This window comes from Euprymna scolopes, chromosome 4, assembly GCF_053919585.1.
Source record: "Euprymna scolopes isolate OS-2025 chromosome 4, ASM5391958v1, whole genome shotgun sequence".
NCBI classification, from domain to species: Eukaryota; Metazoa; Mollusca; class Cephalopoda; order Sepiida; family Sepiolidae; genus Euprymna; species Euprymna scolopes.
The window spans coordinates 175,108,978-175,181,066 of NC_136485.1; positions in this window are offsets into that span (position 1 = coordinate 175,108,978).

Genomic DNA, 72,089 nt, shown 5'->3' on the forward strand with positions numbered 1-72,089 from the left:
CCATGAGCATGTTTCGGTCTGCCAGTTACTAGAAATCTCTTCACGCGATTTTGTTTATACGTAAAGCATACATAAGAAACATCGCCTAAAGGGGTATGTAGTTACTAGTAACTAGTTGGCTGCGACATGCTCATGAATGTGTAGCGACATATTGCTTATGTAAAAACAAATAAAAAGTATATCTTCCCATACTTCGGTATTAAACACTCTTGTATTAACCTTGTTAAAACCTCATTAGTTATTTTACCTCTGAAACATATTAACTTGGAATTATATATATATATATATATATATATATATATATGTGTGTGTGTGTGTGTGTGTGTGTGTGTGTGTGTGTGTGTGTGTGTGTGTGTGTGTGTGTGTGTGTGTGTGTGTGTGTGTGTGTTCTATTTTCTTATTAAAAGAGTTTCTTAGAGTCTTATTAGAGTGAGTCTTATTACAAGTGATGTTGTTGAAAGAGATGTGTTGTAAAGAGAGATTGTTCGTTTTATGAAGTTTTTCATATATATAAAATGTTTATACTTAGATGTGTAATAGAAGCTCTTTGAGTGTTGAGACAGTCTTAGTGTTCATATTGTGTATGTAAGATGTGTATGTAAAGACATTTTAAACCACATGATATACAAGACATATAATAACAATTTTCACTTTACCTTTTTGGTAGAATTACAACACAAAGACGACGTTTATAAAAACACATGATGGGTTTATTTCTTCTCCAGACCGGTCGTGGTTTTCATCATCAAGAATTCAAAGCTTCACATATTAAGTTTCAAAAGTGACTGTCTCGCTTCTAGACGTTCGAATCCCAACTGCAGACTATCGTCTGTCGTCCTCAAATCCCCTCTCTGTTTCTCTCTCAGTTTCTCCTTCCGTTTCTCCTTAGCTTCTAACTATATCGAGAACTTCCCATTTTCCATGACGTCATACACATGTTAAAACATGTGTCTTCTTTCACGTGTTCTGGACATGCGTGTCCAAAACTTTTTCCTTTGTTTACAAAAGGAATTTTAACCTATATTCCCAGTAACCTATATTTCCAATATGTTAAATACATGTTTATTAAATTATCTTGTAGTTGCATTTCTCAATTGAATTTTTCATAACAGAATTGACAATGCACATTCTTTTCTTAAAACTATTTTATCTCTAAGCTTAACAATGGTTTGTTTTACATTCCATTTTCTAATTCTCTCTCGTAATCTATTTCTAAACCTAATTTACGAGGTTCGAATTTCGTCTATTCTATTTCATTTTCATTTTAACTAAATCTCTCTATTTTTATACTCACATGAAAAGGGGACATCCCTTATCATGTAACATATATATATATATATATATATATATATATATATATATATATATATATATATATATATATATATATATATATATTTGCCGTCACTAGTTTTCTATGCTTACAGATTCGTCAGTGTAAGAAGTGATAATTACTGCGAGTCGGGATATTCGGACTCCGTTCCAAATTCAAACTTGACTCGGTAGGCTAGCTTTCTCCCTCAAGGCTAGAATGATTAACACCAGAACTAAGGGAAATTAAGTATGTATAAATGCCATGTCAGCAGTTGTAAATAATGGACAGTCAGACAGTATCCAACAACAGAAAGTCGAAATATTGCATTTTGCGCGTAGGTTGACCGCTTTTTCTTAATTCCCTAAAGAGAGTTCAACTTTAATTTCTCTAAAGACGCTTATAACGAATATATTTTTTAATAAATAAATATTTGTATTCATTTTTTATTCTGACAGAAACTACTGTTTCATGATTACACAATCATCGGTGTAGGAAGTGACAATTACTGTCAGCTAAGAGATTCGAACCGAATTACAAAGTCTACTTTAACTCCGTATGTTAGTAATCTACCTCTAGGCTACATGCTATTAACTATATTTACAAAAATAAGTAAACTATGGAAAAGTGTGAATAAGGTTCTAATTAGTAAAAAATTTCAACTTTAGCTCAAATACAGCATTCCGACTTCCGGTCGTCAAATACTTTCTGATTATTTACTATACCTCCAAAAAAATAACACGTGTAAACCTAGAACCCCATCCTCCAACGTAGACCCCTACTACCATGTCTCCTTCTGCAACATCAGGGATCTACGTTCCAACCTTCCAGAGGTTGAACCCCAATTACAGGAGAGGAAACCAGACATATTCTTCCTAAGTGAAACTGGCATTAGGCGGACCGCTTCCCTTGACGAATTCATAATTAAAGGATACTCTAACTTAACATCTAAATCTGACCCCCCAATATCGCCATAGACATGGAATATGTGCTTAAATTAACGATGGCTTTCCGTGTGGTAGGGATATCTCCAGAGAAGACCCTAATTTACCTTATATGTGCTTCCGGGTTGCACTTGCTTCCACCACTCCATTTATATTCGCTCTCTATCGCACCCAAAACAGCGGAGTTACTATCCTTAAGAGCATATCTGAAAAAATTGATCACATCTTGTCTGCTCACCCTTTAGCTAACATCCACATTTGTGGTGACTTCAACGTCCACAAGGCGGAATGGCTGACCCACTCTAACAAGACAGATGATTAGGGGAGGTTCTGTCATGATTTTGCCATTGCCTATGACCTCACTCAGATTGTCCACGAACCCATCCGAGTGCCCGATACTTCCGGTCAGTATGCTAGCCTTCTAGACCTTTTTCTCACAATTTCCCCTGAGCTATGTTCAAGTTCCGTTCTGTCTCCTCTGGGATCTTTCGACCACGCGGTTGTATCCGTAAAGATAAAAACGAAATGCAATAAGTCTGGAAATGTAGCTCTCCACCGTACTGTATATTGATATTCTACCGCTGACAGGGATAGCTTCCGTACACTTATATTCGATCTACCAAAAAACGATATGTAATAAGGCCCCAGACGTACCCCTCCACCGTACTGTATACCGATACTCCATGGCTGCCTGGGATAGCTTCCGTACATTCATATCTGATCTACCTCTGCATTCCATGTTTAAAAAAGATGTGTCCTCCATAGTATCAGACCTGACCGAATGGCTAATTGTAGGCATAGACAGATTCATACCATCCAAAAAATCCCAACAAAAACCATCGTTCTCCCCAGAATGTGCTGCTGCTATCGCGCACAAAAATCACTTTTTCCATAGCTACCAACGTAATAGATGCACTGAGACTAAAGCTGCTTTCAAGACTGCCAGCAACCACTGCAAAAGAGTAATAAAAAATGCAAGAGAGCTATATGCCCAGTCTGTTAAATCCAAAGTAGCTGAGCAGCGGCTTGGTTCCCACCAGTTTTAGCAAATAGCAAACAGGATCCTGAACAGAAGCGTGCGTTCTATTCCAACCATCATCAATGGACCTGAGGTCATCTCGTCAGCATCAGACAAGGCCAAACTATTTGCCAAGAACTTTGCAGCTAATTCTACCTTATACGACGAAGGCCATTAACTCCCCGTATTTCCTCCTATAACGGACTACACGCTCTGCAATATACAAATATATGTGCGTGATGTCGCCAAGCTAATCAAGAACCTTGAAGCAACTGGCCCTGACGGCATCCCAATCATTGTGCTGAAAAAGCTTCAACCAGAACTTGCCCACAACTTACAAAACTCTTTAAGCGTTGTCTTAAAGAGACGTGCTTCCTAACCCCCTGGAAAACCTCATCATTATGCCCTGCTTTTAAAAATTCAGGTGATAAGTCGTCTCCCTCTCAGTACAGACCAATAAGTCTACTGTGTGTCATAAGTAAGCTGCTGGAATCCATATTAAATAGAGAAGTAGTCAACCACCTCAGCAGAAATAACCTTCTTAGTGACATGCAATATGGTTTCCGTTCTGCCAGATCTACAGCAGATGTGCTAACTGTAATATCTCATAGGATCAACGAATCTCTTGACAAAGGCTTCCTCTCTAGGGCAATTGCTCTTGACATATCAAAGGCCTTCGATAAGGTATGGCACAAGGGCCTACTTCCCAAGATTTCCAGCCACGGTATAACTGGAAATGTTTTCTCGGTCATAAAATCATTTCTCTCCAATAGGCTCATAAGAGTAACAGCTGATGGACAAAAATCAGAGGCCCACAGTATTAATGCTGGTGTCCCTCAGGGGACCATCCTAGGCCCAACTCTCTTCCTGATATACATCAATGATCTCCCAAAACACATACTTAAATCATTCGTTGACATCTATGCTGATGACACGACCATCTGTGGCAACACATCAAAGGCCGTAAATGACAAAGTGGTGGCTGGTTACTTTTAATGCATCTAAAACCAAGCTCCTATCTTTACATCATCAACGCTATGATCCCCATCTGGCATCAATTGATCTGGGTGGCTTTCGTCTAGGGGAAGCTCCATGTTTTGATAAGCTTCTGGGCTTGACCTTTACCCCTGACCTGAAATGGAATACGTACATCAAGTCAGTCGCCAAGATCGCTGGAAAAATAGTAGGATCCTTCTACCGCTCCAAAAGATATCTCACTACTGATGCAATTCTCTATCTATATAAAAGCCAAGTACGTCCAAGGATGGAGTACTGCTGCCACATCTGAGCAGGAGCTGCTAAAAACAGCATTGACAGAGTACAAAATAGGCTTCGTGGCCTAGTGGGTGATGCCCTTTTCTCTTCCTTGCAACCTCTCTCCCACAGGAGAGACGTTGCGAGCCTGTCTTTGTTTTATCGTTACTACCATGGCAGGTGCTCGTCTGAACTCCAATCTCATGTCCCCCCTCGCCAATCTTTCACGATAAACACCCGCCTAACTGAAATTACTGTCAAAAATATTCCCCAATCCTTATGTGTGCCAAAATCAAAACGTAGATTCCATGAACAAAGCTTCTTTCTTAGAACTGCACGCCTGTAGAACTCTGTTCAGGTTACCTGTTTCCCACCTGACTACAACCTGGATGTCTTCAAGTCCAATGTGAACAAATTCCTGATGAACCGCCTCCTTAAGAAAGACACTTTATCAGATCTCCAAAACTAACGTACTGTACACACAATAACGCTTATCCCCGAGTGGCTTCCGGGCCTTGACAAGTGGTGACTACCTTGTAAAAAAAAATGTATCCCCGCCGATTTAGCATTTTATAGGTATTTACTTTTTGTTCAGTTCATCTGTTAATTGCCGGTGGCTTGCAAGTATGATTCTAGTTAAGGTGACTCTATGACTGGATTTGAATTTCTCAACCAGCCGTAATCAGCATTTTTTACACTGATGATTGCGTAAAAATGAAATACTAGTGGCTGAAGTTACAAAAATGATTAATATTTAATTTAGATATACTATAGTAATAAATCCCCTTTTCGAAAACTATGTTCAGCATCATTTAAAAAGTTTTAAAAATGGTGGTTAATTTTGGCGCAAATTCAACATTCCTACTTCCGGTACTTGAATACTGTAAGACTGTATACCAGCCAATTTGGCATTTATAGGCACTTAATTTCCTTCCATTCTTGTGGAATTGTCGGTGGTCCCGTAGTAAGATGCTTGCTTATGAAGTCATACGTAACTTTGTGACTGGGTTTAAATATCCCAATTAGCAATAATTAGCACTTCTTACACGATTAAATGTATGAATCACTAATCTCTGCAAGTATAAAAATAATTGTGAACATTTATTTATATAAAAACATCATACATATATTTAAATTTTAAAAAATGCACTTATTTTATGTTTTAACCCGTTAAGTTTTAAAATTTAAAAAAAAGGACTTATCTTTTTCTTTTTTAAGTTTTAAATTTTTAAAAGTGCATTTACTTTGGTCTTTTAAACGGTTAAGTTTTAAATTTTTAAAAGTGCACTTATTTTGGTCTTTTAAACTGTTAAGTTTTAACATTTAAATATGTACTCATTTTGGTCTTTTAAACTGTTAAGTTTAAAATTTTTAAAGTGCACTTATTTTGATTTTTAAACTGTTAAGTTTTAAATTTTAAAAATGTACTTATTGTGGACTTTTTAAACTGTTAAGTTTTAAATTTAAAAAAATACATTTATTTTTGTCTTTTTAAACCGTTAAGTTTTAAAAATTTTAAAATGCACTTGTTTCGGTCTTTTGAACCGTTCAGTTTTAAATTTGTATTACCACTTACACGTAAAAATATATCGATTACCCTGATGAAGGTTCTTTTACGAATCGAAAATTGGGGTCCTAATACATAAATGTAATTATTCATTAAAAAAGGGAAATAACTGCGCTTGTCTTTTAAACTGTTAAATTTTTAAGTTGTATATACAAATATGTGTGCGCGTGTGTGTATGCGCGCGTGCTTGCGTGCGTGCGTGCGTGCGTGCGTGCGTGCGTGCGTGTGTGTGTGTGTGTGTGTGTGTGTGTGTGTGTGTGTGTGTGTGTGTGTGTGTGTGTGTGTGTGTGTGTGTGTGCAACTGGATTTATCAAAAATAAATAAAATATTTAAAGGTTAAAAGTAAGGTTGTCATTAATCAAAAAAAAAAGAAATAAATAATCCTCGCCTGAAATGTGATGATACTGAAGCGTGAAATGCGATGAGACAAATAAAAATGGCGGCGACAAGATTAAATAATCACCTACAAACCTGTCATCAGTTTTTGGTGGGTGACGCCCAAGAATTAAGTGCATTCTTAGTGCGTCAGTCGTCACGTTTATCAAGTGCTTCGTGGAAATTCTCAATATCAATCAATCGATTTCTTGTTAAATTAAGCTTGATTATTTTTTATTGCAAATGATTGGCATTTACTTTCTACGGGAGATGAACACGAAATAACTATGAATTATCTCCTCTGTGTACGCTAGGGACTGCCAAAAATCACCACAGAATTACCCCACCCCACCCCTGTATGTAACACGATGTAACTTTATTATAAATTAATATTATCACTATAAGTTTTGTACCATTTAAAAGAAGGGCAAAATAAACCAGTAATAATTTTTTTAAAACTTTTTCATCGAACGAAAATAATGAAATTGCGAGACGAAAATCGTGTTTACATAATTGGCGCTTTAAAATAACGTTCCCATGCAGTAGATATTCCGAAGTGAAAACATACCCGTATTTAATAAATCTAGCAAAACTCAACTAATGGTCAGATTTTTGTGGAATTTTCGATACTTATCCATTTTAGAATGAAATTACATATAAAATGCAGTTTTCGTAAAATATACGAGGGTAAATATTTTTTAGTGCGTGTTCCTCCCCCATATTTATTTTTTCGAAATTTGAACAAAATATATTTAAAGCTATCGACATTTCTATTTATTATGAAACATAAGAGTTCAAATAAGTAAAAAATATTTTTTTTAAATTTAAATACATATACTGAACAAAAATTTACCTTGAATTTGCAATTAAAAAATTGATATACACTTAATATTATTATGGGTTTTTTTAAATAGCGCTTTTTCGAATTAATATATACTATAATCAGTTGAATTGTCCCCCCCCCCAAAAAAAGAAACTTCGTAAACATTAATTAATTTTTAAAAGATTAAAACGATTAAAACTCCATTATTTCAAAATCTTCCGTTACAACATAGATTTTTAATTAATTGTGTTTAATTTTTTTTTAAATATTAAGTTTTAATATAAACATGACTCTTGTCAGCTATTTTATCGCCAGATTAAAACCAATTTGAAAATATTATTGCACAAATATCAGCATTTTGTAGATCCTCCCCCTCTCATATTTTGTTGTCTCTTTTTACCGAACAAAATATGGAACCTCGTAGGTAACCAAATGAACATTCAGTAAAACCATATTTCATATTTAATATACAAATGTTTATAATATTATTAATCATTAAACTGTGTAAATCTTAAAACTTAACAAAATTATAACAAAGATTAATTATTAATTGCAATTTGAAGAAGATAAACAAAGGTTTTAAAAAATCATTAAGTTGCTTCTGCTTTTCTATAGTTCGTATAGTTAACACAAAGCTGATGTCACGGAAACATGCGGTCCAATCTTCACAATCGTTTGGCAGTCCCTAGTGTACAAATATCGTTTTTTATCATTAGACATTTTGCGAAGTCATTCCAATTCATAAATTCGAATGTTTCACCTTGTAAATTATTGCTCATCTATTCCTTCTCGATATTTTGAAATAAACATTGTTTTAATTCCGAACTGATAATCTTCTGGAGGTTGTGGTTCAATCCTCAGGGCAAGCGTACTAATAATACATTAAAAATTACTTCAGAGTTCTAACATGACGTTGAGACAAGAACATGAAAAATAAAGACAGTATTTTAGACAATTTTGCTCATCCTAAAGACATATATCTGAACGTCTTTGTGCGTCTGGTCACGAATAGGCTCCTATATAGTCGACCATTATAGAAAACTGATCACATATAACGATAGAAGATGTATTGAGACACAGGAATTGGTATGTTTGATCTGGCATAATGATGATTCATTAAAATTGTGGGGTCTGCGTACGCGCCTAGTCCACAAACTATGGAAATAAAAAATTTAAAAATTTAAAAAAAAAACGTTTACAAGTGTTATTGATATAGATGTACATAATAATACTTTGATAAGTATGTTTTAACTTAAATAGGGATGTTATAATAAAATTGTGGGGTCTTTGTTCGCGCCTGGCCTCCATAGAATGCAAATAAGCACAAACTTTAATAAAGACTTTTCGTATCTATTTGCGTAAGTATACATTGATAATTATGTTTCAGCTTGAAGAAATATGGTATAATAAAATTATGGGATGTTCGTTCGCGCCTGACCTCCATAGAATGGAAATATGTCACAATGTTTAACAAGGTTTTTTAATATAGATCCACAGAATATTGTGATGAGTGTCTCAGTGTGAACAGGTATGGTATAATAAATTATGGGGTTTATCTATTGTATTTTTACTTTCATCATATTTTGCTTTGGTTTTGATACCCCCAAATTCGAACCTATTTCTTTACAACCCTTCCTATCATACTTTCATAAATCAGAGTCCATTTTCTGTAGGCTGTTTTTGAACCCAGTCAACGACAGGTACTTTTGCTAGTACATATATATATACACTACAATACGAAACACCAATCGTTTTAGCTTTATTTCCAAATACTTTTTAGGAACATATATTTGTTCCTGCGGAGTAGTTTAGTGGTTTTTCGCTATTCAACGAAACAGATGTGAGACGTATTTTTAAAATAAACAAATAAATTTTTAAAATTAAAAAATAAAAAGCCTATGAGTATGAATTACCTACATTTTCTGAGGTTGTAAATTTTATTGTTTAAATGTTATTTTGTTTGGATTTTATTGCGTCTGGCGTATTAACTTTTCCGTTTATGGACGAAGACAGAAGAAAGCAAATTTCAGATTTTAAAAGACAAGTAAATTTTTATTTTTCACATGCGAAAATCGGAATTGAGAAATGAAAAAGTCTGAATATGTTTTATTGTATTTTTTTTTTTATTGATTATAAAACATCAGAAAAATGATGATCTTGGGGCAGCTGCTACTCGCCAAAAATGAATTTCTCGCCTTTATAAAATTAAATTATTGGTTGAAAATTTTCACGTTTTTCTAGCGACTACCTTACACGCACACACACACACGCTATATATATATATATATATATATATATATATATATATATATATATATATATATATATATATATATATATATATATATATATATATATAGCGGTCAAGACAAAACTTAAAAAAAAACATAAGATATAAATACGAAAAACAGTTCATGTGGACAGTTCATTCAGGGTTCAATGTTACAAAAAAATAATGACTAACAGTATTAAAAGAAATCCGATATATATATATATATATATATATATATATATATATATATATATATATATATATATATATAGAGAGAGAGAGAGAGAGAGAGAGAGAGAGAGAGAAACTCCCGTCGATTTCGATGCATGAGCTTCCGCCACAGCAACTAAGTTGTTCGGAAATTAACAGATGATTGATTATAGTGGTGAAGACTTTGTGTAGAACCAACCACTCTTTATGCTATTACTGCTAATCCTTGTCAGTTCAAATGACTGCCACAAGACAAAGCACACAGTACAACGCAGGTTTTTACATCAGAGTTACCTTCTCCTAGATGCATGTCTTAACTAAGAATGATCCTCCAGATATCAACCTGGTAATTTCTACGGCGGTGCAGTACATACAGCGCCTAGCCTTCCCAAATTGTCACCCACAACGTTGCTTAACTTCGGTGATCTGGCGAGACCCGGTGTGTCAACGTGGTCATGCCGTACATATATATATATATATATATATATATATATATATATATAGAGAGAGAGAGAGAGAGAGAGAGAGAGAGAGAGAGAGAGAGATAGTAGGCACCGCCAAAAATGGCCGAAAAATCAAGTTGTTGTTTTCTAAAACGAAATTACACTAATTAAAATCCATTATTTCTGAGTAACTTTTTTTTTTCAGAAAGATAAAACCCTGAATTTTATCATATCGAAAGCAGAATAATGTAAAACTTTTTCTACTATTTTTAATTAGATTTGAAATGTTAAATTTTCCACAAAAGTTAACAATTGGCGTTTTTTGTTTTACACAAAAAACGTATATGAATAGTTAAAAAAAAAAAAAAAAAAAAAAAGGTTTTTGAAAGAATTAATTTATTTCTTGTCTAACTAAGATTTAGGGTTATTTTCTATGAGAATATGCAAAAATATTATAATATATGTACCTGGATTTCAAATAATTCCACTTATTCATAAAAGCAACCAGTTACTTCGAGTCGATTTGATTACTCTGTTTACATTTGTTCTTGATAAAAAGCAAACTACGGAAGACCAAAAAGACAAAAAAAAACTTATTTTTCAGTGACGAAAATTTCAATGTATTATTAACGCTGAGGCTGGCCAGTACCAGATGGGTGACCATTTGTATGAGTTTGGTTTTTAATGTGTATGTGTGTGGGGACCAGGCTCTCCAAAATGGAGAGGGGAGCAATTTAAAGCAGAATAAAAAAATTTCAGCGTGTTTGGTCCACCGTAGTCGAAAGGCGGCAAATGTTTCCAAACTGGATCGAAAAAATGATATTTTTAACACAAAGGGCACAATATTTATCGAATTTTTTTTTTATCGATTCTTCAAAGCATGCCCTGTTTAATAATGGCCATGCATTATTCGGCTCGCTAAAAGGAAATTGTTAATTTATTTATCAAAGATTTTAAAATGGCTTTTTTCGTATAAATATTTAAAAAAAATTTTTTTTTTTTTGCTTAACTGAAATTAATTATTTTACTTAAGATATTCACCGAATTTCACACTTCAAAACTCAAAAGCAGGATAATTAAACACGATAGAAGTTCTGATATTCAGACATCAAAATAAGGTATGCAAACAATTTTTTTTAATCTATAATCCTGTCTCTTACAACAACAAAATATGTTTTGTTCAGTTTCAGATGATTATTTTAAGCATATTTGGAACCCCCTCAAAACAAGGGGGGTTTTGTAAGCAAAAAAAAAATATATATATATATAAATATTGTTTATGAAAAATAAGTACACTGTTATAAAGTTCATTCTTCTCTTAATAAAAGATTTCGTATTGATTGGATAATTACCTGATTTTTAGTAGATTTTTAAAAAGACGGTCCGTCAAAAAGTACTTACCCCCCCCCCCAGTTTTGGCGGTGCCTAATAGATAGATAGATAGATAGATAGATAGATAGATAGATAGATAGATAGATAGATCGATAGATAGATAGATAGATAGATAGATAGATAGATAGATAGATATCCATTAAATGTTTAAATTAATGACTATAGTTCCACGCGAAAAATCAAGTTTACATTATTAATACAGAGAAGACAACCGACAACACAAAGGAGCATTTGAGTAAGGTTCAAGTGTAGCCATTGAATCCCAGTTATTCGAATGAACGATAAAAAGCAAAGTGGCTCTAATTGCTACACTCTTTCTTTTTCCGTTTTGTTTGGATTCGCATTCCTCTTCACTCCCAACAACAAGTAAGTTTTAACAGAAACGTTTAAATATCTCCGATTTTTATGAAATTTTTACAATGGCTATTACACAATTAATGAATATTCCTTAAATCTTAATTTCTTTGAATTATTTTAAAGGATTTTAGAGAACATAATATTAGTACGCCCTCTATTTAAAAATGTAAATATTTCAGATTTGCATTAAATTTGGTTCATACACACGTAGACGACAATTAAGATTTCTGGAATATTAATTTCTTTGTCAGACCTTTTAAGTTTAAGCTGCTTTAGTGGCAATAGCTAAGCACTGCAACCGAACGCTAAAATGAAATAGCTCTAATTGCTACTCTCTTTCTTTTCACCCTCTTCGTTTGGATACACTCCCCTCTTCACAAGTAAATTTTCACAGACACATGTTAACTCAAAGTATTCACAACCAATAAAAATCATTTTACACCTCCAAAGTAGCAAGTATATGTCAAATTAATAAGCCGGCGCGAATTTTGAAACTCCTATAAAGCGAGGAAGTAAACGACCAAGAGAGAGAGAGAGGGGGAGTGAGAGAGAGATAGATAGAGAGAGAGAGAGAGAGAAATCTCAAGCCGGCCGAACCTTGAATAAGATCCAAAAATGCTAACATCGTCTAAACTGGCCCTACCAAGGCCAGGGACCACGTCATACAAGAAACTTGCTCAATATCGTTTTGCATTTCCATCAAACCTGAAATGTGTAAATTATGTCTTATTAAAGCTAGTTTCGTTTTCCGGTTTGTCTCCTTTGTATTTACTGTTGTTATGATTGTGACATTTTACTATTTGTGTTTTTCATTTTGTTTATCGCAAATGAAAATGATACTTCACTTTAGGTGCAACTGATAATTTTTCTTATTGATATTTTTTAACAAAATATGAAACCATTAAAAAACAAATCCAAAATTTGTTCATTTGCAGCTGAAGCCGTATCTCATTGAACACAATTTTAAAAGGCGCAAATGCAAAAATACAAAAATACAAAAATATCAAAAATACAAAAATACAAAAATATCAAAAATACAAAAATACAAAAATACAAAAATATCAAAAATACAAAAATACAAAAATATCAAAAATATCAAAAATACAAAAATACAAAAATATCAAAAATACAAAAATACAAAAATACAAAAATATCAAAAATACAAAAATACAAAAATACAAAAATATCAAAAATACAAAAATACAAAAATATCAAAAATACAAAAATACAAAAATACAAAAATATCAAAATCATGAAATGAAAACGGAAAGTGGTAAATAAAAGGACAAATTTGAAAAAACAGAAATTCTTTTTTTTTTTTTAGATTCGTTGAAAAGTGAAATAAAACCTAACTCGGATTTTTTTATTCTTTGTTTATTCTCTTAATTTTTCGTGTGTAACTATAGTCCTTATAGGAAAATCATCGAGCACTTCCTGTGATAAAAATAATCACCTCATCATGTTTTTCGGGGGGTTATTTTTTGTCTGTTTTTTTTTAGTTTGTTTGTTTTTTAAAATAATTTGAAACAATGAGTTTCGTTCTTGCTACTTTGCTGATTTTCATTGGTTTTAAATACTTTGAACTAACACATTCCTGTGAAACTTTATTTACTTTTGAGAGTTAAGAGGAAGGCGTATCCAAAATGGAGCAAAGAACAAAAGAGAATAGCAATTAGAGCTATTGCACTATTATTCGGTTAAATTTCTTCGCGATTGCCGCTAAAGCTTAAACTTAAAGTGTCTGACAAAGATATTGAAATTCAAGAAATCTTAATTGTTGTCTATGTGTGAATAGACCAAATTTAATGCAAATCTGAAATATTTGCAATTTTTATATGTTAGTTGTACCCATGTTTTTTTCCTTTAAAATAATTCAAAGAAATTAAGATTTAGTGAATATTTATTAATTGTGTAAATGAGAAGCCTGTCCACATAAAAACAACAAAACAAATCAGTAAGAGTGCTTCTATTTCTCACCTCGATTGAAGTTGGGTAATAAGTCAACTTGATTTTTCGCGTGTACATATAATCATTATAAGATAATTCAATGGAACGTAAACAAACATCTTGTTAATTTTTCCTTGGCATGGCCCCAAATACTAGCCTCTTACGTCCATGTGGTGATATGCCTTGTTAGGGTTGAACATGAGTAAAAAAAATATATCGACCACTTCCAATGATAAAAAATTCACTTAATCACGTTTTGTTTGTTATGTTTTTTATAATTTGAAATAATGAGTTTCGTTCTTGTGTGTGCAGACATACATATATATATGGGGGGGGTATGTGGGTGTGTGTTGTATATGAGCACACCCAGGGTATCGCCGAATTAGGACAAATATGGTTAAATGACATTTTAGAAGCTCGAAGATTCAAACCCGATAGATAAAGCAAAAAATTAAAAAAATAAAAGTAGAGAAAGAAATAAAAAATAAATAAAAGCATTACCCGTCCTTCCCCAACATATACACACAACGCCCACCATATCTTTATGTTCCTAGAATTAAAGTCTGTAAGCTTTCCATTTCCGATGTGACCTGAAGAAGAATAGGTCGCGTTTTCCAGACTCTTAAGCTAAGGTTAAAAAATGTTTCTATCTAACTTTTTGAAATCTATTTTGTGCTAATTACCGCTAACTGTTTTCTTATTGCAGCTTTGACATAAACCCCGTAACTTAATTTTACCTATCTTGTCTTGCTTTTTTTTCTTTTTTGTTCTGAAATCTTTTTTGTCAAGTATGCTATTTACCAAAATTGTCTTGTTATATGTAAAACCAAAAGAAAAAAAAGTCACCCATGAAAACGAGAACCTTCTAAATTAAAACCTTCAACTATTATCTAAACTCAAATGTAAATTAATACAAAATTATGCCGACTTCACAAATTGATAAAAGTTCATTATTGGATTTTAATTATAAGGTGAAGCTCGAAGATTCAAACTCGATAGATAAAGCAAAAAATAAAAAATAAATAAAAATAGACAAAGAAATTAAAAAATAATAAATAATTAAATACAAGCATTACCCCCCCTCCCCAAGATACACGTACAGTGTCCACGATATCTTTATGTACCTAGAATTAAAGTCTGCTAGCTTCCCATTTTCGATATGACCTGAAGAAGGATAGGTCGCATTTTCCAGACTCTTAAACTAAGGTTAAACAATGTTTCTGTCTAACTTTTTGAAATCTATTTTGTGCTAATTACCGCTAACTGTTTTGACTTAAAAACGCGTAACTAAATTTTACCTACCTTGTCTTGCTTTTTTTCTTCTTTTTTGTTCTGAAATCTGTTTTGTCAAATATGCTATTAACCAACATTGTCTTGTTACATGTAAAATGAAAAGAAAAAAAAGTCACCAATGAAAACGAGAACCTTCCAAATTAAAACATTGAACTATTATCTAAACTCAAATGTAAATTAATACAAAATTAAGACGACTTCACAAATTGATAAAAGTTATAAAATTAAAAATATTGGATTTTAATTATAAGGTGAAGCTCAAATGATTCAAACTCGAGATAGATTACGCCAAAAACATCCCCACATTAATATGAGAGAGGAGAGTTTCTTCAAACAGCGTCCTGAATTAATAATTGAGCTCCGGACTAAGTAGATATAAATAAGTCCCTCGTACCTATTCCCTTTTTATTTATTTTTTTTTATGGAGAGTAGATAATGCAGTGGATGTGTTATCGGCAGCTCCAGTAACTTTTTCTTCTCCTTTCTGGTCTCTCAGTCCTCATTAAAATGAGTGATTTTTCTGACAAAGGATGAAGAAAAAGCTGCTTTCCAGGTCGGTAGTACTTGGTGAACAGTAGTCTGAGATGTCGGAAATTTTGTCTGTCTCTATGTCTATCCTTGTGGTCATGTCACTAGTAAGGGTGCTGGAGGTAAACGTTTCGTCAGGGCTGACGTTATCCGCCTGATAGTCAGGGACCCGAACCTCGGATTAACCACTAAGGAGGCTGTTCTATCAGAAGGTGCAAACTACTGGGGCTGCTGTATTGCCATTTGGTAAATGGATTCTGGACCTTGCAGTAGTCTCTGGTGGGGCCTCTCGATGCCATACTAGTGGGCAATTGTTACGGCTTTACCTTATCATGTGCTACATAAAAAAAATTAAATAAAAAATAAATTTCCTGTTCTTTTCTCTCTTACTTTCCCTCTCTATCCTGCTCTAACCAAGTATGCCGACCTGTTCCACAAATCCCAAAACCTCAACATGAAATATCTTAAGAAAACACTCGAATAAACCTAGAACCCCATCTTCCAACCTAGGCCCCTACTACCATGTCTCCTTCTCCAACATCAGGGGTCTACGTTCCAAACTTCCAGAGGTTGAAACCCAATTACAGGAGAGGAAACCGGACATATTCTTTCTAAGCGAAACTGGAATAGGGCCGACCACTTCCCTAGATGAGTTCATAATTAACGGATACTCTAAGATAACATCTAAATCTGACCTCCAAGATCGCCATGAGCATGGAATATGTGGCTACATTAAAGATGGCTTCCTGTGTGGCAGGGATATCTCTAGAGAAGATCCTAATTTACCTTATATGTGCTTCCGGGTTGCACTTGCTTACACCACTGCATTTATATTTGCCCTCTATCAGTCCAATAACAGCGGAGTTACTATCTTTAAGAGTATATCTGAGAAAATAGACCACATCCTATCTGCACATCCCTCGGCTAACATTCACATATGTGGTGACTTCAACGTCCATAACGTGGAATGGCTGACCAACTCAAATAAGACAGACGATGGGGGAGGTTCTGTGATGATTTTGCCATTGCTTATGACCTCACTCAGATTGTTCGCGAGCCCACGCGTATGCCCCATACTACAGGTCAGTATGCAAGCCTTCTAGACCTTTTTCTCTCAGCTTCCCCTGAGCTATGTTTATGTTCCGTTATTTCTCATCTAGGATCCTCCGACCACTCCGTCGTAGTTAAGATAAAAACGATATGTAATAAGGCCCCAGACGTACCCCTCCACCGTACTGTATACCGATACTCCATGGCTGCCTGGGATAGCTTCCGTACATTCATATCTGATCTACCTCTGCATTCCATGTTTAAAAAAGATGTGTCCTCTATAGTATCAGACCTGACCGAATGGTTAATTTTAGACATAGACCGATTCATACCATCCAAAAAATTCCAACAAAAACCTAACAGACAGTCATGGTTCTTCTCTGAATGTGCTGCTGCCATCGCGCACAGAAATCACTTTTTCCATAGCTACAAACGTAATAGATGTACTGAGACTAAAGCTGCTTTCAGGATCGCCAGTAACCACTGTAAAAGAGTAATAAAAATTGCAACAGAGCTATATGCTCAGTCCGTTAAATCCAGAGTAGCTGAGCAGCGGCTTGGTTCCCACCAGTTTTAGCAAATAACAAATAGGATCCTGAACAGAAGTATGCGTTCTATCCCAACCATTATCAATGGACCAGAGGTCATCTCGTCAGCATCAGACAAGGCCAAACTATTTGCCAAGAACTTTGCAGCTAATTCTACCCTATGCGACGAAGGCTATCAACTCCCCATATTTCCTCCTATAACACAGAACACGCTAGGTAACATACAAATATATGTGCGTGAGGTCGCCAAGCTAATCAAGAACCTTGATTCCAGTAAAGCAACTAGCCCTGACGGCATCCCAATTATAGTGTTAAAAAAGATTCAAACAGAACTTGCTCCCATACTTACGAAACTGTTTAAACGTTGCCTTAAGGAGAAGTGCTTTCCAATACCCTGGAAAACCTCATCAGTATGCCTTGTATTTAAGAATTCAGGTGATGTCATTTCGCTCTCAGTACAGACAAATAAGTCTCCTTTGTGTCATGAGTAAGTTGCTGGAATCCATATTAAATAGAGAAATAGTCAACCACCTCAGCAGAAATAACCTTCTTAGTGACATGCAATATGGTTTCCGTTCTGCAAGATTCCAGCAGATGTGCTAACGGTTATATTTCATAGGATTAGTGAATCTCTTGACAAAGGCTTTTTTTCTAGGGTAATTGCTCTTGACATATCAAAGGCCTTCGACATGGTATGGCATAAAGGCCTACTTCACAAGATGTCCAGCTACGATATAACTGGAAATGTTTTCTCTATCATTAACTCATTTCTCTCTGATAGGCTCATAAGAGTAGTGGTCGATGGACAAAATCAGAGGCCTGCAGTATTAATGCTGGCGTCCCTCGGGGGTCCATCCTGGGCCCAACTATCTTCCTGATCTACATCAACGATCTCCCTAAACACATACTTAAATCATTCGTTGACATCTATGCTGATGACACGACCATCTACGGCAACACATCAAAGGCTGTAAATGACAAAGTTCTCTCTGATTCTCTCTCCTCTGATCTCGATCGCGTGGTGCAGTTGGGGGGGCGTGGCTGGTTACCTTTAATGCATCTAAAACCAAACTCCTATCCTTACATCATCAACGCTCTAATCCCCATCTGGCATCAATTGAAATGGATGGCTCTCGTCTTGGAGAAGTCCCATGTTTTGATAAGCTTCTGTGTTTGACCTTTACTCCTGATCTGAAATGGAACACGTACATCAAATCTGTTGCCAAGGTTGCTGGAAATATGGTGGGATCCTTCTACAGCTCCAGAAGATATCTCACTACTGATGCAATTCTCTATCTATATAAAAGCCAAGTACGTCCAAGGATTGAATACTGCTGCCATATCTGGGCAGGAGCTGCTAAAAACAGCCTATCCTGCCTCGACAGAGTACAAAATAGACTTCGTCGCTTAGTGGGGGATGCCTTTTTCTCTTCCCTGCAATCTCTCTCCCACAGAAGAGACGTTGTGAGCCTGTCTTTGTTTTATCATTATTTCCATGGCAGGTGCTTGTCTGAGATCGAATCTCTGGTCCCCCCTCGCCAATCTTTTACGAAAAACACCCGTCTAGCTGAAACTACTGTCAAAAAATTTTCCCCACTCTTTATCTGTGCCTAAATCAAAACGTAGATTCCATGAACAAAGCTTCTTTCTTAGAACTGCACGCCTGTGGAACTCTGTTCCGTCTGCCTGCTTCCCACCTGACTACAACCTGGATATCTTCAAGTCCAACGTAAACAAATTCCTGATGAAACGCCCCCTTACGTAGACACTTTATTAAATCTCCACACTAACGTAATGTACATGCAATAGCCCTTACCCCTGAGTGGCTTCCGGGCCTTGATAAGTGGTGACCACCTTGTAAAAAAAAACTTGACTAGTTTCTATAAAAAATAACAAGGAGGAATTTTAGATAAATAAAGACAAATATGTATTCAGAAAAAGGAATGTGCGTAACAATAATAATTCCTAAGTACGCGATACAGATGTCAGCTGATAGAATTCTTTGTGGATGTGCAAATGACGTAATCACAAAGAAATAATTTTTAATGTATACACGGACGTTAGTTAGAAGATTCAAAAGTAGTCGAAAGAGTAAATCAAAGAAGCCAAGGAGAAGACACCGTGGAAGCCGGTGAAGTCAAGATCCAAAATGTGAAGTCAAACCGTTGTAATCACCGAAATGTTGACACGGTGTGTGAATAAATGTTATCTGAAATATAAATTTGTGTGGTGTCATCTTTCGAAGAAACAAGTATGTGAATTCGTCCCGGTTATATAAAATGTTTATCGAAGTCTTTAATTTTTTTTTTTTACACAGACATCACCACATTATCAAGGCCAAGAGGCCACTCGAGTATAAGTGTTAAAGAGTGTACAGTAGAAATTGGACAATATAGTAATCATTAGTAATGAAAATTCAGTAAATTTGTTAACTTATATGGAACGGCTCATCAAGAACTTATTTACGTTAGACTTGAAAACCATATTGTAGTCAGTCGGAAAGCAGGAAAGCGGAAGACAGTTCCACAGGCGTGCAATCTAAGAAAGAAGCTTTGTTCATGGAATCTACGTTTAGGTTTAGGCACAGATAAAGAGTGGGGGGGATTATTGCTAGTGTTTGCAGCTAGATGAGTGTTTCTTGCGAAAGTTTGGCGAGGGGGAACCATAGACTGAAGCTCAGTCGAACACTTTCCATGAAAATAACGATACATCAGAGACAAACTCGCAACATCTCTTCTGTGAGATAGAGGTTGCAAGGAAGAAAAAAGGACATCTCCTACGAGGCTACAAAGTCTATTTTGAATTCTATCAAGGCAGGACAAGTCCCTTCTAGCAGCTCTTGCCCAGATGTGGCAACAGTATTCCATCATTGGACGTACCTGGCTCTTATATAGATAGAGAATTGCATCAGCAGTGAGATATCTACTGGATCGACAGAAAGATCTCACCATTTTTCCAGCGGCCTTGGCAACAGATTTGATGCTTGGAAGAAAAGGTTTACGTGAAATAGTACTTTTAAACGAAAGTAAAAAGTAATTCTAAGTGCTTAGTGTATTGCCTATATAAAAATGTAGATGGCAATGTTCTCAACTCGCCTTACAGATCGTGAACACCAACAGGTTTCACTTCTAGACCTATTCCTTGTCACAGTACCCGAGGATTGTGTGCCCACAGTCCACTTGAAAACGCAGACCACCTAGTGATATCAGTTGACAGCACACTTAAATCCCAGCCCCAAGATCATGTTTTCTTCCTAATAACATGTATCAACGTTAAATAAAATAAAATGTCTATTCAGAATTAATTGATTTTGAAAATTCGATTTATCTGATTTATACATCTATTATAATAAAGGTGTATTCCTGTTTGTTTGTTTGTTTGTTTGTTTGTTCAGAAATTCATTCGCATATGACATAGTAGATGATGTAATATAAGATGACGCCATATGTTTATATTGCTTGTTCACAAAAATGTCGTCATATAGGACATCAAAGCAGATGCCGTCATATATGATGACGTCATCATATATGACGTCGTATATTACTTCAGCGCAGATTTTATAAATGATTTACATTGTTTCGACCTGGCAACACCGGGTATGTACAGCTAGTATATATATATATATATATATATATATATATATGACAAAACAGTTACATTCTAAATTTCAAGAGTTTATTCATCTTACTATTTATTTATTTCCAAATGTTTTACAGCACTTGCTTCGTAACGCAGAAACAATCGTTTATTATTATTTCAATACTGAATTGCTCCGCATTGACTCATCTGCAAAACATTATTTTTTTACTTTCAAAATAAAAAAAAACAAGAACCGGACATGATCACATAAAGCCGAAAAATGTTGAAGATTAGTTGCAACGCGTGGTATGTTATCGATGCTATATTTTATTAAATGAAAGAGCTAATCAGGCCTTTTGTAAATAAATAAATATGAATACCTTAAATTCGATTTAAAAACAAGGAGTAAGCTTCATATGAATACACCCATTTAATCGTAGTTAACATAATTTAGATAATATATAAAGTTAATTTGAAAAAAAAAGTCAATCAAGTAATTGGTAATAATTTTTTAGCGTTGATTAAAGCAGAATAGAAACGTTATATTAATACATAAAATTAAGCTTTAATATCTCTTTTATTTAATCTAATATGACTTCAATAGTATACCATGGCTATGGCGATGATAATGAAATGACGTTTGATTAAAAATTAGACTGCGAGTTTTAGTTGAAGTCAAGGATGAGTTTTGTCTTGACAAGTTGTTATTTATGAATATCAATATGTAATAGTTGTAAAAATAAACATTTTTTTATATTTCAAAAGGGATGTGTAAATGAAAACAAATTTGGATCTAAACTGTGATTGGAAAACGGAGGGATAATAAGTAGTAAAAATGTCTTTCTCTTTGATTCCTTAGTGAGACTCCACCAGAGACACACTGTCTGAAATGAGTGTGATAGTAAAATAATGTATGCGTATATCAACAATTAAATTTAATTACATAAAATCCTTTTTTGTTTTCGAGTCTTCATTGTATAAAAAAATACGTTATATTCTATAAAAGATCCGTTAAGCAACCAAGATGGCAATTCAAACTGCAATGTGATAGATCAGCTGAACAATAGACAGACAAAGCCTCTAATTGGAACAAAAAAAACATTTTGGTTGAACGAAAATACAAACAAGGTTGTTGATTAGAAAATATTTTAGAATGAATTAAACCTAAATTTATTTTATGTTTTTTACAAAGAAATATTGGGGGGGGGGCGAATTTAACTTTAATTAACACTCTTTTGTCTTTGTGATTTTGTGTTCTGGTCTTGTTAGTTTTCCATCCCTAGTAATTTGATAATTACCTTCCATGAAACGATCGAGAATTTTTTGTCTTCTTGGGAAATTTTCAGGAAATTATCTTGCCCGGAACGGTTAGGGAAGAACACGGGCGGAATACAAATTAATGACTCGACTAATTTGTTTATTTAATAGTCAAATCCCAAAACCATGATACAAATAAATCTACATTGTTTTATCATTTAAACCACTCCCCCATTATTTTTCTCCTATCTTGTAAAGGTACAGCACTCTAAAATTACTATCAATAAATTCCCCCACTCTCTAGCGGTGCTTAAACCTAAACATGGATTCCATGAACAAAGCTTCTTTCCGAGAACTGCTCGTCTATGAAACTCTGTTTTACTGGTCTGCTTTCCAGCTGATTGCAATATCATTATCTTCAAATCCAACGTAAAGAAGTTCTTATCTAACCGTCTCTGGATAAGGATAAAATTATTGAGGAAAATAGATAATCCTACTAGTTGACTTAGCTGCCAACAGATGGCGCTTTTTTTTTAAATCTTATTAAGCCGAAATAAAACGTATTACCACTTGGAATATAGGGAGCTAATATTTAGGATCGTGTCTAGCGAGGAACTATGGGGAGTTGATGAGCAAGATGTCTGTTCACATTACATTTAAACTTCAACAGTGAAGTGTGGTTCTGCTGCTTGTCAGGTTAGTCTAGGTATGTATGTCGAGGGGGGCACAAGTGCACAAGTGCTATAAGTTCATCCGAGCACATTCCATAAATTTATAAAACAGGTAGAGATGCGACATTACGGTGATGGGTTATTTGGCCGATCGTGTGAGAATCTTTTAGATTTGAAACTCTTTTTGGGACCCTGTCTAAGGGATAGAGATTAGTGGTAAATGAATCAACCCAGATGTGACAACAGTACTCTATGCATGGGCGAATTTTGGCTTCGTAAAGGTATAGGTTTGTGTGACATACAACAGATTTGAAGCAAAAGATCAGTTGCTGGAGATAATCTTGTAAAGATGCACATGTTAGGATTATGTTCAGATGAATGTGTCAATGTGGGAACCAATTAGCTATAAGCAAACCATAGCTGTAACAAGATTGTTCATGCACTGTTGAAGAAGGTGGCGGAATACTATTATAATAATAATGATAATTCGCAATTTCTCTTATAGTGACGAGGACTGGAGTCGTAAGATTTGGCAATATAATGTAGGTTAGAATTAGAACGTGGTTGGAAATGCGCTTTTTGAATTATTTGGTGTTATTTTGACAGATCGTGAGAGAGTTGAATTAAAAAGAAATAAACATTTGTTAGAAGGATGCTGTAGTTTGCTTGAAGCATTATGCGTAGTGTGAAAAGAGTTGTGTTTGAAGGTTACTGCAATGCGGTTTGTAGATGAACACGACTCAAACAAATTTGAAGAATAAACAGACCGACAGACAGTGACACTTACAACTATGCATGGACGCATTTAGACAAAGGGAAGCCGATATTGAATTTGGAGGTCAATCAATATCTATCCAATAACAAAAACAGATCCCTGGATTTTTTAATTTCGTGATCGTCCTCAGTTATACAAAGAAAAGAAACCTCGATAATATATATCGATCTTTTCCAGCAATGCGTTCATCATTAATGAATCTTTATCCAAAGACGAATATTTTTTCTTATGCGAAAATGGATCATTTTTGTGTGTAATTAGAGAATTCTATATGGACATCAGAACAAACAATAATTGAGCGAAAATATAGACCAAGGGATTGAGATGAGTTTAAGAAATTAGAAAAAAAATAATGTTTTTTTTTTTTTTAGAAGTCTGGAATTTATTCGGAAAAAATGAATTATGGCCGACACAAGCTAAAATATGTGTGCCTTTTTGCAGTCGAACTAATTGTGGCAGTGTTGGTGATTGTTCGATTAGTTTGAAGTTTTTTTTTGTTTTTGTTTTTGTTTTTTTCTTTTTTGCTTTTTACTCTGTGTCTGATGCTGGAGAGGAACTGAGATGGTGTGGAGGGACAACGGATTCACGTTTTATGCTGTACTACCAAAGCTACTTAGCGCCGTGTGGGACAAATTTATAATATATTAATGTGAAAACTTTAATCTCTTCTCTTTCTCTTCGAATTCCATACCCTCTCTCTCTCTCTCTCTCTCTCTCTCTCTCTCTCTCTCTCTCTCTCTCTCTCTCTCTATCTCTCTCTCTCTCTCTTAATAGATAAATGCATACACATACAACTCGTCTTTATATATTCCTCGCAGAATGAGTCGGCACAAGGCAATTAACTTCTTGGTTAAAAACAGAGTTGTTTCCCTTCAGTTCATACATAATCTGTCTAGAAAACTAATCCTGCTGATGAAATCTGCGACAGTGTAGGGTAAAAATATGATTGTTATATTTCTAAATTTTAGATATTATTAATCCGAGGCAACGCTGATCAAGAAAATACCAACATGATGGATCTTTATTTAGGCGCAGTGGGGTACAACTGATTAACATTTTATACTCGTATGGTTACCCGGTGTTGCCCAGAATCATAAAAATAAGCAAAGTTAGATAGGTTAAAAAGTGTGTAGAATATTTTTATATTAAAACTTATTTCTCTATCGCTCTCAATCCGTCACATTATATGCCTTTCTTCCCCTTTCCTGTTTTTTGCGTCCCTTTCCCCACCCCTACTTTCGCCTCCACCCAGCCTCTTCCTCTTCTTTGTTTAATGAGAATATTATTATTAATAAGAAAAGAAAAAAAGAATACTACTACTACACACTACTACTACTACTACTAATAATAATAATAATAATAATAATAATAATAATAATAATAATAATAATAATACATTCGTTTCCCCTTTATATAATAGATAACATTTGGAATGGTTGAAAAACCGACCTACCACTGACGAAAGCTGGCTCAGTGGGCCCCCAAAGACTTAGTTATTTTAATTAAAATTTAAATACTCATTCGAAGCAACGCTGATCAATAAAATACCAACATTTTGTGTATTTGTTTAGTAGTTTTGGATTTTTGGCTCAATATGCAAACATACACACAGACACTTTGATGATTATGATAAAGTGTTCTTGCATTCCCACGATGTCTTCCCATCGAATTCGACGGTTTATCAACGTCATTAATGAAATTCACTGATCATATTTTGATACTGAAATGGCAGACAAGGCTTCCATTTCCTCTTCTGTCAGTCGCTTTCCGCTTCTGTCTAAAACGAACTTGCTTTTTTTAAGGATAAAATAAACAATAACAAATATAATCGGACTTGTGAAATCTTATGAGGAGTTATTTGTTCATCAACGCATAAACCAATCGCCTATAACATTTAATTTACGTACGAGGTGTCTTCAATAAGTTTCCAGACTTTTTTGTACAGGCATTTAAAATTGTCGCAGACTCTCGAAAATTCAGTATGTTATTGCTATACATATTATGAGATGACTCACCAATTTCAGGTTCGAATTGGAATACGCTGAAGATGTGGAAAATTTGAGCGAATGCAGCAGTCCACATCTCCATCCTTGTAACAAACTATTTGACCAAGATTGGCATCAAGACAGTTCCTAACCCTCCCTATAGTCCAAACCTTCTTACATCTGACTTTTGCTCATTCCCTAAGCTCAAGGAAAACATCAGAGGCTGTCGTTATGGGACAATTGAGGAGATGAAAGAGGCTGTGAGGAAGGTCATTGACATGCTCACATAAGAGGACTTTCATTGGGCCTTTCAGAGGTTGTTGGAACGGTACAATGAGTGCATTACAACCGAAGGAGATTACTTCGAAGGGGACAAGAGTTTCATGTGTGTATCATCAATAAAAGTGCCCATACAAAAAATTCTGGAAACTTATTGAGGGCACCTCGTGCATGTTTGTTATATACACAGACAGACTGTCAATTAGATGGCGATGGTTACAAAAGAGGGTCACTCTTTCTATAAATACTCACCTGAACGAGACAAAAATCGCAGTAACCTCCAGCCTATCATACCTATTAGCTTATCGCGAATGGATAAAATTCTTGATTGTTTATATATTTTTGTATCGTTTATATATTTCTTTATTATCAATTGATTCTAATTAAATAACTATTTGCTAGCGGAACCTATGGACATTCCACAGCGGACTCTTTCATATGTAATGCATAAATATGTTGGCATTCCGTAGATGTTCAGCGTAAATGGAGACGCCCTGATATTATTGTCGCTCTTTACAAATGGAAAGACATTTATCTAAGCTAGCAGGGACGCTCGGCTTAGCCCAGTCGTAAAATACGCTTAAATATAATATAATATTTTAATATATGCAGATTTCGTGTATATTATTACAGAGTCAATTTTCTATTGATCTTTATACAGGGTGTCCATAAAGTTACTATACAGTCTTACAAGTTACTATACAGACACCCTGTAATATATTAACAGTAAGATATTGTATTAATGTAGTGAGATATTGTATTAAAATATTTATTTGTAACAAAAGAAATAAAAAGAAATAACACGTTTATGTTTATAAAAATCTCAGAAAATACACGTGTTACATCCGAAAAGGCTGTAACAATCAAGGCAAACAATTTCTATGACAAATATTCAAATTGGAGGCCTTCGCTTCAAAATAAATTTGCGCTCTTCCAAAGTTAGTTTGCGTGGCATGCTTGATTAAATAAACCTGTAAAAAAATAAATATTAACTATTAATACAAATATAATACAATAAAACAATAAGACTGTATAGTAACTTTATGGATATCATGTATATTATAAAGTCGTGATTTCAAAAATTGAAAAATATATCCATATGCATCAGCTTTAATCGAAACCGAAACCAAAACTTATTAAGAATATATATATATATATATATATATATATATATATATATATATATATATATATAACTTCAGTTCCTTCAGCTATAATCGAAACCAAAACTTAAATTTATAAAGAATTCTTGGTAAAATTATTTATAAAAAATAAATGACTTGAGTGCCATCAGTCATAATCGAAACCGAAACCCAAACTTATGAAAAATTCTTAGTAAAATTATTTATTACAAAAAAATGGAAGGTCATAACAATTAAACGACGTTCACTAGGAAGAAAAAATGTCAGCGTGACATATAAAATAACACATACACAATCGTATTAATACATAGATAAGAAAAAATTATAATTTTGCATTGTATTGGCTTCTTACACACACACACACACACACACACACACATGTATATATATATATATATTGTGCGTGTGATTTCGTTCCTTATAGACTCCGAAACGACTGAACTGATTTTCTTTAAAATGTACAGAACTTAAGTGTATAAGTTTGGGAGTGTTCTTAGTTAAGTTTTGTCTCAGAATACCCCCAATAATTATCGATAATCAATAATTGAAACCGTTATTTTAGTTTATCTATCATCGGAAACTCCACTTTTTCATGTCGTCGCTTAGCAACAATGATAGAACAACGGGCCGTGAAAATTCTACTGTAGGTCAGTTGATAGCCTGTTGTTTTTTCGTTTTTTTGTTTTTTTGTTTTTTTACATGACGTGGTCTGTAGGTTCAAACCTCGCACGTAAATTTCTTCATGTTTTTTTTTTCGTTAACGAGAAAAGAGGTGTATATAAAATAATTTTATTTTAAAAAAAAAACAGTAGGTTCTCTAGGGTGCAATGTAGAATAACATATATTTTGGACTAAGTTTCACGGATTTCGATGACAATAAAAAATATAGGAGTGTGAAATATTCGCTGATCGTCGTTCAATCCCGGGCAACGTCGGATCTCCATATATATATATATATATATATATATATAGCTCGCGGTTTGTTTATAAACAAACGCTTGAGCACTTTACGAGTGGCGGACGGATGTTTATTTAAATAGACATTCGGACAGATTAGTTGCGGCCACCGCTTCCGTAGTCTGGGGGTAGAACTGCCGACTGTCATCACGACGGTTCTAGGTTCGATCCTCGGCTTGGGATAGGTGGTAGTCTAGCGGTACTGATGAGTTGTGAAACCCCCAGACACAGCAACTACATTTGCTTGAAATTTAAAAGAAATCTTCTCAACCGTTTCGGAGTTCATAGGGAACGAACTCATACACACACACAAATGCTTTATATATATATATATATACATATATATATATATATATATATATATAAGTGAAAGTGTCTGTCTGCCTGTCTGTGTGTCTGTCTGTGTACATTTCCCTTCACAAATATCTGTCAATTTTTAGTCTACAGGCTCGAAAATTGATATGCAGAGTAATGAGATTTGGGAAAATCTTTGTAATCAGTTTTCGGCAAGAAATTTGATTGTTAAGGGGTCAAAGTTCAACGATTTGACCTTTGAGAACTCTACCAAACTCCTCCGACAATTTTGGGTCTAAACACTTGAAATTTTATATATAGGTTCCTTGGACATGGATCTAACTTAATAACTTGATTTGAGCCCAAAACAATAAGACGACAAATAGTGAAAAATTAGCTAAAAACATTAATTCCTTCACCCTGAACTGGGCACGTTTCTACCGGGAGGGGTCGAGTTTTTCACCGATATTTTCGAAAGTGATCCCCCCTTTTTCGATTATCTAGCCTTAATTTAAACCTACGTTACTTCCGGTTTCGCTCAACACACACCTCCAAACACCCGAGCAACGCCGGGCACCCATGCTAGTATATATATATATATATATATATATATATATATATATATATATATATATATATATATTAAATTGTAATTCAATGAATTTCAAAAAACTCTCATTGAAATGAAATGAAAATGAAGTGGTTGAGTTTCATATCAAAGAATTTTTATTATTCTAAGCAAGACAAAGAATGCTTTAGAAAATTAATCTCCTTAACCTATAGGGTTTCGATGTCTACCATCTCATCAGAGGAGAGAAAATATTAGCAAATAGTTATAAAGATATGCACCCTATTTACTAAAGTCAGTTAGACATGGAAAGTCAAAGTGAAAATAATACATTTATCAGAAGTCTTGTAGCAGGAGGACTTGTAGAAAAAGGATATGAATGTATTTGTAGATCCAGCTTGCTTGGTAAGATCCAATTTATACGTTCTTTACATCCGTTTTGTAATAATGTACAAGCTATATATTGGGTAATCCGCATAGCTGTGTGGATATCCGAATCGGGCAAGTGCTTGTTTAAATTTGTTAAGGAGATTAATTTTCTAAAGCATTCTTTGTCTTGCTTAGAATAATAAAGATTCTTGGATATGAAACTCAACCACTTCATTTCATTTCAATGAGAGTTTTTTGAAATTCATTGAATTACAATTTAATTTATTTGCTCTATCTTGCATATCGAGCAATTCCTGTTTAGATGGGATAACTTATAGAATATTACTGCCAGTAATATTTTGTAAACCTACAATCTCACGTTTCCATGACAACTGATTGTTAAATAAAAACTATTCTGAAGTATATATATATATATATATATATATATATATATATATATATATAAAGCATGTGTGTGTCTGTATGAGTTCGTTCCCTATGAACTCCAAAACGGCTGATTCAGAATTCCACAATCAACATAACAATTTCCAACGGAAACTACATAAAATCGTTAGAAACATAAACGACTCTAATAAAATCTTTGTAAAGACCATAAATGTGACTTCAATAATAACCACAGCACTCGCTTGATAAACCCAAATAAACCAGAAATAGGTAAAATTAGCAAATCAATACTTTCTAGAGTAAACAAACAAATCAAACAAGACCTAGAATTAAACCAGTGGGCAAATACTGCCGAAGCAATCACTTGGTTTATATAGAGATGATGGACTGACTATGATAAAAGACTCCAACAAAGTCAAGGGGGAAAATCATATAAAGGAAATTAAAAAATTAAGCCTAAAAGTAGACGTACTAGCTAACATAAAAATAACAAACTTCCTGGACGTCACGTTAAATTTAGATAAAAACACATATGAACCCTACGTAAAAGATAACGCTAATCCAATATACGTAAACCCTAAGTCCAATCACCCACCATCGATTATAAAACAGATTCCTAACTCGATTGTAAGTAGACTCAGCAATAACTCAAGCGATGAAAATGTATTTAACAGGTCAATAGATATCTACAGAACAGCTCTAAAAATAGTGAATACAAAAATATTGATATAAAATATAACCAATTAAACACCAATAAAAATAAAATTAAAAATAGAAAAAGAAACATAACCTGGTATACGGCATCATACAATCAAATGTTAAAAACAAAACTTGGCAAGAAATTTCTAGATCTCATCGAAAAGCACTTCCCCGTAACCAATCCCTTACACAGAATTTTCAATAATAACCTAAAGTTATCATACAGCTGCTGCGAAACTTTAGAGATAATAATTAAAGCACACAATAACAAAATATTAAATAAAAGCAATGAAAACAACAATAAAATAAACAATAAAAAAGTGGACATCATGATAAAAAGAAAACTAACACAAAGAGCACATATGTTACTCGTAGAAATAATAATACTAATAATAATAATAATAATAATAATAATAATAATAATAATAATAATAATAATAATAATAATAAACCAACTCCGGACAACAACAACCATAGTAGAAATAAAAATAGAAATACTAATAATGAATAAGATAAATGCAACTGTAGATACCGTACACTTTGCCCACTTCTAAATAAATGTTTAACCAAAAGCATAGTTTACCAGGCTACAATATTTGCGAAAGAAAATCCGAATAACAAGAAATATTACGTAGGTATGACTTCCTTAGATTTCAAAACCCGAGATTATGACAACAAAAGTACGTTCAAAAATAATTTTGAAAAAGACACTGAATGAAAACACCACTAGCAAACAAATACTGGGAACTCAAAGAAAGCGGGCATTCGCCGGTAGTTGAATGGGAAATAGTAAGACAAGCAAACACATGTAGAGACCTAGACGATCCATGTAGATTATGCCTTCATGAAAAATTAGCTAATCTATACTGTTAAAAACCCCAACATCTATTAAACTGTAGGAGAGAAATAGCGAACAACTGTGTACACAGGACAAGCTTTACTCTAGGATAGCGATACAAAATAATTTAAAAATTAACAATAACAATAGAAAATAAATAAAATAAACATACATATACATAAATTATCATACATATATATATATATATATATATATATATATATATATATATATATGAACTACCATAATAATAATAAAAACACGCACATTTAACTACACCTAGGTTTAAAATAGGTCAACTTACTAGATATTTACACTTCCCTCTAAAAAAGCACACACAGAGGAAGAGGTGAACCCAAGGTCAACTGGGCCTTTATCCTGTAACTACCTGCCCATTAGCTGATTAGGAAGGGAGCGGTAGAAACGATCAGGTGACGGGTCGAATTCAACAAACTAGAAATATGAATAAGAACGGTGCTTGCAACTTCAGGAAGAAAGGGACTACCGAAATAAAGTAGTGTAAATATTATTTTATCGGTTATTACTGTGTTGGTCTTTTTCTTCGGAGAAGTTGAAGGTTTTTTTTCCAGAGTCGATCTTCCAAACAGGTGAAGCAATAACCGGCTAAATGGAACCTATCAGTCGGGAAAGTATTGTCCCTTTCAATGTTTTGCAATCAGTAAATGTCTTATGAACAACCTTTGAACGTATACACACGTTGAAAAGCCACTAGAGATTAATATACAAACATATGTATAAACACACAAACTCAAATGTACCTATAGACGTTTCAAACTCCTCATGCGACTGGTGATCGCTTGTGAATTTAATATTTCTTTGACACTTTCTCTGGAGGAGAAAGCCGGTCCAGACCTCCTAGAGTGAATGTCACCGACGAACATACAAATACGCATAATCACGGATTAAAATTAGCAGTAAAAACCGAGTTTAGGAATTCAAGAAACGAAAAACAAAATTCTAAAAACTCTACAAACATCAACTAAGGAGGGATTGCAACTAAGTTGTTCGCATGAAATTTTCAGCAGAAATTGTTCAAACTCAAGCATATATAAAGCAATACAATTAATAAGCATTACCATTATTAAATAATACCATAAAAAGGCAATACCATTAATAAAGCTATGAGTTCAATAAAGCAATACCATTAATGAAACAACGATATTAATATAGCAATACCATTGTAAAGCAATACCATTTATAAAGCAATACTATTAATAAAGCAATACCATTTATAAAGCAATACTATTAATAAAGCAATACTATTAATAAAGCAATACTATTTATGAAGTAATACTATTAATAAAGCAATACCATTAATAAAGCAATACAATTTATAAAGCAATGCCATTAATAAATAATACTATAAAAAAGGCAATACCATTAATAAAGCTATGACTTAAATAAAACAATACCATTAATGAAACAACGATATTAATATAGCAATACCATTATAAAGCAATACTATTAATACAGCAATACTATTAATAAAGCAATACCATTAATAAAGCAATACCATTAATAAAGCAATACCATTTAAAAAGCAGTACTATTAATAAAGCAATACCATTAATAAAGCAATACCATTTATGAAGTAATACTATTAATAAAGCAATACCATTAATAAAGCAACACTATTTATAAAGCAGTACTATTAATAACGCAATACTATTAATAAAGCAATATTATTAATAAATCGATACTATTTATAAAGCATTACCATTAATAAAGCAATACCATTACTAAAGCAATACCATTAATAAAGCAATACTATTTATAAAGCAGTACTATTAATAAAGCAATATCATTAATAAAGCAATATTAGGGATGCTATAGGATTAATAAAGCAATACCATTAATAAAGCAATATTATTAATAAAGCGATACTATTTATAAAGCAATACTATTATTAAGCAATATCATTAATAAAGCAATATTAGGGATGCAATAGCATTAATAAAGCAATATTATTAATAAAGCAATATTAATAATAAAGCAATATTATCAATAAAGCGATACTATTTATAAAGCAATACTATTAATAAAGCAATATTATTAATAAAGCAATATTATTAATAAAGCGATACCATTTATAAAGCAATACTATTAATAAAGCTATACAATTTATAAAGTGATATCATTAATAAAGCAATATTATTAGTAAATCAATATTAATAAAGCAATGCCATTAATAAAACAATAACGTTAGAAAAACCATAACTTTAATATAGCAATACCATTCATATAGCAATACAATTAATAAAGCAACACTATTAATAAAGTAATACAATTAATAAAGCAATACCATTAATAAAGCAATATTATTAATATAGCAATACAATTTTAAAGCAATACCATTAATAAAGCAATATTATTAATAAAGCAATACAATTTTAGAGCAATACCATTAATAAAGCAATACTATTAATAAAGCAATACAATTTTAAAACACTACCATTAATAAAGCAATATTATTAATAAAGCAATATTATTAATAAAGCAATATTATTAATAAAGCAATATTATTAATAAAGCAATATTATTAATAAAGCAATACAATTTTAAAGCAATACCATTAATAAAGCAATATTATTAATAAAGCAATACAATTTTAGAGCAATACCATTAATAAAGCAATAGTTTTAATAAAGCAATACCATTTATAATGTAATATTATTTATAAACCCATAACATTAATAAAGTAATTCTATTAATAAAGCAATAGCATTAATAAAGCCTCGCATTAATGAAGCAATACACTTAATATACAATTAATAAAGTAATACCATTAATATACAATTAATAAAGTAATAATATTAATATACAATTAATAAAGTAATAATATTAATATACAATTAATAAAGCAATACCATTAAGAAAGCAAAAAATAGCATTAATTAAGCAATACCATTATAATGTAATACCCTTAATAAAACGATACTGTAAAAAGCAATACCATTAATAATGCAATACATAATAAAGCCTACTATTTATAAAGCAATACCATTTATAAAGCAATACCATTAATAAAGCAATACCATTAATAAAGCAATACCATTTAATAAAGGAATACCATTTATAAAGCAATACCATTAATAAAGCAATATTATTGATAAAACAATACCATTAATAAAGGAATACCCTTAATAAAGTAATACCATTACTAAAGCCATAACATTAAAAAGCAATACCACTCATAAACAATACGATTTAAAAAGCAATACCATTAATAAAGCAATACTATTTATAAATCATACAATTAATAATGCAATACCATTAATAAAGCCATGCCATTTATAAAGCAATACCATTAATAAAGGCATACCATTAATAAAGAAATACGATTAATAAAGTCAGACCATTAATAAAGCCATACCAATCATAAAGCAATATTATCAATAAAGCAATACGATAGTATACAAATATGAATTTAATTTTTGTTGTATTGTCTGTATTATATACCTGTATATTGTATTATTAATGTATATTATATGATTACTGTATATTGTATTATTACTGTATATTGTATTATTGATGTATATTGTATTATTACTGTATATTGTATTATTACTGTATATTGTATCATTACTGTATATTGTATTATTACTGTATATTGTATTATTGGTGTATATTGTATTATAACTGTATATTGTATTATTAATGTATATTGTATTATTACTGTATATTGTATTATTAATGCATATTGTATTATTACTGTATATTGTATTATTACTGTATGTTGTATTATTACTGCATATTGTATTATTACTGTATATTGTATTATTAATGTATATTGTATTATCACTGTATAATGTATTATTACTGTATATTGTATTATTAATGTATATTGTATTATTAATGTATATTGTATTATTAATGCATATTGTATTATTAATGTATATTGTATTATTACTGTATATTGTATTATTACTGTATGTTGTATTATTACTGTATATTGTATTATTACTGTATATTGTATTATTACTGTATATTGTATTATTAATGTATATTGTATTTTTACTGTATATTGTATTATTAATTATATTGTATTATTAATGTATATTGTATTATTAATGTATATTGTATTATTAATGTATATTGTATCATTACTGTATATTGTATTATTAATGTATATTGTATTTTTACTGTATATCGTATTATTAATGTATATTGTATTATTAATGTATATTGTATTCTTAATGTATATTGTATTATTACTGTATATTGTATTATTAATGTATATTGTATTATTAATGTATATTGTATTATTAATGTATATTGTATGATTAATGTATATTGTATTATTAATGCATATTGTATTATTAATGTATATTGTATTATTAATGTATATTGTATTATTAATGCATATTGTATCATTAATGTATATTGTATTATTAATGTATATTGTATTATTACTGTATATCGTATTATTAATGTATATTGTATTATTAATGTATATTGTATTATTAATGTATATTGTATTATTACTGTATATTGTATTATTAATGCATATTGTATTATTAATGTATATTGTATTATTAATGTATATTGTATTATTAATGTATATTGTATTATTAATGTATATTGTATTATTAATGTATATTGTATTATTACTGTATATTGTATTATTAATGTATATTGTATTATTAATGTATATTGTATTATTACTGTATATTGTATTATTAATGTATATTGTATTATTAATGTATATTGTATTATTAATGTATATTGTATTATTACTGTATATTGTATTATTAATGTATATTGTATTATTACTGTATATTGTATTATTAATGTATATTGTATTATTAATGTATATTGTATTATTACTGTATATTGTATTATTAATGTATATTGTATTATTAATGTATATTGTATTATTAATGTATATTGTATTATTAATGTATATTGTATTATTAATGTATATTGTATTATTACTGTATATTGTATTATTAATGTATATTGTATTATTAATGTATATTGTATTATTACTGTATGTTGTATTATTAATGTATATTGTATTATTAATGTATATTGTATTATTAATGTATATTGTATTATTAATGTATATTGTATTATTAATGTATATTGTATTATTAATGTATATTGTATTATAACTGTATATTGTATTATTAATGTATATTGTATTATTACTGTATGTTGTATTATTAATGTATATTGTATTATTAATGTATATTGTATTATTAATGTATATTGTATTATTAATGTATATTGTATTATTAATGTATATTGTATTATTAATGTATATTGTATTATAACTGTATATTGTATTATTAATGTATATTGTATTATTACTGTATGTTGTATTATTAATGTATATTGTATTATTAATGTATATTGTATTATTAATGTATATTGTATTATTAATGTATATTGTATTATTAATGTATATTGTATTATTAATGTATATTGTATTATTAATGTATATTGTATTATTAATGTATATTGTATTATTAATGTATATTGTATTATTAATGTATATTGTATTATTAATGTATATTGTATTATTAATGTATATTGTATTATTAATGTATATTGTATTATAACTGTATATTGTATTATTAATGTATATTGTATTATTACTGTATGTTGTATTATTAATGTATATTGTATTATTAATGTATATTGTATTATTAATGTATATTGTATTATTAATGTATATTGTATTATTAATGTATATTGTATTATTAATGTATATTGTATTATTAATGTATATTGTATTATTAATGTATATTGTATTATTAATGTATATTGTATTATTACTGTATGTTGTATTATTAATGTATATTGTATTATTAATGTATATTGTATTATTAATGTATATTGATTGTGATTCATTTGCTTATTTTGGATATTATTCTTACAACGCTTTGGCCGACATAACCTCCAGCCACGCATTCAATAAACCTTACTTAAGACATTTACTTGGTCACTGCTGACTGAACGAGAACAGTGAAGGGTTCAGTCCATAATTCCCTACAGATTCCCGAATCCGACAAAATGGAGTCAAAAGTTCACGGGTTTCATCGACCGAAATGTTATAATCATAACATCCCAGATGCTTTAATTCTAAAACATAGACGTTCAGCTAATTTAAAACGAGCAAAAGTTATAGGCCGTTGGTTAAAATGAGTGCTTTATGCCAAATTGATGGCTAAATATGGTCAAATTTTTGCTCATTTTGGCATTAAATTCTAATTTCTATTAATCCATTATCGTGCATCTAACGGGTGAATGGATACCATAAAACTTAGTCCTCTGCACCTTGTCATAACAAAGATTTATACAAACTTTCAACCAGATTAGCTTAGTAGTTTCCGAGAAAAGCGTAATCCCTATTTTAATTCGTATTAATCCCTATTAATCCCTAATTATGCATCTAACAGATACCATAATAGTTAGTTCGCTGCATTTTATTGCAATAATTGTTCATTTATAATTTCAGTCGTATCGGCCTAGTAGTTCAGAGGACAAGTGAAACGAACAGACATACAAACAGACGAAGTGAAATATAATATACTTACATGAAACAATCTTTCATGGTATTTTTCACCCGGGAAACGCCGGGTACAATTACTAGTTTATGCTTTAAGTTTGTGATTTAAAAAAAGATATTTATTTTCTGCTGATCAAAAACAATTTTAAACATCCTTATTGCGAATGTAGGTGGAGATGAGAGAATGCTAATTATTTTATAATGCAAATATTACAAACTTGTCGCCTCCCATATTTATTTTACAACTTGGAAGTGTTTGTTTTCTTCTTGCGAGCTGAGTGCAATTATACAATGGCAATAGAACGAAAACTGTGCAATCGGCCTCGCTGCAATCTTGCTGCATTCACATTCTTACTAATTATCAGGGAAAATGTTGATAGTTTTACATGCGTCCATCCAATCTGCGCGTTCTGTGCTGAAAATGCTATTTCAAATTTTAGCGTGACAGGTCGATGGACCGACCGACGAGCATACTTAGTGTTTTATAGAGAAGCGTGGACGCATATAATTGCTATTTCTAATTTAAGCGTGACAGATCGAGAAACATAACCGTAAGGACTCGTGGCGTAGTGGATAAAGTACTTAGTAAAATTCAGTTGAAGGTTACACTTTTGGGGATGTTTAAGTTCTAATTCTCAGTACGGGTGCCACTTAAAATATAATTGTCCATTACTTAGGACTTCTACCCCGTCATGACTGACGGAACGAGAACGTGCTGCCCCCAGAGATTAAATAAAGGGTTGCGTTCGAAATTTCGTGAAGATTCCCGAGTTCAACAGAAAGATTTCAGAGTTCGACATAATACACATGAAGAAGGGCGTAGGTTACCCTGAATAAAAGACAAAATTCATCTATATTCATCAACTTCTCTCTGTGAGTTGTTGGAACCTGAAAAGATGGTGTCCTCGACTTACAATAAGGCGTGTTTACGTTACACTTACAACACTGTACAGTATGGTAATCCTGAGAGAGAAAGATATGGAGAGAGCGACATGAATAAAAAGAAAGACAGACAGACAGTCAGACGGGAAGACAGACAGACGGAATGTATAAATACACTGCTTATGCTAATTACAACCATTTGACTTGAAGTGTGGCAGAATGCCATTTTTTTACCTATTAGGCCTTGCTTTCTTATAAATAAGACATCAAATAATGTATTTTTTAAATCTATAAAACAATCTTTATTATTATATAAAAGTCACTTTGTGTGTGTGTGTGTGTGTGTGTGTGTGTGTGTGTGTGTGTGTGTGTGTGTGTGTGTGTGTGTGTGTGTGTGTGTGTGTGTGCCTTCCTCATAGGTTCCAAAACGGCTAAGCCTATCTTTTGCAAATTTCACACAAAGGTAAAATACATTTCTAGCATCGTTCTTAGATATGTTTTGTACAGAAATTCACCCGGTAAGTATCGAAAATCAAAACAATGTGATATAAAGACCAAAAAAAAATGCCTTTCTCTTCTCTTAGAGATAAAAAGAATTTTACATGGAAATATTTTATGTTACTTGTATAACCATGGTCGGTGTAACGTAAAATATTCCCTGTAACGTAAATTTAAATATATAGCTTCTTAGTTTCTAAAATATATATGTCCCCAGTGTCTTATCTATAGGAGAGGTAACATTTCATTTTCTAAATAAAATAAATGTTTTTTTTTCTCCTTTCGATTTGTGTATTTGAACCCTTTTTTAATCATAACATAAAATGTAAACTCAATAGTAAAAAATAGATACTTTGGAACTTAATGGATTATTGATGAAATGCTTATCTAAACTGAAGTGTGACAGACAACGGACAGAATCTCGTATAGATATACTTGGGCGCCTCTTATTTTAGATACGTTCCTTTAGTGAAAATGCTGTTTTTGATAGACTAACGGACGTGACAAATAGACGGACATAGCTTTTTTATAGATATACTTGGACGTATATTATTTTAGATGCGTCCATTCAATCAATGAAAATCCTATTCCAAACTGAAATGTGACAAACCACGAACGTGACAGACTGGCGGGCATAGATATATTTGGGCTATTTTATTTTAGATGCATCTATTCAACAAATGAAAATGTTGTTTAAAACTGAAGTGTGACAGACCAACAGCAGTAACAGAACGATGGATGGAATCCGTCACAGATATACTTTGACGTAACTTATTATTTTAGATGCGTCCATTTAATCAATGAAAATGCTGTTTCAAACTGATGTGACAGAATAACGGACGGGCGCGTTTCTGAATTTCTAAGATGATTGGTTATTCGTATTATGTGAATTTTTCGGACTAGCATCTTGAGTGTCATTTTCATAATGTTTCCTTCGATGCAACCTCTGACCTTCTTCAGGTGTATCTTGTCGAACTCTGGAATGTTTCTGTCGAACTCGGGAATCTGGATATATAGAGTAATATATATAATAATATATAGTAATAATAATTAATAATAAATATGGATATTTACAACTAGAAATAAAATAGGTTTAAGGCTCCAAAAATTTGTACTGGTACTTTCGACCAGGCCCCGTGGTGCAGTGGTTAAAGTACTTGGAAAAGCGATATTCTCCTGAAGGTTGAAGGTTCAAATACGAAAAATACAATTGCGAATTACTTATGACCTTTATCAAGTCATGACTGACGGAACAAGAGCATGCTTCCCCCATGAAGTAAATAAAGGGTTCCGTGCGAAGTTCCCGAGTTCGACAGAAACATTCCAGAGTTTGATAAGATACACCTGAAGGAGGTCGGAGGTTACATCGACCGAAACGTTGTGAAAATGGCATTCAGGATGAGTATAGTATTCCGAAAAATCAAAATAATACGAACGAACAGACAGAACTCCTAAAAGATATTATTGGACGGAATTTTCTTTGTACGATTACGATTATGGCGAATGTATTGATGGTAATTCCGGTTTGTTCTATGTCGTATAAAATGACAATAAGAGGGAAAGAAGTAACCACATGTGTTCAGGGTGACAAAGGAAAAATCGCTTTTGGCAACGAAAGTATTTTTATTCGCGACCATTTTGCAAACTGAACCATTCCATTGTGAGAAATGGCGATCACAAATGCGACATTCTGAAAAAAAAACACTTCGCATCTGTGAACAAACGATGCTTCTCTTTTCTTCAAGGTCCTTTAAAAATAAAAGCATTATTCGTTACATAATAGGCAACACAAACATAAATGGTAATATTACGAGATTGAATATCACCACGGAAAAATATTTATTAACTATGCGTATTCTCCTATTCCACCCCATCCAAATCCGTGCAAGTGTTTACTATCTTGAGATATATATATATATATATATATATATATATATATATATATATATATATATATATATATAGATATATATATATATATAGATATATAGATATATATATATATATATATATATATATATAGAGAGAGAGAGAGAGAGAGAGAGATAGATAGATAGATAGATAGATAGATAGATAGATAGATAGATAGATAGATACCGTAAAGTAGGTCAAAAAGAATATAATGTAATATATATTTTACTTCTGTAAGTTTGTCTGCATGTATGTTTATTTTTTTCTGGTTGAAATTTTGTATCGACCTTCGTTAAGATAAGATACAGCGAACTAAATATTATGGTATCCGTTCGATACGCAAATAGGGATTAATAGGGATTAATACATTAAAATATATCCATAGAAACCGTAATATTTAGGTTGGTGTAATTGATACAGATAATAATCCGGAAACTATACAAAGAAAAAGTACGACGAACAAAAACTTTTCCTGCGAAAGGATTATTTCTGTTGATGGATGTTGTCCAGTAGAATAAATCAAAAGCGTGCCTTGTGTAGGATGAAACGATAAAATTATCGCCCTAGAAAAGACGACATGATTCTATTTCCGCTTGATGAAAACCGTTTTTTGTTTGTTTTTTGCTTTGTTTTTTTTTTTGTTTTTTTTGTGTTTTTTTGTTTTGTTTTGTTTTGTTTGTTTTTTTTGTTTGTTTTTTTTTGTTTGTTTGTTTGTTTTTTTTTTTGTTTTTGTTCTTTTGTTGCAGACCATCAACTAGTTGCCCATTTGTGGAAAAATCCCAAAAGCGATATAAGCCTTTTATCATGCCTAAAAGTTGCACAAGGTTCAACGAGTGAGATCGTAGATCCACCGCTGTACAACTAATGCTCTAGCAGTATCAGAATTTTTGTAGGAATTTTTGACACCCCTAACACGAAACTGCGAATACAATATAAAAATCTCGTAATTTCTCTGTTAAAAGTGGGTTATTTATTTTCTTTATGGATTATACTTCCAAAATAAACTATTACAGTTGTTTTAAAAGTAATAAAAATATTTTTTTTTTTTTAAACAGTAATGAATTTTCCGAACTCAATATTTTTCAATTTTTAAACTCAATATTTTTCAATTTTTAAATTTTAAAAATCTATCAAAATTTTTCTATTGATTCTATTTTTACGATATTTTCAGGGTCAATGTGAAATTTTATGTTCTTTCCAATAAACCGAATATAATATTTTAGACAAACGTTTTTTTTTAAATTCACGCCCCCCCAAGTGTCACCCATTTTCAACTTTCTCTTAAAAAGTAAATAATTAATTTATGTCGTGGAGTTTTATATATCACAAATTGAAGAGAAAAGGTCAATAAATAATATATTCAAATTTAAAACAAAAAAAAATCGCTTTTTTAGAAATTTACCTGTAAAGTCCGAAGTTTAAAACCTTATTTTATAAGAACACATTGTTGCTTTTTGTCTTTTTTTTTTTTAAATGAAACCTTGGTCCTTGCTCCTTTAATTGAAAAAAAAATTAGGGCTTGAATTACATTTTTCGAGGAGTTATAAGCTTAGAAAGATAGGGGGTCGAATAATTCACGCCTCTCATTTTGAAATGTCTATTAAAAAGTAAATAATTAATTTATGTCGTGGAGTTTTATATATCACAAATTGAAGAGAAAAGGTCAATGAATAATATATTCAAATTTAAAACAAAAAAAAATCGCTTTTTTAGAAATTTACCTGTAAAGTCCGAAGTTTAAAACCTTTTTAAAAAAAAAAACACATTGTTTTGTTTTTTGTTTTTTTTAATAAAACCTTGGTCCTTGCTCCTTTAATTGAAAAAAAAAATTAGGGCTTGAATTACATTTTTCGAGGAGTTATAAGCTTGGAAAGATGGGGTGGAATTATTCACTATTTTCACGAAATTTCTGACACTGCTACTAATGCTCTCTACCGGTCAAAGTTATGATAATAAGACCATTTCCAGTACCCTCAAAATGTAAATCCGAACCGTTCAATGCTTGGGAGTACGGCTCAGCGCATCGGACGACCCACGGTTGTGGTCTTTGGTGTGGTTTCAAGTGAGGACAACATCATGCCACCTCACATCTTTGAAGTCAACTTGAAAGTCAATAAAGTACCCGGATGTGCTGAAGAATGTGGTGATCCTCTAGTGCCATCCGGTAGCCGCTGGAAGACTCTGGGTGTGGCAGCAGGAATTGTGCGCTAGCCCATTAGTCCAAAGAGACCCAGGCTTGGTTTTAGAAGGAATGCTACAACTTTGTACCCTTCTCTTACTGGCCTCCACCTCCTCCTCTGACCTGAACCCGCTGGAACACTTCATTTGGTCATCCGTCGAGAACATCACCAACATGACTTCTCACAAAGCCAGCCTAGTCACCGCGATCCAGCGAGTATTCGCTGAGCTCCTGCCGACGCTTGTGGCATGCCCATAGTTCCAGACTCGTATCAGAGCAGTGATTGAGGCTGAAGGCGGCTACATTGAATAGATGTCAGCTCTACTATATAACCAAATTACCTGAATTGATTTTTTTTTCAATAAAAGTTTTAAAATAAAGGTGTAGTGTTGTTTTCTTTAGGGGGCGACACTTTTATCGTTCCATCCTGTAATGACTAGAGGGAAATTGACGTCCATGTGAATACATACACTGCAGGACGCTTATGTTTGGCCAGCAAAGAGATTGGAGACTGTTAGGATCGAATGTAGCTTTGATTTTCGATCTGCTTATCATTGTACGTACATTTTAATCATCATCCCCCCCCATTTTTTGCAAAGTAAAAGGTACTTGTTAACGAAGTTTAGATTTGGTATCAATGTGGCTCCACAAATAATGAGGTCCATTGTAAACGCAATTTTATCACATGAAAACTACATTAAGAAGACAATCTTGACTTAAATAGATGATGTATATGTGTAGGAAAGTGTTGCATCCAGAACCAGTATTGCTGGACATTTGGACTACCAGAAAAACTCCAAAACAACCGAATGACTGGGCCCAGGTGCTTGGCTTGACCGCCTGGGGAGTAGACGATACCCTGTTTTGGAAACGTAGGAATGAGCTTGTAACAGAGCGTGAATGCGCGTATGGCACTATATGCAAATGAAAATGACCGAGCTGTGTGTGAAATGACGTCACGGCAAAGAAAAAGGAATAATATATCAAAATAACGTTGCACAGACCGAGATTACGTTAGAGTCAAGTGGGTGACGTCACAGCCGAGACAAGAAATCAAGCGTGGCCAGAGCAAGAGGAATAAAACTCTTTTGTTAAAATCTGAAACAACTTCCTTTCTTATGTTCTTTGCGACGGAGTCTACAACGTGTTGGATCCATACATGCTAACACGTGTGTTACGTTATATGCTGTCAGATGTCCCATACACTATTAACAGTGAAATGTGTTGTCTCTTTCTCTCTCTGTCTCTCTCTTTCTTTCTTTCTTTCTTTCTTTCTTTCTTTCTCTCCCTCTCTCTATTTCCTTACGGAAAGCTTGTTGAATATCTCCCAGGGTGCGGATTGTTGTGGGTAGCGAGTAATAGCATGAAGCAAAAGGCATGCACAGGGATAGAAGGATAAGGCGAGCAAAGGCCAGAATGTCCCATTAAGATCTATGCTAGTCAAAACTGTTAACAAAGGGAACTATGCCGTGCAAAATTAAACGGTGTGTCAATGGCGAGGAGCTTGATATTCACAAAACGCAATTTTTGAATTCATCACTCGTCTGAAAACGACTCATGGAAGACGAAAACGTCGCGACTATGGCTAATTTCTTGAATAGAATGTTTGAACATTGGCGCGCCAAATGGACAAAACGAGTCGCAAGAGAAATAAATAGGAATAATCTTAATCTCTGCTGTTCAATGAAACATGTATAAGAGCTAAAATACTACAACAGACATATTATGGTTCTCTGCTGGAACAATGCACCTTCCAGTTGTTATGCAGGAAAATGTTTCCCGGGTGTGCCACGTTCTTTCGGTCGAAGTATCCGTTTTTCGATGATCGCCACGAAAACTAATATATAGAAGGATTTATTTTTATCGACTTCTCTACATCCGCTATCTTCTGACTGCGTATGAACATTAACGGGGTTAACTCGTGACGGGTGCGTTCATTCATTAAAGAGGGGTTAACTGCAGACTGTGCCGTACCGAAGCAGCATTCATCCTCGGTAGATTGAACAGCTTCCTCCGTAAGAGTAAGTGTCAAATTAGCAAGCGGTTCCCGCTTGTTTATATATCACTGGATCAGTTACGATGACGATGTTAAGATTTTGTAGATTGTGGTTGCACAAAAATGTTTTGATACGCATCACATAGTACCGCGTGAACTGGCGACCAGTCGGGTACGTTACGCAGACCATCACAGCCCTCCAGTCTGTAGTGGAATAGGAACGTGATGCCTCCGTTCAGTCTCGAAAGACAAAGGATACCCCCGTAGGGGCAGCTACGCGTGTAATTGTGAGGCAAGGGTTGCGCAATCCTTACCACACATCTCCTGAATCGACACTGTTTGAGTCTAGTGGCAAGGCAAAGACCAAGACTACTGGAAACAATGCCGAGATAAGCAGAGAGCACATACAGCATCAGGAAGTCCCAAATGGTCACCCATTTAGTACTGACCAGGTTCAACGTTGCTTAACTTCGGTGATCCAGTGGGAACCGGTGATCCAACGTGATTATGTCGTATAACGTATAGGAACGTAAATAGATGGTAACATTCAATGCTACTAAGACTAAGCTTCTTTCCTTTAACAATTACAAAAAACCTTCTCAACTATTAATTTGCCATGACTAACCCTTTATGACCTGAATTATGATGTAGATGATTAAAAAAATATTTATTGTTAATTTTAGATGGCGGTATACTGAATGTAAGAAATGGACAGTTGCAATTTGGAGGTATCTAGCATTTACCCAGATACTGAACTAATACGTACAAGGCGTGTTTGAATCAATTCACACTTTATTTATTTATTATATTCATATATTTACGACTGAACGACTTAGTACAACCAGGTTATAAAGGGCTTATAATAAACGACCTGAGTACTATCAATTTAAACTCCTCGGCTCAACAGGCAACATGAATTGGAAAAAATACATTGAAGACATTGCCGAGGCTGCTGCAAATAAGGTGCTCTCTCTCTCTCTCTTTCTCTTTCTCTCTTTCTCTCTCTCCACCGTGCTAAAAAATTACTCCCATCTGAAAGCATACTGTATCTCTACGTAGCCACCATTCGCCAATGCTTGGAGTACTGTTGTAATATCTGGGCTGGTGCATCTGCTACTAGCCTATTCCTCTTGGACAGATCCCCAAAAAGAGTCCCCAACTTAATAGGTCCTGCACTATCAATCTAACTTGAGCCCCTGCCCCATCGCCACAATGTTGCATTCATGTGTATGTTTTACAAATACTTTAATGGAATGTGTTTAGATAGACCCGTAGCACATCTTGCTCCCTCCACGCAAATGCTCCTGATTAACCTGACAAGCAGAAACACCCCACCCTTTGTTTTAAAGGGTCCTACATGACGGAAGGCCTTCGACTCTAATAGTTTCCTCCTCGAACTGCTGCACTTTGTAATTTCTTCCCACTCTCCTGTTTCTCTGACTGTACTGACATGCAAAAATTTAAATATAATGTAAACAGACATCTTGCTACTCAACTCCCTACATAGCGTTCCTGTATATACGATCCTAAATAGCAGCCCCTTAACTGCAAGTGGCATTGTGCCTGGTTTGGGCAGAAAAAGAGTTTTAAAAAGTTTTTTTTTGTTGTTGTTTAACGTGTAGCTGCCAAAAAATGCTTTAATAGGCTTCACAGAGCCCTGGCTGGATGAGGACCTGTCGAGTACGTCACGGAGACAATTACAGAAAGGTATTAACTCTCTATATGACCCCCCTTAACGTTACAATAAAAATCCATTTGTAATAAATAGAACACTATTCGCAAACTATATATATTAACAATGTATTTTATGTTTTTTGTTTGTGCTTTTTGTTTTGTTTATTTTATATTATTTTTGATTTAAAAGCTTCTCTTTTTATTTTACCTATGTAATACAGCGCGGACGCGCGTATACAATTACCGAGCCGTGTGCGAAATGATGTCACAGTAAGGAAAAGGGAGTGACGATCACATTAGAGACGTGGGTGACGTCATAGCTGTAAAGAGAAGCAGCATAGCGGTAGAATGAGGAAATAAATGTATTTGTTAAAAAATCGACTTGAAGCATTCTTTATCTTAGTCTTCTTTGCGACGTAGACTGCATACAACGTGTGGGTCCCGTGTGTAAACGTGCGTAACGTTACAATAGCAACATGTTCAATAACAAAATAATAGTTTTATACATATTGTGTAAGGTGTTTATCCGTGATCTTTTATCGTCTTCCGCTTCATTTCATCTTTTATTGTAACGTTAAGGGGGTTCATATAGAGAGTTAATACCTTCGTTGATCGAATCGTCTGTTGAACTAAGGCGAATAAAACTCTTTTCATGAAGAAAAACAGAAGGGAGACGTTCGTTGAGTTTTCCTCAAGGTTTTATTTGGAGAGATAGACTAATTCTATCTTAGCTATATTATTTACTCTGTAAACTTAAATTTCTAATTTAAAGAAATGGGTGACGCGCACCGACAGAGATCGAAGTAACATTCCACTTAGATTATTTCTGCATCATTGATGGTGACTCGTTCGCACGGCTTCCTTCGAAAAACTGATCTAAAACCCTTACTTTCTCGCCTCGAAAACATGACGTCATTCGTCATTGTTCAACTCTGTTTTGTCTACGGCGTTTGACGTCTGCCCCTTGCCTTAACTATTACGCCACTTGTCTTTCATTCAACCCTGAGAACAATTCTGTTTTACAGATCTGTATTATCATGCACCTAGTGTGGCCCTTGTTAAAATTCACACTAGCTAACTTAATCGTCACCTACGTCCCTAATACGTAACATGCTTTTGAGATAATCTAAGTTTGCAACATGGCTATTACATTCGAACCGTGTTCGTTACAGTTCCAACCTTTCTCAGACCCATACGCCGTCTGGTACCGTCGAAAAGGAACAACCAAACAAAAATAAATCTGACTCGGCTTTTTCTTCTGTGTTAGCAAAAACCATTTATTAACATTATTTTCCAAACAATGTCTTCTTGTTTTTTTCTAACTGTTCATTTCGTCTGTCATGAGATTAGCAAAACCCTGCCATTTCGACATCAGCTTCAAATTCTCTTGCCGCCATTGCGAAGCCACACGTCCATCTCACCAGCTTATTGTTTTTTTCCTACCCCTCGCTACGTGGTGCACTTTTTCCATTTTTATTTTGATTTTTCTTATGACGCAAGCCCGTGCACACTTTCCAATTTACACAGCGCTCCAAACGGCTGCTGCTGCTGCTACTGCTGCTGCTAATACGATCGGTTGCCATCCATACTTCGACTGCTGCTGAAATCTTCACACGCGCTCATACGCGCTCTGTTACAAGTTTTTAACATCTTCGAAAATTTATAAACTACTGATATTCCATTAAATATAAAAAAAGCCACCACGCTATAATAATTCCTAGTCATTAGACATTAGTCCAAGTTGGATATAGTCATTCAGAAACAAAGTTAAGTCGCTATTCATAGATGCTGTCCTCATAGTGCTATTTTCACAACAGGTCGGTCGATGTAACCTCCGACCTTCTTCATGTGTATTTTACCGAACTCGAAAATCTTTCTGTCGATCTCGGGAATCACAATTTCTGGTTCCGTTAGCCATTACTGAGTAGAGGTCCTAAATAATTCGCAATTGTATTTTGAGTGTTGCCTGCATTGAGGATTGAACCTTCAACATCCAGAAGAGTGTAGCTTACAATTGAATTTTACTAGGTACTTTATCAAGTACGCCACGGGTTTACATATCTATAAACTGCTGATATTCGATCAAATATTTTCGATTCCCGATTCTGATTAATCGTCCCAGCGGTAATATGAAGCCCTTAACGATACAATACAAATATATTCGTGATAAATAGAACAGAATAGAACGCCAAATATATGTATTAAACATATCTTTTATGTCTATTTGTTTTTGTTTTGGTTGTTTTTCAACGTTTATTTAATTTCATAATGTTAAAGTTTGTTTTATTTTACGGTGTGTCAACCTTATTTGGGATTATCTAAGTTCTTAATATCTTCGAATATTTATAAAATGTTGCTATTCCGTTAAGTAGAAAATCCACACCCTATAATAATTCCTTAGTTGTTTTACACTTTTCGACATTCGTCGAATTCCTCAAGTTGGGTATATTCATACACAGACAAAGTTAAACCGCCATTGTTGAATGGTATGCAAAGCGGCGTTTGATTAACACATAGTTCAGTGGACTAGCAGTGTACTGACACGCCGCTCCAAATATAGCGCTGTGCTTACACTTCAACAGACTGACTGCACCTGTTGAGCTGCGAGTAAAACGATTCACTGCTGAATTGTTGGTTAATTGGTGTGTTTTGGCGGGAAGAAGGTAACGCGGACCGGAAGACAACTAAGAAAGGAAAGAAAACAAATACAAACGGAATTCAAGAAAAACAAAATACAACGATTATCTCTATTAACATACTAACACTAACTCAATGAATTTTTGCTTCCATAAGTTTGTTTATACTATATACATTAAACATAGAAGATCTTTGCTAAAATATGATTTAGTTCCGGGATTGAGCTAACATTTTGTAAAAAAAAAAAAAAAGGAGTTATCATTTATAATTAACTGAACAAGTTGCATATCGCTCGCATGTAACTATCTATATATTTCGCTGCTTCTTTCTAATACAAACAAGTTGTAATATTTAGTTCTTGGATTTAGTTATTATTTTGTAAAAAAAAAAAAAGAAAAAGAAAGAAAATAGATGTCATGATTAACTGAACATCGTTAACTTCTGACATATTAAGAAGGTAAGGCGGGCGGAAAGACAAGTAAAAAACGGAAAGAAAGAAATGTAAGAGGAATTCAAGAAATGAAAGATAAACTTCGGTGCTGCTGGTGTTTTACCGAGACAACAAAATCACCAGTCTGGGGTACTTTTGACAAGGCTTTTTCTTTGTTAATTGCGGTATGATGCTAGTCCTGTGCAGTTCTAGGTGGTTCACCCTCCCAGGTCTTGCTTTCTCTCTTCGATAAAAGGTTAGCCTATTCCTAATCGCCTGAGGAGCGCCTACCAGTGAATTCCTACGGAACTGCTCCAGCATTTATTTGCAGGCCAGAGTGCTCCTCCTCAGCGGACGGGGGTGATTTTTCAACAGGGTGTATTGCTACTTGGAACGCAAGTGGCTACAATTCCGAATCATGTCTAACTGGGGACTGTTGGGAGTTGAGTAGCGAGTTATCTGTTCACATTACATTTAAACTTTTGCATGTCAGTACAATAAGGGAAACAAGAAACATGCATAAAATTTCAAATCTGAGGGAAGAAACTATTATAGTCAAAGGCTTTCCAGATCAACAGTGAAGGTGTGGGATTTTGCTGCTTGTCAGGTTAGTCGGGAGTATGTACATCAACGAAGCACAAGTGTTATGGATTTGTCAAATCACATTGCATTAAAGTATTTGTGAGTCAGGCGCAGGGATGCAACATTGCGGCGATGGGACAGATGTTGAGACTTGGCTGATAATACGGAATTAATTAGATTTGAGACTTTTTTAACTTGTCTAAAAGGTAGAGACTAGTGGTAGATGCACTAGCCTCGATGTGGCAACGATTTATCCATAGAGGTACCTTGGTTCGTTCTGTCAGTCATGACCGAGTAGACTATTAAGTAATTCGTAATTGTATTCTTGGTATTGCCTGTACTGAGGATTGAACCTGCAACCTCCAGAAAAGTATCACTTGGGACGGAGTGTTACTTGACACTCACATTTGTTGCGCCACAAGTCCTCGCGAAACGAGAATAAGGTACAGAATGCAATCCCACAATTCCCTTTCTAATCAACAGATCTTCATACGTGGACCGTTTCCAAGACATTTAATATAACACGTGGGTCGGTCAGACGCCAATGGCCGGATTATAGGTGTACACGTGGAATAAATAACGAGCTCCGTTCAAAACTACGTATAGATTTCCAAGTTTAACAAGAGGCGCCCAAAAAGCTCGAAGGTTGCATCAGCCGAAACGATGTGAGAATAACATATAAGACGAAAACCATACAGAATAAATTATCAACTGTAATCTCCAAAATTTTGAAACATAAAAACGCCGAATCAAACTCGTCTCTCTACCACAACTGCAAAGAACTTCCTTTTTTCCCCCCTCCAATCTGTCGCTAAATGGTTGGTTCATTCTATTGTTCTATAAATAACTGATTCATAATGCAATTCTCTACATAAGAGTCTTCGTATTATTAGGATTCTTCGGACTACTATTCTCATCTTGGGTGTTATTTTCATAACGTTTTGATTGATATAACCTCCGACCTTCTTTAGGTTTATTTTGTCGCACTAAAGAAACTTTCCGTCAAACTTGAATATCTGCAGAGAATTTCGAACGGAATTCTTTATTTAATTCACATGGGTAACAAGCTCTCGTTCTGTCAGCCATGATTGTGTAGAAGTCCTAATTCGCAATTGTATTTTAAATGTTGCCCGCACTGACGATTAAGCATTTAAGAAGAGCGTAACTTAAAACTGAACTATCAATTACATTATCCACTATGCCACGATTACTTGCGGAAGAAGCTCCGAGGTTACATCAGTCGAAGCGTTATGAAAAATAACATTCGAGGTGAGAACTGACTAATCCAAATATGGACAATCAATCCTCATTTATATTGACAAGTTCTCGGTCTGGCCTTTACTCTTGATCTGAGATGGAACACGTACATCAAATCCGTTGCCAAGGCTGCTGGGAAAATGGTGGCATCGTTCTACCACTTCAGTAGCTATCTCACTGCCAATGCAGTTCTCTGCCTGTATAAGAGCCAAATACGCTCTAAGGATGGAGTACTGTTGCCACATCTGGGCAGGAGCTGCTAGAAGCAGCTTACCCTGCCTAGTGGGGGATGCCCTTTTCTCTTCCATACAGCCTCTTTCTCACAGAAGAAACGTTGAGAGCCTGACTCTGCTTTATCGTTATTTTCATGCAAGTGATCGTCTGAGCTCCAATCCATGGTCCTTCCTGGCCTGACTCTCCCACTCTTTATCTGTGCCTAAACCTAAATGTAGATTCCATGAACAAAGCTTCTTTCTTAGAAGTGCACACTTGTGGAACTTCTGTTTTCCTGCTTTCCGACTGACTACAATATGGTCGTCTTCAAGTGCAAAGTGAATAAATTCTTGATGAGCCATCCTCTTAAGTAATTCAATTTATCAAATTTCTATTACTAACGATTAATATGATATTGTCGTATTGACTACCATACACTCATTAACCCTTATCCTCGAATGGCCTCCGGACCTTAATAAGTGGTAACTCTTTTGTAAAAACAAGAAATTTCGAAATATATAAAAGTCTTTATTGATGAAATTACTGAAGGCGTTTTTCATGTCGCTTAGGCTTTTGAATCATTTCTCACGCAGAAAGATGCTTGGAAAAGTGGTAGTCGGTAGGTGAGAGGATTACAAAGTATGGCAGATGATGCAGAGTTTTGTAGCCCAATTCATTCAACTTCTCCAGGGTCGGTTTGGCAACGTGCGATCGGAGGAGAATTGGGCTTTTCAGTTGACTAATTCTGGGTGTTCTTGTCGAAGTTTCTGATGCATTTCATCCATTTGTTTACAATACTGCTCCACTAATGATTTCGCCTGCCTCAAAAAACTGTATTGGATGAGACCAGTCGCAGATCACCAAACAGCCAGCATGACCTTCTTTTGGTGCAATTCTGGCTTCAGGAGGTTTCGTGGAACTTCGTCGGCGTCTAACCACTGAGCTGAGCGTCGCCGGTTGTCGTAAAGAACCCACTTTTCATCGAAAGTCACAACCCGATCGAGAAACAGGTCGTTCTTTTTGCGTAAAAGAAGGGAAGATGGCACTTTCTAACGGTGTTTCTTTGGTGTGTCGTCCAATTCATCAGACACCCATTTATCAAGTTGTTTTTTTGTTTTTCCAATCTCTCTCAAGTGGTTGGAAATCGTCGTATACGTTACCTCTAATTCAGAAGCAAGTTTTCTATCTGTGCATGGATTGGCTTCGACTAAAGCTCTTAACTGATCGTTGTCAACATCCGATAGCCGACTACTATGCTCATCTTCAAGACTCTTGTCGCCATCACGAAATTTCTTAGACCACCATTAATCTGTGCGTTGAGTAGTGGTTCCTGGGCCAAATGCTTCGTTGATATCGCGAGTTGTTTCAGAAACTTTTCGACCTAACTTAAATTCAAATCAGAAAATTGTGCGAATTTGTTTTTGTTTTTTTCCATCTCATATTAACGTTCTGAAAAAGAAGGCATAATTGTTTTAAAACGATTGTAATTTAAACGATTAGACAGAGCAGAAAACGCTCTTTAAAATGATATATAAAGTAAAGCTGTTATAACGAAAACTTATTTGAAAATACATTATTTGAACTCAAAATTAAAAATTCAGCAACGGCCTCATTGTCAATCTAATAACTAGTTGACTGAAACATGTCCATGCCTGTGCAGCGATACCTAAATGTTTATATAAAATAAATAAAAGTATATCTTGCTCTACTTTGGTATTGAGCACCCTTGGATAAACCTCGTTAAACTCATTGGATATTCCCACCTTTGAACAATATTAATCTGGAATTATTATCTATATATATATATATATATATATATATATATGCTAGCATGGATACCCGATGATACCTGGATCGACATGAAGTTCCGTTTGGAACAAACCTGCTATACTAAGGATATTAATCATTTTCATCGTGGGCAACGTCGATACCCCACAACAATTTCAAAATTAAAAGAACGAATAAAAACATGTAAATGTAATCGCCCCCCAAAAAAGAAGTACATTATACCCTCTCCACCAGATATTTCGACAAAATGGATACAAAGAGAAGAAACTATTCTCCAGATATTGAGCAGTTTTTGTTGCTCGTGCGTTAGGCCCTACCCCGCAAGAAAATAAAATAAAAAATAAATGAATCAAAACAACTTTTGTTTCAATAAAAATAGCAGTGAGTGCCGGGGCGACCGAAAAAAAAATTGCCGTGAGTTCGTTGAAAAGCGTATAAAGGGAAAAGCTAATTTGCCCACTATAGACATAATAACGTTATAAACATTAACGCGATTGAAAAATTTAAGAATTAAATGGAATTCTATTATTGTTTTTTTTGTTTGGTTTGGTTTTTGTTCTTTTTTTCTTCTTTTTTTCACTGGCTTTTTTTTTTCATAAATGAAAGAAATTTTCGACTTGTTCCTTTTTTTGGTGGAGGAGGGTTCAATTCCCAGAACGCTCAAAAATTCTGTATAGTCGTTTCAAGAATAATAAAAACAAACAAATGAGATCTTTTCGTTTATTGATAAGTGCTTTATTCGTTTATTTATTTATTAATATTTAAAAATAAAACAAAACATCTTTTGGTCTACACGAATTTATTTTTTCACGCTTTTTTTATCGCGATTACTAATTTTTTAATGTGGGGAAGAGTTTCTTTTTTTATCTTTCGAACTTCGGAACACATTAAAAACCTCATCAGGGGAAATAACTCTACCCGTTTCTAAAAAAAATCGATGTTGGAAATAATAATTCCAAATAAATTAAATTAAATATATTATCAATATAATTATTATTTTAAGTTGATGAAATAATTATCTTAAATAGAACAATTAAAATAACTCTCTCGCTAGAAACTTAACTAACATACAACTATTTGATAAAATCGATTTTCCTTAATATAATATGCAAATAAGGTAACCTTTTATTCCTATATTTTTAAAGGATCATACTATATATAAATTAAATATTAATGGACCTTTTGTATATATTAATCAAATTGTAAACAAAAAACAAAAAAAAACAGATAGGAATACGAATTAATATATATACATATATATATATATATATATATATATATATATATATATATATATATATATATACTTTATTTCCTTATAATATATACAAATCTTTATTTAAGAAACTCAATATAATTACAGAGCAATATAGTGGATGGGTAAAATAGATTCACTAATTGATATAATAATCAAGTGATTGATTTTGTGCTACGAAACAGATACTGTCAAGAATTGTAAATGCCAACTGAATTGAAGGAATAAATTGTAAGCTGGTCAACATTATGAAAGTTGGAATATATATTTTCGTCATTCATTTGCTATATATATATATATATATATATATATATATATATATATATATATATATATATATATATATGTATGTATGTATATATATACGAGCAAAAGTACCCGTCGTTGACTGGGTTCAAAAACAGCCTACAGAAAATGGACTGATTTATGAAAGTATGATAGGTTATGAAAAGGAAGGGTTGTAAAGAGATAGCTTCGAATTCGGGGGTATCAAAACCAAAGCAAAATATGATGAAAGTAAAAATAAAATAGATAAACCCCATAATTTATTATACCATACCTGTTCACACTGAAACACTTATCACAATATTCTGTGGATCTATGTTAAAAAAACCTTATTAAACTTTGTGACATATTTCCATTCTATGGAGGTCAGGCGCGAACGAACACCCCATAATTTTATTATACCATATTTATTAAAACTGAAACATAATTATCAAAGTATACTTATGCAGATAGATATGAAAAGTCTTTATTAAAGTTTGTGCCTATTTGCATTCTATGGAGGCCAGGCGCGAACGCAATTTTATTATACCGTCCCTATTTAAGTTAAAACATACTTATCAAAGTATTCTTATATACATCTATATCAAAAACACTTGTAAACGTTTTTTTGTTTTGTTTTTTATTTCAATACTTTGTGGACCAGGCGCGGACGCAGACCCCACAATTTTAATGAACCACCGTTCTGCAGGATCAAACATACCCATTCCTGTGTCTCGATACATCTTCTATATATATATGTGTATATATATGTGTATATATATGTAATCAGTTTTTTAAAATAGTCGACCATATAGGAGCCTATTCGTGACCAGACACACACACACACACACACACACACACAGTTATCCAGCTTTATATTATATATATATATATATATATATATATATAGAGAGAGAGAGAGAGAGAGAGAAAGAGAAAGAGAGAGAGAGGGATGAATGTCGCAATCAATGTAAATGCCGACCCTCTCCTCCATCCCCTCCTCTTACTCCTCCTTCTTCACTTTCTCTAATAAAGAAAGGGCAGTAGTGAGGTCGAGGTCGGGTTCAGGATTGAGGGTGACGGCCATTGACAATATCTTCCCGCCTCTTATTGAAATGGAGGAAACAACAAAGGAGTTGACAGTGTAAACATTATCGGAATTACACACAAACATTTCTGCGTCCTTACAAAAGAAATGTGTTTACCTTTCTCCTCGATCGGTTGAGCGCGAATACTCCAGACATATCTCCCTTCCCCCATCACCACTACCTTCCGCCGTTGTAACACACCTCAGCCTTTCCTATATACACACATACATGGACATCACTTCTAAATGGCTAAGAGACAGAAACAAACATATAGAGAGATAAAAGAGGGGTGCAAATACGTGGACATTGATAGGGAGATTGATACAGAAGCATATAAAGAGAGAGAACGTACGAAAGAAATATAAAGGAACAGCTGCAGGTAGAGAAAAAGAAAGAGGCGTGGAGAGATAGAGAAAGTAAGAGGATGAGAATACGAGAGAGAGGGGGAGAGAGATGAGAGAGAGAGTGAGACAGAGAGAGAGAAACATGGAGAAAATTAGCAGCCAAAGAGAAAAAGAGTGATCTATAATGAGAATATACTGCATGATAAGCTTGACACACTGGTTCTCATTAGATCACCGAAGTTAAGCAATGTTGAACCTGGCCAGTACCAGATGGGTGACCATAAGGGGATACCAGGCGTTGTACGTAGAAGAACATCGGCACCTTCCTGCAAAAACTGAAAAAACAACAAAACATAACATCGTTATCTCCCCTAACTGGTCTACAAATGAGACTAAAAACCGCTTGTGAAATTAATATTCCCTAAACACTTCCTCCTCCCGGATAAGTTGGTTCAACCCGCCTAGGGTGAGTGCCACTATATATATATATATATATATATATATATATATATATATATATATATATATATATATATATATATATATATAGCGGCACGTGTAGGGACCTAGACGACCCATGTAGATTATGCCTTCATGAAAAATTTGCTATCCTGTACTTTAAAGAACCTCAACATCTATTAAACTGTACAAGAGAAATAGCGAATAACTGTGTTCACAAAATAAAATTTACTCTAGGAGAGCGATACAAAATAGTTTTAAAACTAACAAAAACAATAGAAAATAAACAAATAAATAAATTAAATAAACATGAATATACATAAGCAATCACACATATATGTATGTATATATATGTATATATATGTGCATATATGTATATACACATATATATATATTTATATATAAACTAACAATAAAAAAACACTAACCTAGTTTTAAAACAGATCCTTTGTCCGATAAATGCATGACCATTGGCTGATAGGAAGGGCGCGGTGGATACTAGAAAGCTGATTGGCTAACTAAAATCTCACTAGAAGAGGAGCATATAAAAAAGATGAACAACCACAGAACTCGCGCATAAGCCTGAAGAATCCAAGAGTGGATGAAACGCGGAATATTCAGTGTAGCTTAATCGCCATATATATTTTATAAATTACTAACCATCTCTACCTACGTATTGAGCACTTTTGAAGTAAATACTTAAAGTTTACGCATAAATCTATACTTTCGTATATTAATTTTATGTGAGTAAATTAAGTAGTTATATATATGTGTGTGTGTGTGTGTGCGTACGTGTGTGTACATACATATATATATATATATGTGTGTGTGTGTGTGTGTGTGTGTGTGTGTGTGTGTGTGTGTGTGTGTGTGTGTGTGTGTGATGGCAGCAACTCGTTTTCGAGTATTGCCATTACTTAATATATCTCTGGCTCAAATGACGCAAACATGAACGCAACTAGCAGCACGTGCCAGACGGTCACCTCTATGAACCTTCTATAGTCCAGCACATCCACTGATGACCGGGTCCAAGCTGTGGTGCTCCGGGCACCTACCAGGCCAGACCCTGGAAGTTTCAGAGCCATCATTGCCATTCACGCTTATATCTACATCAGTCCTCATTGAATGTCCGTTTGCCGTTTCAGACTACAGCCTTTTTGTTATCGAGATACACACTGATTACAAGGTGTGTATTCCATTGCATATCAAGTAATGCCTGTGCTTTAAGCTTTTTATTGTGAGGAAAGTCTTTGCACTGAGACAATCCCACTTTCTAAACAACTGCCACATTGAACCAATAAGAAGAGCAAGTCAACATCATTGGAAGCAGTAGTCGCCGCAGGTTTTATATCAGAGTTTTCCTTTTCTTTTTTTTTAACACAGTGATCACCACTTATCAAGGCCCGGAAGCCACTCAGGGATAAGGGTTATTGCAAGTACATTACGTTAGTGTGGAGATTTGATGAGGTGTTTACTTAAGGGGGCGGTTCATTAGGAATTTGCTAACATTGGACTGTAAGACATCCAAGTTGTAGTCCGGTGGGAAGCAGGCAGACGGAACAGAGTTCCACAGGCGTGCAGTTCTAAGAAAGAAGCCTTGTTCATGGAATCCGCGTTTTGATTTAGGCACAGATACAGAGAGATGTTGCCTTCACCACGGCTTACGGAGCCCTCTCCACCCACCATGCCATTTGATCCATGACTGGGACAGGTTGCTGGGCACCAGAGCATACTCCACACGCAGGTGGGTCATGTATGCCGCAGCTGACAGGGCCTAAGCTCCTCTGGAGGTTTCTATCAGGGTTACCTCACCCTTAGCCTTTAGTTAAAAGAACCTTGGCCCACAAGGCAGTGGGGGTTCAGTTATACGACGCACACACACGCCGTTCATCAGATCTCCGTCTGCGTGGCAGTGGTCACGACGTGCACGTGGGGTTGATTTGTTTAGGAGAAGCACAGTATGACACTAAGACATCTGTGTGCTTTTAACACATGTTCACACAAGACCTTGTGCGCGCACACACACACACACACACACACACACAAGCACACACACACACACACACACATATATATATATATATACGATATATATATATATATACGTGTGTGTGTGTGTGTGCGTGTGTGTGTGTGCGCGCACACACAAGGTCTGGTGTGAACATGTGTTAAAAGCACGCAGATGTATATATATATATATATATATATATATATATATATATATATATATATATACATACATATATCGCCCCCTTAAGTAAGACACTTTGTGTGTAAGTTTTTTCCTCATAAGCTGAGCCTATCTTTTGCAAATGTCACACAAAGGTAATCTATAGTTCTGGCAGTCTTGTTAGATATGTTTTGTGCAAAAATTCAACTGATAAGTATCGAAAACTGAAAAAAAAATTCTTAAAAATAGTTTTTCTTCTCTTATAGATAAAAAAACAAAGTTTTACACGGGAATATTTTACGTTACACCGGTGTAACCTTCGCCAGTGCAACGTAAAATATTCCCCTGTAATTTTTTTTCCTTTTAATCTTTTTTTTACATGGGGGATAACCACGTATCAAGGCCCGGAAGCTACTCGGGGATAAGTGTTATTGTATGTACAATAATCAATGGGATAGTATCGTAATAATAGTTGGTATTGGAGATTTGATAAAGTGTCTTACTTAAGGGAGCGATTAATCAGGAATTTGTTTATGTTAGACTTGAAACATCCAAGTTGTAGTCAGGTGGGAAACAGGCAAACGGAAGAGAATTCCACAGGCGTGCACTTCTCAGAAAGAAGCTTTGTTCATGAAAATTACGTTTTGATTTAGGCACAGATAAAGAGTGGGGGAAATTACTGACAGTGATTTTAGCTAGACGGGTGTTTATCGTGGAAGATTGGCGAGGGAGAGGCAGAGATTGGAGCTCAGACGAGCACTTGCCATGAAAATAACGCTAAAACAAAGACGGGCTCGCAACGTACCTTCTGTGAAGAAAGACGATATTTAAGACTGCCATGCCCAAATATCAGCTGACGTGATATTGTAAACAATCACAGACAGAATTTGATGAACGACATTATCATTATTATTTTTCATTATTACTATTTTGCGAATTGGTCAACCAGGCAAATTATTCCCCGTAATATATAATATACAATAGAGGATTCATTCCATAATAATACATACGCAATCTGCATAAATTAAAATATGATGTTTAAGCTTATTGTTAAACCGGACAAAGCCGTATATATATATATATATATATATATATATATATATATATATATATATATATATATATATATATATATATAATGAGAAAGAAACGGAGAAAATAAAGGAGAGGTAAAGATGTGGAGAATAAAGACAAGCAGATAGAAATAAACAGACAGGGTCATGGAGAGAGAAAAGGATACAGAATAAGAGAAAGCAAGAGAGAGAGAGAAATAGAGAATAAGAGGCAGAGATAGAAAGAATGGGGACAGGTAGATAGAAAGGAAAGGACAGGGCCAGAGAAAGCACAGATAAATAAAAAAGAAAGTGATAGATAAAAGTAGTGGGTCAGAGTGGGATAAAGAGAAACACAAAGAAAGCAAAAGAGATAAAGATGATGGCGAGACGTTAGTTCGGGCTATTATAAACGTTGTTGTTAAACACCCATCGATTTTTTGTCATTCATCAATGCGAAAATGCAAAAGAACGATTTTCATATTTTACAAAGTCCGTCAATTACTTCGTCTGTAAAAACAAGTCGTTTGAAATAAAACCAAATAAAATTATGTCGCTTTAATCACGCTTTCCGGTAAATACGAACTATAAAATAGCGAAATTGCGAAATGGTTCAGTCACTACAGAGATGTGAGATAAATGACATCGGAAAAAGAGGCGAACACAGAGAGAGTTTCGAGTAGAAGTTTTAGTGTGTCCTCTGACAGCATAGACACGGCACTCTCCCTCGACACTAGCGCATTAATACATGTATTTGGTGACTTTAATGTCCACCCCAATTGGATTCTCTACTTACACAGATGCAGCGGGCAGCACAACTCATAGCTTCACTATATATCACTTCCTATTACAAATTGTTACGTTTCCAACCCGTTTCCCTGACCAGGAAGAACAACACGCATCACTTCTAGATCTGTTTTTGACCACAGTTCCCGATGACTGCATAACGAAGGCCCACAGCCCACTCAGGAACGCTGATCATGCAGTGATAATGGTTGAAATCGCCCTAAACGCTAGAGCCAAAACTGAAGAGCCAGTGCTCAAAACAACGATATATTATAAAAAGGCTGACTGAGAAGCCATCAGGGAACTAATCAGAGATGTCCCATGGAGAAATATTTTTCTCTCCCTGCTGAACAGTGTGCAAACGAGACCACTGACTGGTTCAAAACTGCAATCGAAGCGCATGTTCCCATGCGGCGGAAATTTTATAGTAAGCCCCACTCTCCCCAATGGTTTACGTCGACTTACGCAACTGCCATTGCTCAAAAGCAGCATGCATACCGTAGGTTTAACCGACATAAGTCCAGTTCAAACAGACTGAAGTATATAGAAGCTAGAAATAACGTTAAGAAAGAAATAGTGACAGCTAAGAGAGAATTTACTGAAACCACTAAAAAGCGCATCGAAGCACAAAAACTAGGAACTCGTGACTTCTGGAAAATCTACAACAGTGTAGTAAATAATGGGCAATCAAAAATTCCCCCACTAACCAACAATCACGAGGTTGTTTGCTCAGCAACCGACAAGGCTAATATGTTTGCTAGTCTGTTTGCCTCAAACTCCACACTGGACCCTTCCAACCACCCCCTACCTGGCTTTCCTATGCGGACAGACGCCACGCTAGACGATCTGAAAATCACCCCTGCTCAGGTGCATGCTATCATAAAAACCTTGACACTTCAAAAGCATGTGGACCCGATCTTATCCCAGCTGTGCTATTAAAAAAAGTGCTCAGCCGAAGTAGCTCCAGTTCTCTCCAAGCTCTACAAATGCCTTAATGAAGCTTGCTTTCCGGGCTGTTGGAAAACTGCTTCTGTTGTACCAGTATTCAAGAATTCTGGCGAAAGGACTGACCCATCAAATTATCGCCCCATTAGCCTCCTCCCACTTTTTGCCAAAATATTTGAGACCTTAATTAACCATGCTCTAGTCCATCACCTTACAAATGCTAAACTTCTGACTGACAAACAATATGGATGTAGACAAGACCGTTCCACAGCAGACATCCTAACTGTAATTTCTGAACGTATATACCATTCACTGGACAACGCGGGGGAGGGCAGAGCTGTAGCTCTAGATATATCTAAGGCTTTTGACAGGGTATGGCATGAGGGTATCCTCAGGAAAATTAGATCATACGGTATCACTGGTAGAATACTTAACATAATTAAATCCTTCTTAGATAAGAGAAAAATCCAGGTTGTCCTCGACGGTCGTACATCTAAACAATATGATATAAATGCGGGGATGCCCCCAGGGTTCTATTCTTGGACCTCTATTGTTCCTGATATTCATAAATGACCTCCCCGACAAAATTGCTTCTGAGATGGGTATATATGCTGATGACACTACACTCTATGGCAGGCACAACAGGAAGACGAATGAACACATTTCTAAAGAAATGGCAGAAACACTAGAGGAAGACCTCCAATCTGTGGTGGAATGGGGACAAAAGTGGTTGGTCGCTTTCAATGCCGCCAAGACTAAACTAGTTTCATTCAATAATTACAAGAAACCCTCTCTACCACCTATAGCAATGGCCAACGACTCTTTATCTGAGAGTACATCTTTCAAACTCCTTGGCCTAACGTTCACAGGAAACATGAGTTGGAACAATTACACTGAAGGCATTGCCAGGGCCGCTGCAAGAAAGGTGGGCTCTCTCTACCGTGCAAGACAACTACTAACACCCGAAAGTATCCTGTACCTCTATAAGGCCACCATTCGCCCATGTATGGAGTATTGCTGTCACATCTGGGCTGGTGCATCTGCTACTAGTCTCTCGCTCCTTGACAAGGTTCAAAAGAGAGCCGCAAACCTGATAGGCCCTGAACTGGCATCTAAGCTTCAGCCTCTGTCCCATCGACGAAATGTTGCATCCCTCTGCCTGTTCTACAAGTATTTTAGTGGTGAATGCTCTGACGAACTGCAAGCACTTGTGCTCCCTCGACGTAAGCGCCCTCGACAAACCCGGCAGGCTGCTAAATCCCACCCCACACTGTAGAGATCCCTAGATGTAAAAGAGCCGTCTACTCCAGTAGCTTCTTCCCCAGAACCGCTAGACTTTGGAATTCTATTCCTGGTCCCTGCTTCCCCAACTATACTGACATGCAGAAGTTCAAGTGTAACGTGAACCGACATTTTGCTGCCCAACTCCCTACATAGTACCCCTGATGCTTATGTCCCTGATAGTAGCCCCCTACATCAAAGTGGCAATGTGCCTTGTTTGAGGTGAAAATGTAATAAAAATAATTTAATATTTCGTATTAGAGAGAAACAGGAGACTGGTACCTGACCAGAATACGTAATTATACAGTGTGTCTTGCCGCCTATGGCTATACAACCGGACCGGACGGCTCGGAATGACGCAATATTTTCTCCTTCACTGGCTTCACGCAGGTGTGATTCAGTGTGTGGGTGATAGTGGAGGTCTGGGTGGTGATGGCTGGTTTTCTAAGTGGACATAAAAAATATTTCACTCGCCGACCATTTCCTCGACCTTACCTGGCCTTTTCTAAATAAAAGAAACAGAAAACAAAAAAAAAAAACACGCGTAGTATTTGATTAGACATGATAAAATCAGTCTGGTATGTCAATGGGTGCCTGTTGCTTCCCCGGACCACTGCTCTCCCTCCGCACACACCGACCGCTTGAACTGCGACGTTTGTTTGTCTCGACGAAATATATTTTCTTCGCTTTTAGACGATGACCAATCGAAAAGAGACAAGTCAACAAGATGCATTATTCGAATTCCTTTTCACTAAAGCAAAATTGTTTGAACGCTTGTGGCTAATTTCATACCTATTAACAAATACCATCAATTAGCTGACAAAATTAAAACAACAAAATCACTTGAGTCTGTGTTAGAGAATTCTATATGTGAAAGTCTAATGGCTTCACCGGAACTTCACGTATGAACCATCACAATCATCTTGGAATCCATTTTTCGTTTGTTATTTTTTTATTGTTGTTGTTGTTTTGTTTTTTGTTTTATTTTTTTTTGTTTGTTTGTTTTGTTTTTTACTGTTGTTGTTGTTGTTGTTGTTGTTGTTGTTGTTGTTGTTGTTGTTTTCTTTTATTACAGCCACCATGGAAGAAAGGAACACGGCTGCTGCTATTATCACAAGCAGGAAAGCGGACAACTCTGCTGCCGGCTGCATGACTTCTATGGTCATTTTACCACTAGACATCACGATCCAATGAGCCAACTAGTTTCAGCGAAACAAACAGCTGTTTCTGTCGAAGAAAGGGGTGGCGTGCAATACATAGCGATTGAAGAATTCCTCTACGCTAATAATGATTGGTTCTCAATAAAAAAATTTGTTAGTTTTCCAAAAGTGCTTCAAATGATGTCTTTTTAGGGTGATATGACGCAATATTTTCTCCTTCACTGGTTTCACGCATGGTGATATCGGTGCATTAGTTGCTTATAGTGAACTCGGTAGTTTATAACATACAATATTGTTGGTTGTTGTTGTTTTCTGAAATATATCTACCTGCATTAAACATTTACATTAGATGTATGCTAAATCAGAGGTTATATAATTCCACAGAACCCTGGGGGGGGGGGTCATAGAGTGTTATGGTGAATTAATTAGGCTATCTATCATCCAGAGTAAAATACTTGAAATACCTACAATTAATAACTATTTCATCTCTTTGATTCAAGAATTTATCTTTAAATTGGAATGTAATTATAGCTAATTTTAAATCAGAGGTATATAGCGTCGGAATTGAAGCTTTCTTTAAGAATTTCGATCTTATTATAGGTCGTATATTATTTCCTTAAGAGATAACACTCGTTTGGATATGAGGTTTCTCTGCTTTTGTCTGGGTAGTAAAGGATTTTTTGGATGGTTTCTATATTTTACTTTAAAATCAGTACAAGTGCACCCCATATGTTATTTCTTTAGACTAGAATTATTTAATATGTAACTCGATAGCTTATACCATCAATAACTTTGCCTGCTTTCTGGCAATTGTCTGCCTGCATTAAATAGCTTTTCGTAGATTGAAATCTATAAAGACAAAACAAAAAAGAAAGAAATGAGGTAGAAGAATTCAATAAATAAAATTACGGACTGAAAACTGGGTTAAGTTTACTTTGAAGTGTTTTATCATCAAATCGCTTTCTTTTCTGCGTACAAACCAAAGTAAAAATAAAAATATTCTTTCATCGATTATGATTAACTAGCAGGGATACCCGACGTTGTCCGGGATTGAATGAGGATGAACGAATGTTTCACACTCCCATATTTTTATTGTCATCGAAATCGGTGAAATTGTCCATTTTTTTAATCAAATCGATTGATTGCTTGTTCTAGTGTAGTGTACGGGGAGGAAGCTTCGCATGCGTCGTAGCACTGTAGAGAATCTATTGTTGATTTTATACAATTGTCTGTAAATAATGGCTTCTATTGTAATTTAAAATGCAAAAGTCAATTATTATGGTTTAATTGTGCTCTAAACAGAAACATTATTTTGAACGCGCCTCTGCCTTGTCAAAGAACCAGCTGTTGATTTTATGAAATTTTTTTACATAATCACTTGAATAAAGTTAAACCTACAAAAATCAATCATCATGGTTCAATTGTATTCTCAAAAAGGCATTCATTTCGAACGTGCCCCTGTTTTATAATAATTTCTACAGTGGATTTTATTGGCTGAGCCATTCTGCTTGTGGGTTGGTAAAACTTCTCAAATGCACTTGTGAAGTTAGGTTGTATAAAAGTGTTAACTTTGGTCAAAATTTGATTTGTTTATTTAATCGGATTTTTTATTATCGATTTTCGATAATTATCAGACGTATTCCGATACAAAACTACATAAGAACACTCCCAGGCACATAAATTACCTTCGTGTGAAATTTGAAAGAAATCGGCCCAGCTGTTTCCGAGTTCATAAGAAATCCACACACACACACACACACACACACACACACACACATACAAAATTCCTTTGACATAATAGTAGAGATAGAGATTATATTTCAAACTAAATGTTGAAAAACGAAAGAACAACCTTTTTAACATGACCCATTTTTTTACCCAGATTTGCTATTAACTTTTTGAAAGTGACTGAACCTTGTACTTACCTTCATCACGAAAAGATATGACATAAGGTCGAAAGGTAGGGATTGAAAATCCAGCACACAATAGAAGGTACTCTCTGGCCAACAAAAATGCATGATCAGCCCCGTCAAAATTCTTCGTTAGGGGTGACCTAGACGATTAGCAATAAACTAAACCTTTCTCAAATAGAGATGGTAAAGTGTGAGAGGGTGTCGCTTCTAGAACTACACAGAAACTTCAGCCGACAGAACCGAATGGTTGGTGTCGTAGTGAATCACTCCATCGAACATCATCATTTGGAATGAAGGGTCAAAAAGAATTCAGAGGTCGGACTTAAATTAAACCCTAACCCTAACTCTAACCCTAACCCTAACCCTAACCCAATCTCTCGGCGAAACGCTAGTTTGAATTTTCTTGTTGGCTATGCATCTGTTAGCAGATATAATGTTACATAATGATTTTCTCATAAATGTTGTTTTGGTTTGTTTGAAGTGATTTTCCACAATAGCTAACAAAGTTTAAAAAAAAGGTAAAAATAAATACACAACAAATAAATATTACCAAAGGCAAGATAAGTTACTCTTCTACCTACCTGAATGATTTTTTTGTGTGTTTTAACTTATTTTAAAGCGTATTTAATTAAAAAAAAAATTAAAGATGGTGTAAAGCCTGTCGAGTTAAAATAAAAACAAAATGGTGGTCTCATTAAAACAGTGGTCCCAACCTTTCAAATATGCCGATCTATTTTATAATAAGCAATCAGGAAGCGACCCTAATCCGTAAAATATTTTATATATCAACGGACTGCCATATATTGCGATTATTGAATTATAGATTATTCATTTGTAAAGTAACTATACCTTCCATAAATTAATGATTAATTTCAAATTTATTCATAGAAACCTCCAAAGCTACTACAAACATTAATTCATTGCAAATTAGTTCAAAATTATTCAAACACACAAATTTCCACCGGAATGTAAAGTATATTTACGAACTGACCTTAATGAGATGACTGGTATTGCAGCTAGCAATTCATCCTAGGTTCCATTGTTGATATGTTACACTTCAAGTCGTCTTCCACGTTTAATTGATTTCGGTACTTGTTTTTAGGGATGAAAAGTTAGGAGAATGCTTCTTCACATAAGTAAGTTGTTTGGAACGGTAATAATATTGCAATTTCTCATATTACTGGGAATTTGGGGAAACTTTTTTGTCCAAAATTCTTGTAGTAGTTGCAATTTACCAAACTGCTATTTAGCTTCAAAATTGTTTTGTTTCATTTGTTTGTTTGTTTGTTTGTTTTTTCGTTGTTACTTTTTTTTAAGTTGGTGAACTCTTCTTCTGCTACTTAATGGCATCAGATACACTGGCATTGAAAGGATTGGGTGTAAGGGAGAAAGAGTTTCAAAACTCATCAGAAAAATAACTTTTTATTTGAACTAAGATTTTCCGAACGTTCTTATATCAAGTCTTATAAGTCATTGATGTTGATTTCATTTGCCCGTTTTAACAAATTCGGAAAGTTTTGTGAACATGTATATTTTTCAGGGTTAATTTTGGTGATCCAGAGTTCCAATATTCATTTTAAAAGACGATATCTTTTCAGACAAAAATATTATCATACTTTCCTTACTCTGTAATCCTGTATTAATGCTATTAAATATCTCAAAAATGTCGACCAGGTTTGCCAATTTGCACAGCGAAACTACGTCCGTAAACAATGATTCATATTTACTTGCATTGTGCGAAACGAGAAATACCTGCAGCTCTCGTTTCCTTTTTTAAAAAATCTCTTCAATTCCTTTCCTTTCTTAATACTTACACTACACCAATATTCACAACAGACACGTTGCACGTAATGAACTCAACTCAATTTCCTTGACACACGGAAAAATTCCTAATTTGTCGTGGAAAAAAAAGGTGACAACACTGACAAGCAAATCTGCTCTTAGGCTCTTTAACTCTGGAAATAGTAAACCGAACTATTGCTTTTGTATCAATGTTTTTCGTTGTATTTTATATAATATTAACATTATGCGACTCAAAATCAATTGGTGCCCCACAGCTTGGGAATCACTGCATATGAGCCATAGTCGATGCTTTGATAATCGCTCAAAAATAGAAAATTAAACAAAATACTGTGATTGTTGTACATTTCTAGCACGATTGGTGACATTTATTGGGTGTGTTTGTATCAGTATTTTGTTTCATTTTAGATTTTTTGAGCGATTATCGAGGTTCGACTATGGCTCTAATGAGACCGTCATTTTGTTTTTCGTTCTAACTCGACAGGCTTAACACTACCTTTATTTTTGATTTAAAAAAACACTTTATTTTAAATTAACTCACAAAAAGATTATCCATGTAGGTGGAAGAATAAAGTGTGTTGCCTTTGGTAACATTTATTTGTTGTGTTTTTCAAACTTTTTTTGTTTATTTTGTTGGCTATTCTAGAAAATCAGCGTTTTTTGTTTGTTTGTGGGGTTTTTGCTGTGTTTTTTTGTTTGTTTTTTTTGCCATTTTGTCGATCAGATATGCAACTTCATACGATGTGGTAAAAGTCGGTCTATCGATTGGAACGAAACTAAGAAAAGGCAAGATTAGCGTTTGCATAAAATAGTATTGCGTTATTCAAAAAAACTAGCCGTATCGCTAATTGTGGTTAGTTTGAAATCCGTAAAACTTAGGCTTACCTCCACAATAAACATAAACGCAAAGTCTCTTGCACTTTTAAAATAATACGTAAAAGGAATGAATGATTTGAAATGTTTATTTTCTAGTGACAACGCTGACAGCATGGAGTGGTAGCGGGTGGGGAGTGTGTATGTGTGTGGAGAATGACTGAAAGATAATCTGCCCGCGTGTTCTACCTATGGTCGTCGCTTTTTTCTTCTCTTGTCGTTGTCAGCTGCCTCTGTTTTATTGGCACGGATGACGTCAGAACATTCCACCACGTATTTCCTGAAATGTCAGTTAGTCTCGCTGACCTATCCTCACTGATTCTATGTCCCTCATTTTGAACTGGATCCTGGATCGCTGCCTTGAGTTTTTCCCTCCCTTCCATATTTCACAAAAAAAAAATGTATGCATTTTTAACTTTAGTACATTTTTTTTATTTTTACACTTACATCTACACAACCACACGGCTAGAAAGATCAGGCTAAAAAAACACACAAAAAAAAATCTCTTTCGGTCAGCCCTTCACAGCCGACTTCGCAATTATTTATTTTTTTATAAGATCAGGACCTTTCTGATCTTTGTGGCATTTACTATTTGGGTGTAGGATATTTACCTATGATACACATCAGCCATTTTCCAGCCACCCATATGCTGCAGACTAGAGGTTTTCACCTTTCTCGAAATGGACGACTTCCTTCGTCTCAAAAGTGTTCTGATCTCTCTTTCCGCATGGTTAGTCTTATCAAGTATGGCTTTGTTTTGTTTTTTTTTTATTCTATAACTATCTCATACGGGACATACCAAAGCTCATATACTTAAATCTTTGTGGTTGGCTTCAGAAGTTTAAGATATACCTTTTTTTCTCTCATACGGATTCACTCGGATTTCCTTGCTTGGATTCTTGAAACTTCGACGAGGATTTAGAAATATCACCCCTAACTAACTAACACGTTTCCTGCGACCAACAACTTAATTGCGCCTAAATTCTATCTAATTGCCTGATTTTTTTGTGATTTTTCTTTTCTCTCACCAGGGCTTCCAAGATCCAGCAGATATATCCCACATTCATGCTTCTCTAAAAAAAAATACAAGGTTATATCTTTCTTACGTAATCTACGGCATATTTTTGCCTGTCTCTTACTTCATTAAGCTATATGTGATTGCCTCGGGACTACCTCTCATCGGTTTACTGGTCCCCTTAAGAATTTTCGTATTCTTTCCAACGCCTGTTTATTAACTAAGCCAAGACTTATTTACTACTTTGCTTGGAGTCGTTTACGTGCAACCAGCTTATTTTAAGCACTTAATTAACCAGGTTCCCAAATTTTTCGTATAGGGGCACTTCTTGTGCTTATCAATCCCTACCAAGTAACTTTTCTTGGAGAAAAATTTTTAGGATCTCTAAAAAAAAAAAAAGCAACAAAACCAAATGCTAAAAAAAAACATCTTTCTTACGGCTTATCACATCTAAAAACTCTCCAAATACCCGTTTACGTAATTTTAATTCTTGTCCCCCTTCTAAAATTCTAACTGAATCTGTAAGCCAACCATACGTCTTAACTTATTTTCTACTAGATCATTTTAATCTAATGTATATTTACGGATAACTTTGAATTCTTGCTGTGAAAATCATAACATTACATACATAAGACAATTTACAATATTTGTTCAACACTAGGATCTTACTGCCTTTCCTTTGATTCATCTTCGCAAGCCCAAACAGCCGGCCATCCATCTCTGCCATCTGCAACTTCACCCACACACACCCTCTGTAACAATACTACTCTTCAATTAGGCCGCATCCTGTATTACTCTGTTGTACGATAGGGTGACTCCTAAAAAATGCCCCCCATGGAATCGTAAATAAAATTCACAATTGTGTCTGCAATACAACCATATTTAGCATAAATACATTTCAGACTACGCATGTCTTGACCACGAAGTTCCATTTATGAATGTTCAACAGTCTTTATTTTATCGGCATTCAGCAACACACAAAGACACTTCGATGGTCAGTTCGTCAGTAGGAAAAAATTGGAGGGTAGATTTTTAAAACTGTTTATAGGGCTGCTGTAGCCAGGTTGAACAAATAGCAGTTTTCTTGTCAGCCAAGAAAAAAACTTGCTACAAATAATCGTTCATCATAAAAATATAAAACACTCGTTTATTTCTCATTCTGTTTTGCGCGCTTCAGTCGGTAGATAAGAGGGGAAGCAGGAGGTGGGCGGATTTTAGCGACACAATGTAACGGCGTGATTCGTTGCTCACCGTTGCTCTTTGACTCTCCTCTTTTCTTTTGTCTCACTTGTTTATATCGACTTGTTCTCTTGCGGGTGCTTAACCCTGGCAGCTATGAGGTCAACTACTTGACCTATTCACCTCTGCCAACGTCAGTTTTGGCAGATCTGCACTCATCAGTCGGTTAGTTTATCCTGTTCACCGCCTGTGTGTTTGTGTGTGCGTGCGCGCGCACGCAATCTCAACAGGCGGCAAAAAGATTACAGAGATCAAAACAAAGGAGGATATGTTATTTGCTGTGACACTATCAACCGAGTATTATGTAAGTTGACTTTTCCCAAAGTGAAAACGAGGCTCGAATTTCAAACCCAATCATTAGTGTAACATAGTGGATATGGGCGTGTGTGAAGAAAATCATCAGCAGCCTATGATAGCTGACTAGCGAAAATATTGGCAGCAACAGCCATCTAGCACATATGCAAATTAAGCAATTTTACACATGGTAACGTCACGGAAAGAAGAAGAAGAAAAGGAGAGCACGTGGTCGAGCCTATGACAGCTGACTAGCGAAAATATTGGCAGCAACAGCCATCTAGCACATATGCAAATTAAGCAATTTTACACATGGTAACGTCACGGAAAGAAGAAGAAAAGGAGAGCACGTGGTCGAGTAAATGAAGCGATCGGGCGTGTTTTGAAAGAAGATGCGCCGTGTGATCGAAAAAAGCGG